The 55,305-nt window shown below is 52.4% G+C and overlaps 2 protein-coding genes and 1 long non-coding RNA gene across 4 annotated transcripts; 2 read left to right on the top strand and 1 right to left on the bottom strand.

Annotated features, from left to right (window-relative positions):
- Positions 1–2,879: 2,879 nt before the first annotated feature.
- LOC129023345 (serine hydrolase-like protein 2) lies at positions 2,880–21,600 on the top strand. Of its 2 annotated transcripts, none has more exons than XM_054469984.2 (12): positions 2,880–3,029; positions 3,929–4,078; positions 4,223–4,336; positions 4,656–4,697; positions 5,060–5,079; positions 5,508–5,582; positions 7,328–7,437; positions 9,103–9,182; positions 14,981–15,015; positions 18,687–18,769; positions 19,670–19,763; positions 21,159–21,600. In XM_054469984.2, exons 1-12 carry the CDS (start codon positions 3,008–3,010, stop codon positions 21,276–21,278), a joined length of 945 nt encoding a protein of 314 aa, XP_054325959.2. In that variant the 5' UTR covers positions 2,880–3,007; the 3' UTR covers positions 21,279–21,600. The 2 variants fall into 2 exon arrangements, with proteins under 2 accessions (XP_054325959.2, XP_054325960.2); XM_054469985.2 differs by lacking the exon at positions 2,880–3,029 and adding an exon at positions 3,060–3,092.
- RRP7A (ribosomal RNA processing 7 homolog A) lies at positions 20,055–28,922 on the bottom strand. Its single transcript, XM_054469986.2, has 7 exons — positions 28,759–28,922; positions 27,041–27,183; positions 25,069–25,194; positions 24,210–24,327; positions 23,742–23,839; positions 23,170–23,368; positions 20,055–22,041 (listed from the first exon to the last, which is right to left on the bottom strand). The coding sequence occupies exons 1-7, from the start codon at positions 28,829–28,831 to the stop codon at positions 21,956–21,958; spliced, it is 843 nt and encodes a 280-aa protein (XP_054325961.2). The 5' UTR covers positions 28,832–28,922; the 3' UTR covers positions 20,055–21,955.
- Positions 28,248–41,748, top strand: LOC134739289 (uncharacterized). The gene is made up of 2 exons (XR_010125909.1): positions 28,248–28,398; positions 40,144–41,748. It is a non-coding gene; the product is annotated as an uncharacterized LOC134739289 (long non-coding RNA).
- The last annotated feature ends 13,557 nt before the right edge of the window (positions 41,749–55,305 follow it).

Genomic DNA, 55,305 nt, shown 5'->3' on the forward strand with positions numbered 1-55,305 from the left:
TAAATTGATCATTGCATCTAGAGTGCCAATCAGATTAAGCTTTTATGTTTTTGTTAAGACTCTTTCAAAGTACACAGCTACAAGGTGTTTGTATGTGTGTGTATATGTGAATTTGTGTATTTTTTTAAAGATAAGATGCCTCATGAAACATACTGATATTTCTGATTCAAATTCAGGAGACAAGATGTTACTCATTCTCTTCTATTTCACATCTGTAACCCCTTTTCCCTATACCAAGAAATCAGTTCTCTGGCCACTGGAGATGATAGTATTTGAATATCACATAATTACTAATTGCTTTGTACCATGTTCGAAAACATTCTTAGAATAAAAATATAACATTACCAGTCCATATTATCACTAAAAACAGTTCTAAAACATTTTATTTTACTTTAGTATTATTATTATTACTTTTTTTTTTTTTGAGACGGAGTCTTGCTCTGTCACCCAGGCTGGAGTGCAATGGTGTGATCTCAGCTCACTGCAATCTCTACCTCCTGGGTTCAAGTGATTCTCCTACCCCAGCCTCCCAAGTAGCTGGGATTACAGGCGCCCACCACCACACCTGGCTAATTTTTGTATTTTAGTAGAGATGAAGTATTGCGGGATCTGGCCAGCAGCCCGCAATGCAACGGGGCTCTCTCTTTGTTCCCAGGTGGATCGGCAGGTTGAGAAATAATAGACACACACAAGATAGTGAAAGCTGGGTCCAGAGGGGTCACCGCCTTCTGGTCCCTCAGTGCCAACAATGCACTGGATATACCAGCATTTATTATTAAGTGTAGTGAGGTCGGGGGTAGATTAGTGAGGGATTTAGGGTCATTTGATTATGAGGTGAGATGGTCACATGCGGATGAAGCAATTCTTTAACATAACATTTGTATGTAGTAGTACAGTCATTCGTATACAGAAGTACAGTATACAGAGATAAGAATTTACAATGTAGTGTGTTTGTCACTAATTTCTAACAGAGCCTTAAAACAGAAACACAGTCTTTCCATAACCTATAATTAGCAACATATTAATCAGCAGTAACAATTGCAACGAAAGCTGGTTACAAACAATCCATGGAAACAGGAAGCTAGACAACCAGTTAGACCAGAAATTCTCAGAATGGAATGCCTCAACCCTAAAGAGGCCTAGAAGAGCCGTGGCAAGATGAGGGCATTTATAGCCCTAGCTTATCCATATGGAGAGGCGCCCCCCATGCGTCCATTTATAGGCTCTCCACAAGGGTCACATTCCATTCCCAGAGCTATGAACATCTGCTTTTCTGGGATAGGAATCTTGGTAATGTAAAACCTCCCTGACTGCAAGTCCATTCATAGGCTCTCTGCAGGGGGAAGCACATCACGTGCTATTGGCTCATTCTGGCAGTCCAAACTGGCATTGTCTGTACACAATCCTGCTTGCAATTTTGTATTTACAATAATCAGGAGCATTTCATCTTTTATTCCGTAGCAATAGTTTCAGGGGGTCTCCCTACAATGAAGTTGCGCCATGTCGGCCAGGCTGGTCTCGAACTCCTGACCTCAAGCCACCCACCTGCCTTGGCCTCCCAAAGTGCTGAGATTACAAGCCTGAGCCACCGTCCCTGGCCAAAAACAAAAACAAAAAACAAAACACACACACACACACACACACACACACACACACACACATTTTAAAGATATGCCCACACCATTTTCTCCCATTTATAGCTGTACTTTGTCCATGTTGTTGGTGATTGTCACCATTACACTCCATACTCTTCCTTTTACTCCTCATCTTCTCTTGGTTCTCCATGTAAATGTATCTTTAATGTTCACACCAGGCTAATGTCAATGTCTTTTTAGTCTCTTTGGTTGTCTGAAGCTTATTTTCCAGTAATTCCTCAGGAAAGACTTTGGGAACAATATTCTCTGGGTTCCTGCACATTGGTGAGAATCTGCTAATTTTTTTTTCTTTTTAACTCACTCTGTCACCCAGGCTGGAGTGCAGTGCCGCGATCTGGGCTCACTGCCGCGATCTGGGCTCACTGCGACCTCCACCCCCCAAGTTCGAGCGATTCTCCTGCCTCAGCCTCCTGAGTAGCTGAAATTGCAAGCGTGCGCCACCACGCCCAGCTGTTTTTGTATTTTTAGTAGAGACGTGGTTTAGCCATTTTGACCAGGCTGGTCTTGAACTCCTGACCTCAAGTCATCCGCCTGCCTTGGCCTTCCAAAGTGCTGGAATTACAGGCGTGAGCCACTGCGTCCGGCCTGACAGTCTGCTATTTTTATACTTAAAAGTTAGTTTGACTAGGCCGGGTGCAGTGGCTCACACCTGTAATCCCAGCACTTTGGGAGGCCGAGGCGGGCTGACCACCTGATGTCGAGAGTTTGAGACCAGCCTGACCAACATGGAGAAACCCTGTCTCTACTAAAAATACAAAATTAGTCAGGCGTGGTCGCGCGTGCCTGTAATTACAGGACTGCCCAGTGGTCGGCACCCTGCTGGGTTCCAGCCAGTGGGAGCGGATGGGGTGGTGGGAAGGCGGGGCCTGGCGGGTGGGGGCGGGGCCTGGCGGGTGGGGGCGGGGCCTGGCAGTGGGGGGGGCCTGGCAGGTGGGGGCGGGGCCTGGCAGGTGGGGCGGAGGCCTTCCTGGGGCGGAGCCGGGGCCTTCCTGGGGTGGAGCCGGCGGCCGTGGGCACAGTGGTCCGCCGGGGCTCTGGCAGGGCGGTGGGAAGGCGGGGCCTTCTGAATGGGGGCGGGGACGGCTGGAGCTGCGGGGCTTGCCTGGGGTGGGGCGGGGCGGCCTAGGGGTGGGGCCGGCGGTCGTGGGGGCGGGTCTTGCCAGGGCGCAGAGAGGGCGGTGGGAAGGCGGGGCGAAGGCGGGGCGTGAGGCGTGGAGGTGTGGCCTGACGGGGGCGGGGCGGCGCGGAACAGCTTAGAAGTAGGGCCTGGAATTGCAGGATTCACTCCCCTCCTGCGACCTAGCCAGGCGTGAGGGAGTGACGGCCGGCCGCGCATTCGCCAGACGAGAGCGATGGCTGAGAACGCCGCACCAGGTCGCCTTAGACTTAGATGGGACGGGGAGGCCTCGCGCGAGCGCCCCACTGCCCACCCACTTGGTTGGGACTGTGGAGGAGGGCGGATGGAGTGGAGGGTTCACCGACCGCGTCGCCCTTCTGGGTGTCGCAGCTCCTTCCTCGGCAGCCCCGGGGCATGAGAGCGCGACCGGCCGGGAGGTGGGGGCCGCACGTGGTCTCGCAGGGTTCTAGGAGCGCCTGAGTTACCCGAGCGTGCGCGTGGGTGTCGGGGGTGCGCAGGTCTCCAGCCTGGCAGGAACGGCGGAGGCTGCTAGCAGTGGGGGGCGGCGGTGGGTCCTGGAGTCCCACCGCCTGCCCTAAATTTCCACTCCGCCCCTGTCACCCAGTGTGACCTTGGGCATGTACTGCAGCTCCCAGTGCCTCAGTTTCCTGCTCTGTGGAGGGAGAGTGACAGTGGTCCCACCTGCTGCATATGTGAGGTTTTGGCACCCCTCTGGCCCTTGGGAAAGGCTTAGGAAACTGGCTGTTTACTCCGGTTTTACAGGAAAGGAAACTGAGGCTCAAGACGTTTTAGTAACTTGTCCAAGGTTACCCAGCCAGCAAGTGGTAGGGTCCAGGCCTGACCTGCGCCCCCGCCCCATCACATTCTAGAAGGTTCTGCCCCAGTTTAAATGGGGTGCATGCTGTGAGGCCTGTCCCAGGTTTTTCCGGCTTAGCTTGTCTTTCCCTCCTCTGGGAGTCTCCACACCCATGTCTGGCTCTCTCTCCCCATAACCTTCTGGGGGCAGCTAAGGGTCTGAGTCCCTCTGGACATGAGCCCCTGGCTCAAGCACATCAGGCAGAGATAAAGGGCTCAGGGAGCACCAGCTTCATGGATGAATGAAGGAAGGAATGAAAGACCCAGCTCTGTCTTTCAGGTCTGATCTCAGAGCTGAAGCTGGCCGTGCCCTGGGGCCACATCGCAGCCAAAGCCTGGGGCTCCCTGCAGGGCCCTCCAGTTCTCTGCCTGCACGGCTGGCTGGACAACGCCAACTCCTTTGACAGACTCATCCCTCTTCTCCCGCCAGGTGTGAGGCTGGGGCTGAAGGGAAGTCCAGGGGGAAAGTGGGCAAGAAGGTGAGGGGGGAGGTCTGCAGGGGAATGAGGAGGGCGGGGAGACAGCTGGCACAGACACCTCTTCCTACCCTCCAACCCGCTTCTCTCTGTTTCAGACTTTTATTACGTTGCCATGGATTTCGGAGGTCATGGGCTCTCGTCCCATTACAGCCCAGGTGTCCCATATAATCTCCAGACTTTTGTGAGTGAGATCCGAAGAGTTGTGGCAGGTAAGAAGCAGAGTGTGTATTTTTCGGCGGTGTGGGGGGTGCTCTAGGGTACCCCCTCTTATCACTGGAGTCGAGGTAGGATCCGGGAAGCAGCACTGGCCTGGGAGTGGGGCCTGGGCTTTGGCCCCAGGTCTGCCAGCAATTCACGGGAGATCTTGGGAAAGTTGAAGAGTTTGCTTCCTCCAGTGGGTCCCCCAAGCTAGTCTCCTGGGTGGACACCCCGGATGCTGGGAAGGGATTTCCTGAGCCCGGGGACTAGAAGTGAGATGGCGGGCTGAGCCTGTACCCAGCCGGACCTTCTGGCTCCTTGCATTTCCAGCCTTGAAATGGAATCGATTCTCCATTCTGGGCCACAGCTTCGGTGAGTACACTGGCCAGGAGCTGACCGGGCCCGGAGTAGGGCTGGGAGGGAGGGATAGGAGATGCTGCCCCACCCTTTTCCCCTGCACTTATGAGATCTGCAAAGAGAGATGAGAGGGTCAGTCAGAGATTGGCCACTGTACCCTCTGACCTCAGGCAACTGCCGCAAGGGACACAGGGATGAGGGAAATGTGGTCTTTTGAGTGGTCACGTCTGATGAAGGGGCCATCATGGCCCAGATGCTGAGCCCCCAGCCACCCGTATGGAGCCCCCTCTCCCTCCACCACTGGTGGGAAGAAGCTTTAGGGTATGCAGCTGGGGAGGGAGTGAGGGAATGTCACCCACAGCTCTTTTGTCCCCCAGGTGGCGTCGTGGGCGCAACGGTGAGTAGATGGCTTTATCTGGCCAACTGGGGCTCCCTTGGGTGGGGTGGGGAGGGGAGCACAGAGGAGGAAGGAGAAGGTACCTGGGACAGAAAGTGCCTCCTCCTGTCACAGTGATAGTCGTTATACCAGGAAGTTGGTGTAAACGGTGGAGACTCCTGGTAGAGTTCATGTTTCCACGCCCCCATACCCGGTCCCACAGCACCCTGGAGTCCAGCCATCACCAGGGTCTGGAGCTCAGTGCTGGGTGCAGACTTAGGGGTGGTGGGGGAAGGCACACCATAGGATAGAAGATCTTCTGGCCTCTTGGTCAGCACCCTCCCTCCAGCCTAAAAGATGTTTCGGGGAACTCCAGGGTCCCCAGGGAAAGGCGGGAGTGTCCTTTCCTTCTTCATCCTATTCATTCTCCCCTTTTGGCATCCTCACAGTTTTCCTGTACCTTCCCTGAGATGGTGGATAAACTTACCTTGCTGGACACCCTGCTATTTCCCCTGGAATCAAATGTGAGAAGCGGGCTTTCGTGCATGCTGTCATTAGGGAGGACCTGGGCCTCAGGCAGTGCTCCCAGCCCTGTCTCCTTTGGTGGACACTAGGGAAGCATGGAGGTGGCAGAGGGTGGGAAAGGGGAGTCAGGGATACGCTCCCCAACAGAGGACAGCCTTCTGCTGCTTATACCCCTAGCAGTGGTCAGGACAAGGGGTGTGGGGGGGACCCCTTGGAAACTGGATGTATGGTTTGGGGTCTGCAGAATGCCAGGCTGATCATGCAGTGGCAGGCAGTGGAAGAGGGCAGCAGCCATGGGTGGAGGATGTTCTAGGGCACACAGCTGGGCTGGCACACTGCACTCACACCCAGTCGAATGCCTTTGCACTGTGTACACATTGCACCACCACACATGACAGCCCTAAATGTGAGCTGATGGAACAAGTACTGACCCCTCTGACCACCACTACCCATAACCAGTACTGTCCCTGCATCCGAGTCCTGGCCTGGTTTACCTGCTGGGTGGCCCTTGGCAAGTTACTTTGCCTCTCTGGGCCTTAGTTCCCGCATGTGTAAAATGCGGTTGGGCTCAATGACCTGGCCAGCTCTGACATCCTGTCATTTTCTTGCCAAGGTCTCAGCCTCTCACTTGTGACACAACTCTCATCAGTTTCAGTTTTCTTCTCCATAGAATGACCACAGATTGGCCAGACGCGGTGGCTCACGCCTGTAATCCCAGCACTTTGGGAGGCCGAGGCGGGCGGATCACCTGACGTCAGGAGTTCGAGACCAGCCTGACCAACATGGAGAAACCCCGTTTCTACTGAAAATACAAAATTAGCTGGGCATGGTGGCGCATGCCTGTCATCCCAGCTATTCGGGAGGCCGAGGCAGGAGAATCGCTTGAACCCAGGAGGCGGAGGTTGCAGTGAGCCGAGATCGCGCCATTGCACTCCAGCCTGGGCAACAAGAGAGAAACTCCGTCTCCAAAAAAAAAAAAAAAGACCGCAGATCCCATAAGGGCAAGAATCATGTCCATCTCTTTGTCACCACATCCCCAATCTTGGCACCTAGTAAGGGCTCAGTAAATGTTCCTTGCATGAGCTCAGCTAGCTCAGGGGCTATTGTAAGGATCCAATTCACAGATGGCAGACAGCAGACACTCCCTTCTTTCTGCATTTCACCCACTGAATTGACAAGTGCAGTGCCCCCAGGAGCTTCCTCCTGGGCGAGTCAAGAGGGGCATTTAGTCCTCTTGTCCTCCATTCTCAGGGGTGGGTAGATGAGAGTTGCCCCCCTCTGCAGCCCCAGGCAGTGGGCCTGAGGCTGTCCTCACAGAGTGAGCCACACATCGTCGGGGAGCTTGGAAGCCCCAGAACTGCACCTTTTCTGCCAGTCCCTTTCTGCCACCAAGAATGATGGCATTCGTTGAAACAGATGAAACTGCCAACCCCAGATGGTTCATGGCCTCCGGACCCTAATTTCATGCCTTTGCAAAGCACTTGGCAGTTGACAGAGATTCCCCTTCCTCTCCATCATCCCACCTGATCGGTTCAACTGTCCCTGGCCGCAAGCAAGACCAGGCTGGCTGTGACTGAGATGAAGCAAAGACTCGTTCAGAATTGTGGGGCTGACTAGCCAGGGCTGGGGCTGTGTCCCCCTTTGCCGAGAGGGGCTCAGCTGAGAGCAGAGGGCAGGGATAGGAGGGGCAGAGACCTTGTCTGCAGCCTGGATCCCTGCCCACCAGCCAACTGTGCCTCCTTAGGAAATGGAGAACTTGCTGACCTACAAGCGGAGAGCCATAGAGCACATGCTGCAGATAGAGGCCTCCCAGGAGCCCTCGCACGTGTTCAGCCTGAAGCAGCTGCTGCAGAGGTGAGTGCCCGGTGTGGACGGAGAGCTTGCGGGATCCAGGGGAGGACACTCCGTGAGCCGTGGGGAAGCTTCTTTCTCCCTCTCACCCAACAAGCCTGTTTCTCCCTGGGGTCACGCTGAGCACCAGGCTTCCCAGGGTCTTCAGGGACGTTATCTCCTTTCCCTCTGCCCCTGCTCCAGCCATGCCCCTTACTTTCAATACCCTCCCCACACCTCTCACGCACCCGCCTCTTCCCCAAGCACATGCCGCTTCCACGCCTTCTCTCCCCTCTGGGACTCCAGCCTGGGCTCCCTTACCTGGAATTCTCCCCTGCGCTTGCTCACTGGCTTCCTCACTCCTTGGGGCCTCAGCTGGGAACCCTGCCCTGACACCCCCAGGCGAGCTGGTAACCTGCCCTGCAGGTAACCACACCGTCCAATAAGAGCCTATTGACTCCCCTGTTTCCCGAGGCGTGTGAACCCCGCAACCCCCACTATGGCTGATTTGGTCATGTTTGTGCCTCCTGCATCTGGCGGTGGGCCTGGTAGGTCGGAGCTCCACACATACTTGTCTGAAGGAGGAGAAGCCCCCCACTGCCCCACCACATGCACGCGCACACACACACACACACCCTGCCGCTGTAAACATGCCATTGAAACACGGGACACAGCCCAGGCGCAGTGGCTCACACCTGTAATCCCAGCACATTGGGAAGCTGAGGTGGGAAGATAGCTTGAACCCGGGAGTTAGAGACCAGCTTGAGAGACATAGCGAGACCCTGTATCAAAAAAAAAAAAAAAAATTTAGCTGGTCATGGTGGCACACGCCTGTGGTCCCAGCTACTCGGCAGCCTTAGTGGGGAGGATTGCTTAGCCCCAGGAGGTCGAGGCTGCAGAGAGCCATGATCATGCCATTGCACTCCAGTCTCGGTGACAGTGAGACCCTGTCTCAATTAAAAAGAAAACAAGGGCCGGGCACGGTGGCTCACGCCTGTAATCCCAGCACCTTGGGAGGCCGAGGTGGGTGGATCACAAGGTTAGGAGATCGAGACCATCCTGGCTAACATGGTGAACCCCCGTGTCTACTAAAAAATACAAAAAATTAGCCAGGCATGCTGGTAGTGAGCACCTGTAGTCCCAGCTACTTGGGAGGCTGAAGCAAGAGAATGGCATGAACCTGGGAGGCAGAGCTTGCAGTGAGCTGAGATCGCGCCACTACACTCCAGCCTGGGCGACAGAGCAAGACTGTCTCACAAAAAAAAAAATCACGGGACACATGCACCCTTTGTAGGTGACCTCCCTTTCGCTGCCCTTCTCTCTTTTTTTTATTTTTTGGAGACCAAATCTCACTCTGTTCCCCAGGCTAGAGTGCGGTGGCACGATCTCAGCTCACTACGACCTCTGCCTCCTGGGTTCAAGTGATTCTCATGCCTCAGCTTCCCAAGTAGCTGGGATTACAAGCACACGCCACCACGTCCAGCTAACTTTTGTATTTTTAGTAGAGATGGGGTTTTACCATGTTGGCCAGGCTGGTCTCGAACTCCTGACCTCAGGTGATCTGCCCATCTCGGCCTCCCAAAGTGCTGGGATTACAGGCATGAGCCACCGTCCCCGGCCCTCCTCTCCTTTTTATCTGACCTCCTTTTTATTGGCCTCCAGGCACCCAGCATCCTTCTGTCTCCCCAGGTTACTGAAGAGCAATAGCCACTTGAGTGAGGAGTGCGGGGAGCTCCTCCTGCAAAGAGGAACCAAGAAGGTGGCCACAGGTGAGGGACTCTGCTGTCCAAAGCCATTTTATATTTGTCACTATTCTTACCGAGGATGTCAAGGACTTGCTCTAGACCAGGCAGGATACTATGTGCTTTGCAAACAGCATCTCACTGAATCCCCCTCTTGCCTCACCCTCATCCCATTTACAGCAGGAGAAACCAAGGCTCAGCATTGCCAAGCAACCCGGGTGAGGCCATACAGCTACTGCACATCCCAGAAAGCCACACTTTGGGAGAGTTTGGTCAGGTGTCTTGGACTAAATGTTGGTGAATGTCGCGGCCATGCTCTGCTGGACCTGGGGTGGGTGCCCAGCGCCAGGGGCAGGCTGTGAGGATGTCCCAGGGGCTGAGTGACTTGGGAGAGGCTTTTCACAATGGAGAGGTGGAGCTGGTGTATCTTGGTTTCAGAGCAGCAGCTGGCACAAGCGATTTGTGTACTTTGCTTTTTACCCAGGAATTTTTTTTCTTTCTTTGGTTCTTTTTTCTTATGAGACGAGGTCTCACTCTGTCACCTAGGCTGGAGTGTGGTGGCACCATCATGGCTCACTGCAGCCTCCACCTCCCGGGCTCCAGAGATCGTCCCACCTCAGCCTCCTGAGTAGCTGGGACTATAGGTGTGAGCTACTGTGCCTGGCCCAGGAAGTCTTTTCTAAGGGTCTGCTACAGGCCCAGCTCAATGAGGCTGCAGTGAGCAAGAGCCGACTGTCCCTCTCTCAGTGGGGCCAGACCTCCAGCATCACAACTCCGGGGGTGGCTGCGCACAAATGGCGCCCCCTGGAGTTGAGCAAGGAAGAGTCTGGGCAGAGGCCTAGATTCTTGGAAGAGAAGTAGATGATAAACAGGTGAACAGGCACATGAGCGGTTAGACATTTTCTAGATGTAACGAAAGAAATACACGGTCCTCTAGAAGAGACTCATGGCGGGGCCTGCTCCAGAGGGGTGGTCCAGGAGGCAGCTCTCCCAAGGTGAGGGAACAGCTGGAGGGAGATGGTGTCGTCGGATGGAAAATGTGCTAAGTTGGGCAACACAACCTGGCTTCCTGACATTGCCAGCTCAGTGATCTTGGGACGGTCCCTTCCCTTTTAGACTCCCCTTGTTTGTTCAGGTGACAAACAAGGTCTTGGGTTTTTTGCGCTCATCGGACCAGGCGAGGTGGGCATGTGCCTTCCCTTTCTAAAGTGCTGAGTGAGGCGGGGGTCAGAAACTCCAGCACCTGGGGGTGGGGGTGGGGGCGTGTGTTGTGGAGTTGAGGGTGCCGGCCGGGAGGGAGGCTATGGGATGCGTAGGGACTTTGGAGCTGGAGACAGCCCACCCTGGTAGGCAGCTGGGCCGGTGCTAATCAAGTGGGAATTCAGTCTCGTGTGGCCAGAATTGCCAGTTGCTCAGCTCTGCAGTTGATCTGCTGAGCTATGTATTTTTAGGTGTCATGAGTCCAGAAATGGATAGCATCCCCTGAGGGTCTAAGGAGCGGCACCTGTGGGCTGTTTTGGCCTCGGGTCGCCAGTTTGGGACCAGTTGGATCTTCGTGATCATCTTGGGTGAACCTTTATCTTGCCTCCCTGGAAACCCATCATGGGGAGGGGAGGTCAAGGACCCCGGGCCCAGGCTTCCTGGACATGCCTCACAGATGGCTGACCTAGGGAGCCCCAGGCACAGAAGTGAGCTAATCTGGGATGAGGCTGGGGAATTGGATTAGGCCCAGGTCACAGGAAACAGTGAATGCAGGATGCTGACCAGGCACCCCTATGTGGGTGTCAGGGGGGTGAGGGAACAGGCAAGAGGGAGGGCTGAGAAGGAGGTGACCCCCGGGTCTGGGGAAGTGGTCAGCTGGCTGGAACGTTGTGTGTGGACAAGCCCTTTGCAGCAGTTGTGGCCTTTTGGGACCCAGCGTTAACCTAAAAGAAGACAATACCCAGCCAGAACCCCCCACCCAGTGCTTCAAGGACAATGTAGGTTCCTCCCAAATGCTTCCCTCCAGCCCCACAGCACCTGAGAGTTCACATTCTATTCTACAGCCGGGCAGAGAACTGGGATAACCTCCCTCCCCCGTCCCCATCGTCCAACCTGATCCTCCAGAATCTGGAGCTTAAACAACCAAGACACATTCCCCCACAGTTCCGGAGTTCAGGGTCCAAGGTCAAGGCCTCGGCAGGGCTTCTTGTTTCCGAGGGCTGTGAGGAGGGAGTATCTGTTCCCACCTCTCTGGCTGTTGGGAGCCTCAGGAGCCCGTTGGCTTGTCTGTGAGGTCTTCCGGGTGGGTTAGAGTGTGTGAGGAGGGGAGGGCTCGTGGAGGACGCAGAGTGGGGAGGGCAGCGAGCATTGTTGGAGAGGCTGCAGCTCCACTTCCTCTTTTGAATAGGAGGGTCTGGGTGGGCCTCATGAGAAGGTGACTTTTGAGCAAAGCAGTGGAGGTGCGGGAGCTGCTCCCACGGACTCCAGGAGGAGAAAGGAGCTGGCAGGACAGGCCTGGAGGTGTGAGCTGGTGGTGCAGGATGGGGAGAGAGCAGCAAAGATGAGGTCTTTATCTTCTCATCTAAGTTCAAGCCCCACAATACTGGCTTTCTGGAAACCATCTTGAGGTGTTCCCATGAAGGAGGGAGGAGCCCACTCTGCCTGAGGTGCCCTAAAGACAGAGGGACAGTCTGTGTCAGTATCTGGCCCCTGGCCAAGCATATTCACACATGCCTGTAATCCCAGCACTTTGGGAGGCTGAGGTGGGCGAATCACCTGAGGCTGGGAGTTCAAGCCCACCCTGACCAACATGGAGAAACCCTGTCTCTACTAAAAATACAAAATTAGCTGAGCATGATGGCGCATGCCTGTAATCCCAGCTACTTGGGAGGCTGAGGCAAGAGAATTGCTTGAACCCAGGAGGTGGAGGTTGCGGTGAGTTGAGATCATATCATTGCACTCCAGCCTGGGCAACAAGAGTGAAACTTTGTCTCAAAAAAAAAAAAAAGAAAGAAAGAAAGAAAGAAAATATGTCTTTTGTATGGTTTCTGGAATTTGAGTCATAGTTAAAAGGTCATGCTTGATACTAATATTATTTTGGGTCTAGGACTTGCATTTAAATATTTACTACATTGGATCCTTATCTGGTATACAGAGTGAGGTTTGAATGTGTCTTCATCTTTTTCCAGATGGCTCCTCAGCTGCCTAATGCCATTTTTAGGCAAGTCTATCTTTACCCTGTTCCCCTGTTCATGTAAGGGGCTGCCTTGGTCAGACACTGAATGCCCATCTGTACTTGGGTCTGTCTCTGACTGCCTGTCTATGATCTTACTGTACCACACGTTTTAAACTGAGGCCAGACAGAGGATTTTCTTTTTTTTTTTTTTTTTTGGACAGAGTCTTGCTTTTGTCGTCCAAGCTGGAGTGCAATGGCACGATCTCGGCTCACCGCAACCTCTGCCTCCCAGGTTCAAGTAATTCTCCTGCCTCAGCCTCCCAAGTAACTGGGATTACAGGTGCCCACCACCACGCCTGGCTAATTTTTGTATTTTTAGTAGAGATGGGGTTTCACCATGTTGGCTAGGCTTGTCTCGGACTCCTGACCTCAGGTGATCCACCTGCGTTGGCCTCTCAAAGAACTGGGATTACAGGTGTGAGCCACTGTGCCCGGCCTGAGGATTTTTATATCTGACAGGACCATCTCCCTTCATGTCTCTTTTACAGAGTTTTTCTACTAGTCTTTTTTTCTTTTCCTTTTTGAGACACAGTCTTGCTGTGTTGCTCAGGCTGGATTGCAGTGGCAGGATCTCGGCTCACTGCTGCCTCTGCCTCCCGGGCTCAACCTTCCCACTTCAATCTTCCCAGTAGCTGGGACTACAGGTGTGTGCCACCATGCTAGGCTAATCTTGTAGTTTTTTTTTTGTGTAGAGATGGGGTCCTGCTCCATTGCCCAGGCTGGTCTCAAGTCATCCTTCCACTTCGGCCTCCCAAAGTGCTGGAATTAACAGGTGCCTGACCTCCTGCTATTGTTGCCTGTGTAATTTTTCCACGTGAACTTTAGAATCAGGTGGCTTAGGCCCCCCACAAAGAAATCTTGTTGGTATATCATATATGTATAGTTTTTTTAGTGTTTTATTGTTTGTTTGTTTGATTTTTTGACACAGAGTCTTGCTCTGTCACCCAGGCTAGAGTGCAGTGGCACAATCTCAGCTCACCACAACCTCTGCCTCCTGGGTTAAGGCAATTCTCATGCCTCAGCCTCCCGAGTAGCTGGAACTACAGGCGCCCGCCATGACACCTGGCTAATTTTTTTGTACTTTTAGTAGAGATGGGGTTTCATCATGTTGGCCAGGCTGGTCTCCAGCTCCTGGCTTCAAGTGATCCACCTGCATGGGCTTCCTGGAGTGCTGGGATTACAGGCGCAAAATATGGTGCCCAGCCCATATATGTATGTTTAAATAATAAAATAATAATAATGTTAGTAATAACAGTAACCTGTGTACCCATCACACAGCTAAAACAATGGCCAGCACCCATTCCTTTGAACCCTCTCCAGCCCCTCCTGGACCTCACCCAGAGGTAAACACCTGTTTATTCATTCAGCAAGCACTTTGTGAGCCCCTCCTACGTGGCAGGCACAGTTCTTGGTCCTGAGAATACAGCTGTGAACAAGACAGACCAAACTCTCTGTCCTCGTGGAAGCTGAACTCTAGCAGAGGAGAGAAGCAGTCAATAGGCAAAGGATCAAGTGACTTAGAAAGTGCTATGGAGGCTGGGCATGATGGCTCACACCTGTAATCCCAGCACTTTAGGAGGTAGGCAGATCATTTGAGCTCAGGAGTTTGAGACCAGCCTGGCCAACATGGCAAAACCCCGTCTCTACTAAAAATACAAAATTAGCTGGGCGTGGTGTCGGGCGCGTGTAGTCCCAGCCACTCTGGTGTTTGAGGCAGGAGAAGAACTGCTTTAACCCTAGAGGCTGAGGTTGCAGTGAGCCGAGATCGCACCACTGCACTCCAGCCTGAGTGACAGAGGGAAACTGTCTCAAAAAAGAGAAAGTGCTATGGAGATAAATAAGAAGGGGTGGTGGGGAGGCCTGGCCATGAAGGTATTTGAGAAAGATTTATACGGGGGAGGGAGCAGCCCTGCCTCTTACCCATGTAGACACCTGCAGCTCTAGTCCCCATGTGTCCTGCTGGACGGGTCCCATACAAACACGCTCAGTTCACGTCTCCATACCTTCTGAACGCCGGCAGCTTCCAGCTTGCGATTACCATCAGGGCCACAGGGGACCCTCTGCCCCTGCTGGACACTCCCACGCAGGCCGTTCTTGAGGGGACATTGCTCGGGAAGGAACTGCTGGGTGTTCCGCCTGCAGTTGAGGCTGAGTTGTTGGTCACCATCGGGAAGTGGGCTGAGAACCAAGTCAGTGCCCAAAGCTGAAGCTGGGCACCACCCAGGCCCCGCAACTCCGCTCATGTTTCTTTTTTCATTCAATGTCTTCTGAACAAACGATGACACGATTGGTACTTATTTGCTTCTTCCTAGTGACTAAAGGAATGAATGAGTGAGTTTCTCAGAGACGAGAGCTCCATCATCCATGCCCTTTGGGGTGGCCGGTGAGGGTCCATGTCGGCTGACAGGTCCGTGGCCAGGTGGCCGTGGTCAAGCCCTGCTCCAGCTGGGCCCCAGCACAGGGAGTCCTGGGCAGCTGAGGACGTCAGGGGCAGGTGGGAGAAATGGGCCCTGGCTGGAAAGGCCTGGGGGGTCCTAGCAAAGTCACAGAGCATCCCCGACCCTCACGGACAGCACTGATGCCGCTATCTTTGTGCTTCCACCTCCAGGTCTGGTTCTGAACAGAGACCAGAGGCTCTCCTGGGTGAGTACCGTTGCCTCCAGGTCCCCCGCCAAGGTTTGTCTGTTAGCATCTTTGTCGTTTTTGAAAATTACAGGCTGGGCGTGGTGGCTCATGCCTGTAATCCCAGCACTTTGGGAGGCTGAGGCGGGTGGATCACCTGAGGTCAGGAGTTTGAGACTAGCCTGGCCCACATGGTGAAACCCCTTCTCTACTAAAAATACAAAAAAAAAAAAAAAAAAAAAAGAAATTAGCCGGCTGTGGTGACACACGCCTGTAATCCCAGCTACTCAGGAAGCTGAGGCAGAATTGCTTGAATGGGAGGCAGAGGTTGCAGTGAGCCGTGATAGCACCACTGCACTGCAGCCTGGGTGACAGAGCGAGACTCCATCTCAAAAAAAAAAGAAATTACATAGCTAACATAATACATAATGATTCTCGATTTAACCATTTGTAAGTGTGCACTTCGGTGGCATTAAATACAGTCGATGGAGGTGAGGAGAGGAGGGAGACATTCCAGGCACTGGCTGCTGCACAGGGAAAAGCTCGAAGTCAGCTCGGTGCATCTGTTGAGGGGGATTCCTGATAGAGGCTGTGAAGATTACAGAGGGGAAGGGCAGGATGACAGAGGTTCTCAAAAACAGCGTCCCATCTGGAGGCCTGGAAGTGTGTCACTGGAGCACTTGTATTAATAGAAACTTGGCCATCTCTGCCACTGAGGGGCTGTAGGACCTTGGGCAAGGTGCTTTTACCCTCTCTGAGCCTTGGTTGTCTCACGTGCAAAAAGAAAGTGCTTTCATTCACTCAGCTGGTTTACGAGCAGCCTGGCTAAGGGAGCCAAGCCCTGGGCCTGCCTTTGAAGGGTTGTTGTCGAGACTAGGTGAGGTCATGTGTGTTGAGTGGCCTGGCACAGTGCTGTCGCTTCAGGTGCTCACGGCCTGTGCTATTTTGTGATTGTTAAAAAATGGTAGAACACTGGACACATGTGAGACACTGTCATTAGAGGTGGGGACGCTCTAACTGCAGGGAGACCGCTGAGAGCTGCTGCCCAGGCCCAGGCCCAGAGATGAGGCTTGGACCAGGGCGTCAGCCAATGGTCTGGGAATGTTAACGTGTTTGTCTTTGATCCATGTGGGATTTGTTCTTGAGCATGGTGTCAGGTAGTGATTCATTTTCTTTTCTTTTTTTTCATGTTTTAAAAGTTCTATTTTTCTTTAATTTTATTATTATTATTATTATTATTATTATTGTTATTATTATTGATACAGAGTCACAAAGGCTGGAGTGCAGTGGCACTATCTCAGCTCACTGCAGCCTTTGCCTCCCAGGTTCGAGCGATTCTCCTGTCTCAGCCCCCAAGTAGCTGGGATTACAGGCACCCACCACCACACCTGGCTAATTTTTGTATTTTCGGCGGAGATGGGGTTTCACCATGTTGGCCAGGCTGGTCTCAAACGCCTGACCTCAGGTGATCCGCCTGCCTCGACCTCCCAAAGTGCTGGGATTACAGGCATGAGCCACTGTGTTTGGTCTATTTATTTTAATTTTAGAGACAGGGTCTCCCTCTGTCACCCAGACTGGAGTGCCATGGCTCAATCATGGCTCACGCAGCCTCAAACTCCTGGGCTGAAGTGATCTTCCCACCTCAGCCTCCCGAGTAGCTAGGACTACAGGTGTGCACCACCACACCCAGCTAAGTTTTTTACTTTTGTAGAGACAGGGTCTTGCCACGTTGCCCAGGCTGGTCTTGAATGCCTGGGCTCAAGCTATCCTCCCGCCTCAGTTTCCCAGAGTACTGGGATTACAGGTGTGAGCCACTGCACCCAGCCATTGTAATTGTTTTTCTAGATGAACAGCTAGTTATTCCAATACCAGCTGTTGGGTGGTCCTCCCTACCCACCGAGGCTCACTCACTGGTGGTTTGTCCCTTGTGTGTGCTGACCTTCGCGGTGGGAGTTGATTGCCAGATCCTAGTCAATCTGGCTTTTGGAGATGCCCCCTTCCCTGTCCTTAGGGACCGTGGCTTATGTGACCTGTTCTGTAGTGGGAGCTGTGGTCACCCATAATGCTGGAAGGAGGAGGCTTCCCAGGGATGGAAAGACTTCGTGAGGACACAAACTAAATTGCAGAAGATACACATTCCAAGATGGGGCTGGCCCAAAATTCTCTTTTATTTTTTAAGTTTCTGGCCAGCTAAGTTTAAGTTTCTGCAGTTGCTCACGCCTGTAATCCCAGCACTTTGGGACGCCAAGACAGGCAGATCACTTGAGGCCAGGAGTTAAAGACCAGCCTGGCCAACATGGTGAAACCCTGCCTCTACCAAAAAATACCCCTGTTTCAGGGAAGGCACTTCAGGTCATTTTGGTCTGAGAAGCAGAAAATAGCTGGAGGGCCAGGGTGGAACCAGGGCAGTGAGTTTTCACGGGTGTGTGTGTGTGTCCATAGCAATTTTATATTCACAATGGTGGAGGTGGAGGAGTATCGAGTGTGACTTAATGGAGCTGGTCCTTACGGGAGCTTCCCGGAATTAATCCACTCTGCTGCATTTATGAAGCTTCTCCTCTGCACTCCGTATGCTGAGAACTAGGGATGGAGAAAATGCTGAGAGCTCCTGCCCTTAGAGTCCCCAGATCAGAGCAGCACAGTCCAATGGAAGCAGAGTGTGAGCCTCGTGGAACCTGACATTGTCTAGCAGCTATATTAAAAGAGGCCCAAGGCCAGGCGCGGTGGCTCACGCCGTAATCCCATCACTTTGGGAGGCCGAGACGGGCAGATCACCTCAGGTCGGGAGTTCAAGACCAGCCTGACCAACATGGTGAAACCGTGTCTCTACTAAAAATACCAAATTAGCTGGGCGTGGTGGTGCATGCCTGTAATCCCAGCTACTCGGGAGGCTGAGGCAGGAGAATCGCTTGAACCCGGGAGGCGGAGGTTGCGGTGAGCTGAGATCGCGCCATTGCACTCCAGCCTGGGCAACAAGAGCAAAACTCTGTCTCAAATAAATAAATAAGGCTCTAACAATTGTTCTCATATTTTAACATCCACAATGTGATTTAAGATGTAATCAACATAAAGCTTGATTGCATTATTTTGCGTGCTAAGTTTTCCAAATCCAGCTTCGTGTCACACCTACAGCACATCTCACTCGAGCTGGCCACATCCCCACCATCCAGACGTGAAACAGTCACAAGGCAGGGCAGGCAGGGCCGCAGAGGAGGCCGGCAGGGGCCATCGTGGAGTGCCCATCCTGCACTGTGGTCCCAGCAAGTTTCTTCCTCCTGGCAAGAAGCCTGTCCCAGGCTGGCAGGGGACAGCATGAGGTGCAGCGTATGGACTGGGAAAGGGGTGTGGAAGGGCCACACCTAAGTCCTAAAATCCAGGCCCAGAAGTGGCCCAACTCACTTCTCTGCCTTTAATCACACAGCCATACCCGGTGGCAAAGGAGTATGGGAAATGGAGTCAGGCTGGGTAGCCACGAGCCCAGGAAGAGGGGAGAAGAGACTTGGAGAGGGCAGGAGTCTCTGGCCACCAGGGGCTAAAGAGCCTTCGATGAGGCGGTGATGTGGTGGGGTCAGACCCAGGGTGGGTGGCTAAGGTGCCCTCACCAGGGCTTAGCCACCCCAACAGAGATGGGTTTCATGCCCACGAGACTGCCCGTGCCTTGTGACGAGAATTCACCGTTTTTGTGTCTGCAGCCAGAGAACAGCGCTGACTACGTCAGCAGGGAGCTGTGTGCGCATTCCATCAGGAAGCTGCAGGCCCACGTCCTATTCATCAAGTGAGTCTGGACCCATCCCCTTCAGTCACCCCCAAGGAGACATGGGCGCCAGGAGTCTCCGGGAGGGAGCCCTGGCATGAGGCTGCAAGTTCTCTGCGTGTTGACCACATCGCTGAGGCTCAAGATCTTTTTTTGGGAAGCCCCCCTGGCAGCAGGCTCATGGAAAGGGAAGGTCAGAGGAGGGGAGGGCTCGGGCAGCAGGGGATGGGCCAGGGCTGTCCCATGCCTTTCCACAGGTGTCAGCAGGGGGCATGCCCAGGTAAGGCTCCATAACCAGTGAGCCCAATCTCGGCTCACTGCAACCTCTGCCTCCTGGATTCAAACGATTCTCCTGCCTCAGCCTCCCGAGTAGCTGGGACTACAGGCACCTGCCACCATGCCTGGCTTATTTTTGTATTTTTAGTAGAGACGGGGTTTCACCGTGTTAGCCAGGATGGTCTTGATCTCCTGACCTCGTGATCCACCCACCTCGGCCTCCCAAAGTGCTGGGATTACAGGCGTGAGCCACCGCGCCCAGCCAGGATTGTAGACTTTCAATGGGAGGATTGTTGACTTTCAGTGGGAGGATTGTTAAGACGTAAATTCTCTCTCAAAACAAGTGTGGGCTCCAGAGCCTGTTCAGATACCAGCTCTGCTGTTCAGGGTTGACTGTGGGCAAGTCCTGAACTCCCTGCGCCCCAGCAAGGCTGTGCCTTCAGCAAGCACTTCAGCTTGCGCCAGCTGAGCATGAGCTGAGATTAAGCCTCAAATCCAACCCAGGGTCAAGGGACCCGGCTGTGGGAGTTGAGGGAGCCCAGGCTTTGGTTTCTCCTCAGAGGCCTGAACCCAGGGCAGGATGGGGGCAGTGCTGGGAGGCGGTTCTAAGGTGAACCCCAACAACCCCAACTCCTCACTTTCCAGAGCAGTCCACGGATATTTTGAGTCAAGAGATAATTACTCTGAGGAGGAGTCCGTGTCGTTCATGATAGACATGATGAAATCCACCCTCAAAGAGGTAAGGCGGGGCTCAGGCAGCTGGTGTCCGGCCACTGTTGCCCACTCTGGTCCCACCTCACCCATCTCTTCTCTTGCACTGGGAAGACACCTGGTCTGGCCCCAGGCCCAACAAGTGACCACCAGGATCTATCAGGCCTCATGCTCCAGTGGTCAGTCCCTAGAGGCCTAGGGACACATGTAATCAGAATTTAGGAAACAGAGACCTTTGGTGGGGAGGTTCTTTTATCATCCTCAAGTACGCACCCCTCCTTCTTGGGACCAGGCACAATTAGGTGACCCAACTGCCAGAGACAGTCCCACATTTTTTATTTTTTGAGACAGGGTCTCATTCTGTTGCTCATGCTGGAGTGCAGTGGCTCAGTCATAGCTCACTGCAGCCTCAAACTCCTGGGCTCAAATGATCCTCCCACCTGAGTAGCTGGGACTACAGGGGCATGCCATCATGCCCAGCTAATGGTCCCACTTTTTTTTTTTTTGAGACGGAGTCTCTGTCGCTCAGGCTGGAGTGCAGTGGGAAGATCTCGGCTCATTGTAACCTCCACCTCCTGGGTTCAAGCGACTCTCATGCCTCAGCCTCCTGAGTAGCTGGGATTATAGGCACCTGCCACCATGCCCAGCTAATTTTTATATTTTTAAGAGATGGGGTTTCACCATGTTGGCCAGGCTGGTCTCAAAACTCCTGACCTAGGCGATCTGCCCACCTCGGCCTCCTGAAGTGCTGGTTTTGCAGATGGGAGCCACCACGCCCAGCCTAGTCTCACATTTTATAGGCTCCCAAACCACAGTGGAACACCTGGCTGCCTCATCACTCTGCACCCATCACGCCAGTGGGCATGCTGGCTGTAGGTGGGGGTGGCCTTTGCCCGGGTTCCTGGGAGCACCTGGTGTTTTATGGTCACCTACCCACGAACACCTGACCCTGGGGCCTCTGCAGGTTTCTCGGCGTTGTCACCACAAAGGGAAGAAGCCCGCCTGTGGCTGGCCGGCCGCCAGGTCAGAGCCAAGGCAGGCAGGGCCTTCCCATCTGGCTTCCTGAAGGCAGACACAAGTCTGCAGGCTGCTCACGTCATCTCATTATCTTTTCTCACGGGGATCTCTTCTGATACAATCACAGCAACCCTGGCCTTGGCCCCGCCCTGTCCCTGCCATGCAACTTCACAACTCAGCTGGCCTAGACCCCTGGGAGTCCTCCAAGTCCCTAGGGCTGGACACCTCCTGGGGTGCTATGGACTGTCGGGGCTCCAAGGAGCCGTGTGTGGGGGCAACTCACTGTGGGAGGCGCTCCTGACCTGCAGGGAGCCGGAAGGCTGTGGGAGGGTCCTGACCCCAGGGCCCATGGAGCTCCCTAGGCTCCTCTGGCCACACCTCACCACCCACCCCCTCCCCTCTCCAGCGGTTCCAGTTTGTGGAAGTCCCAGGCAATCACTGTGTCCACATGTGCGAACCCCAGCACGTGGCCAGTATCATCAGCTCCTTCTTACAGCGCACACACACGCTCCCAGCCCAGCTGTAGCTCTGGGCCTGAACTATGAAGACCTAGTGCTCCCAGACTCAACTCGGGGACTCTGAGTTCCTGAGCCCCACAACAAGGCCAGGGATGCTGGGGACAGGCCTCACAGGTCTTGAGGCCCAGCCTAGGATGGTAGTCAGGGGAAGGAGCGAGATTCCAACTTCAACATCTGTGGCCTCAAGCGGGAGACAGAGTCTGGGTTCCAGGGCTGCTGTCTCCTGGCTAATAATCTCCAGCCAGCTGGAGGAAGGAAGGGTGGGATGGGCCCACCTAGCCTTTCCCTGCTGCCCCACTGGATGGAAAATAAAAGGTTCTTGTATTCTCACTGCTTTTGAGGCTGTTTCGTTGCCAGCAAGGGCTTTTGCATTGAGGGAAAAGGGAGAACAGAACGGATTCATCCAGGGTCCTTGAGAGGAGGGTGTGGAAGCAAGAGGCGGAAAGGGCAAGTCCTCCTCTGGGCACGCCTGGGTCCCCAGGACTGCTGAAGCACAAGACCCGAGGGGTGGCCTGGTCTTTCATTCCTGGCCTGTGTGGACTCTGATGGGGCTGTTGGACGTGGTGGCTTTTAACCTGGGGCCCGTTCGCCAGAGCTAAGCCTCTCAGAGACTGCTGCAGGCCCTGCCTCGCCTCGTGTTCCTCCTGGCCCTGCACCTCCAGCCATCCACTGCGGCTCTCACGGCTCAGTAGGGTCGGAATTTGCGCTGGGCCCGCAGCAGTTCGATCCTCTGCTTGTCCTCCTCGAACTTCTTGCGCAGCTGCGCTAGATCTGCGGTTGAGAGGAGGTGCGGGGCAGGGTCAGACAGCGTGCCCCAGGGAAGCTGGCTTGCTCATGCCCCACCCCTCCTCCCAGTTACTGTGGGGGTGGGGCTGTGTCTTCCCCACCAGCCCACCCGCTCCCAGCTCTGCTTCCCGAACAGGGTCTGGATCTTGTCAGGAAACAGAACTCTGGCAGGCCGAGTCCAAGGGCAAGGCCAAAGTGGGAGATGCTGGCACCCCCAGCCTGGAGATGAAGCCCTAGTGACAAAGCAAAGGCGCCCGCCCCCACCCCCATCCCTGCACAAGGGGGAAGGAAGGAGTCCTGACCGCTCGGCCTGGAGAATCCTGACAATCAGTAAAGGGACCCCAGCCCTTGTGCTGGCGAATGCAGATGGCAACTCTGGTCACAAGGTGGCCCAGGTCAGCGGGAGGCTGACGGCATTGAGGGGGAAGCTGAGGGTCTAGAGCGAGCACGAGCGGGAGCCAGGAGGGCCAGCCAGGCAGGGAAAGCACCAGTGACTGGGCGGGCGGCTCAGGGCCTGCCACAGAGCCCGTCCCTGTGCCCTAGCCAGGGCCAGGAGAACCCTCCCCTGGGCCCCCAGGGAAGATGTTCTGTAGACAGGGACACCAGGCAGTGGGGCAGGAGGTTCAGCCGCAGCACCAGGAGTGGGCCACAGGCGATTGGGCGCACAGCCCTGGGAGGGTCCTGTTCAGGGCCACCTGACACACACACACACACACACACAACCAACAACCCAACACACATACTCTGCAGCACCTTGTCTGCACCCACAGTGGGTTCGGAAGCCCCCTCTGCACCTGAACTCCTTGTTAGCTGGAGGCTGACGAGCGCCAGCACTAAGTGCACAGGGACCCAGAGGTGGGCACTGATGACCTAGGGTCCCCACCCACTGAGCAAATGCATCTGCCTCGGCGGGGGGGTGATGGGGGACCGCCACACAGGGTGCTGCCAGGCTGGGCCTCTTTCCACAGAGCCTGGTGCGAGCCCTGTGCTTAGGGACGCCCTCCCTCCTCGACCACCAAGTCCAGCGCCCGCCCTCAGGAGCACTGGCCACAGGCCTCATCAATGGCTGGGGCCAAGGCCGAGGGGTCTGAGGATGGGCTGGGGGTGGCTTACGCTCCATCTTGCTCTCTCGGTGTTGCCAGGCGTAGAAGTTGAGCAGCTCTTTTCGGGTGCGCTTCCGTCTCTCCCTCTCCAGCACCCGCAAGCTGGCTGCTTCAGTCCGGGGGAGCACAGGCCGCCGGCCCCGGCGGGTCACCTTCACCCAGCCCTCCTCGTCAGGGACCCCCTCCTCCTCCTTGGCCTTAGCTTCTTCCTGCAAGGAAGGTGATCCCGTCGTCCCGTGGGCGCCTGGGACCTCTACAGTGCGCCTTCCACGCCCTCCTCCCAAAGTCAGAACTGCCCTGAGCCCCCGCGGGGAGGGCTGCTCCCCTCCTCCCAGCACAGTAGTGGGGCTAAGGATGGCGGGGAGGGCACGGACCTGCCGGCGCTGCCTCCTTCTCCACTGTAGACCATGTGGAGACTACATGTGTCACCCAGCCAGGCAGCCCAGGATCCAGCAGGGAAACAGGGAGCCTGGCCTCTACAGAGTGGCCAAGGACAGGCCGCCACCGCCCTCCCTCTGGGGCGCCACCTTCCCACAGCCACACGGGCGATGCGGTGCTCCGCCGACCCTGCGGGGCCTCTACCTCAGCGATCTTCTGGTCATACGCCTCCATGAACGTGTCCACTTCCACCCTCAGCGCCTCAGGGTCAGGCACGGAGTCTGCGTAGTCACTGATCCACTCTAAGGAAAAGGGAGCCAGGAAACGGGGCTTCCTCAGGCCTGGCATTTGGGCCCCACCCCAGGGCCTGCCAGGCAAATTGGGACCTTTTCCCACAGGGCCCGGGGCACAGGTGCTAAGGAAATTCCAGGGGCTGCAAGCTGGGCCTTCGCTCTGCCTGCCCAGTATGCCTGTGCCGCTCTGTCCCAGGGGCTCAGGCTAACGACTCCCTGGGGACCCAGGCACAGCCCCATGGTCCTCCTGCCCAGGCCTCCACACGCTGCTCTCAGGGAGCATGGACTTGGCTTGTGACATTCAGACACTGTCCTCATAGAGTGTCCTGCCAACCCGGAGCCCAGAAAGGAGGTGCCAGAGACCTCCCGCAGTACTAACTGTGAATGCCAGTCTTCACAGGGTGGCTCTCTGTGGACACCAGCAGGGGGCCCCGCAGGGCCAAGGCCGCTGACACCCCACTTGGCTTCTGGAACACCACGTAGCCTACCCGGAACCCCTGAAGAGAGAGAGAGATGTCAGAGGTTGGGGGCTCCTTCCCACGTCTGGCACAAGGTCTCCAGGCCTGCCCTCAGCCTAGCCAGTGGCTACACCAGGGGAGACGGTGCTAGGCTATTCCTGAGCCATGAGGAGAACCACAGGCCATCCCATAATCCAGGTCAGGGGCAGCCACACTTCAGTGATCCTGCTTCTGCGGGAAGTGACAGCTGTTCCCTACTCCTCCCCAGGAAGAGGGGATACACAGGCTTTCTTCCAGTCACGGGAGGGATGCGGTGAAACGCAGGGGTCGCCCTGAGCCAGGGCAGGTTTTTGGAAGCCAGGCCTGGGCGCACACACCATGCCAGATGCCACTGTGTGGGGAGGAGGTGTGGGCTCCAGGGCCACTGAGAAAGCTGTGAAGAACAGTGTTCCTGGAGACCTGGCCCCCAAGCCTAGGGAAGAGGAGATCCCTCAGTGGAGAAGCAGGAGGGGAGCCGGGGAAGGCCCTGCAGGCGGCCAGCAGAGACGGTCCCTGAGCTTTAACACGGGACGGAAAAAGCCAGGCAGGAAGTGCAAGGATGTGGCAAATCTGGGAAGGAATCGCAGGCTTTGTCACCCGGACAGTCTCCTACACCACACACGGTGAGGATGGGCTCAGGACCAGAGAATGCTCTGACATCCCACTGCCAGCTCCCCCAACACACTGGGGACGGTGCCCCACCCCCCTCACTCTAGTGGAACCCCGTGCTTGGCGGCTCACCGGAACTGGCTTGGGATGAAAAAACTTCGACCTTGACTCCTTTGGGCTGTCGGCCAGGTCCGGCTTCTCCTGCAACTCTACAGACTGCAGAGGGCCACAGGAGGACAGGAGGCGGGACAGGCTCTCCTGCCGCAGGGAGAGGGAAGCCAAGTGTGAGCATCCGCAGGGCCATCCCAAAGCCTCCCTCCACCATGGGTGGCGCTGCCAGGGGTCCAGCGCCGCTGAAGGACTCAGAGCCACAGCCACATCTGCCCAAGCCGGGAGCCTGTGGGCACCATGGCCTCCGACCTGTTCCCCAGGGACAATATGGAGGTCCATATTCCTGCTCTTTTTTTTTTTTTTGAGTTGGAGTACTGCTCTGTAGCCCAGGCTGGAGTCCTGCAACCTCCACCTTCGGGTTGCAAGTGATTCTCGTGCCTCAGTCTCCCAAGCAGCCGGGATTACAGGCGCCCACCACCACACCCGGCTAATTTTTGTATTTTGAGTAGAGACAGGGTTCTGCCATGTTGGCCAGGCTGGTCTTGAACTCCTGACCTCAGGTGATCTGCCCGCCTCGGCCTCCCAAAATGCTGGGATTACAGGCGTGAGCCACTGTGCCCGGCATATTCCCGCTCTGTCTCATTGGAGACAGGTGGGGACATTCTTGCTGTTCTGATTTCCTATGACAAGTTTTACTACCTGAATCAGCAGTAGTGACCCTATGCTGTGACAGTTGGGATGGTGGTTGTCTGTGGTGGAGGCAGCGGGGGTTCTGGGATGTGCTGCTGTGTCCCCACCTGGGTGCTGACTACGCAGGTATGTTCTGTCTCTGGGATGCAGCAAGCTGGACACCTGCCACTGGGGCCCTTCCCGGCACACAGGCTGCGCTTCAAAAAGGGTCAGAACTCACACCCCCTCTTCTACATGCTTCTTTTTTTTTTCTAAGTTTAGAGGAATCTTTTACAAATTAGGGTTTCTTTTTTGAAAATCCAGCAATTCCCTTGGCCAGGGGCAGTGGCTCACGCATGTAATCCCAGCACTTTGGGAGGCTGAAGGGGGCGGATTACTTCAGGTCAGGAGTTCGAGACCAGCCTGGCCAACATGGTGAAACCTTGTCTATACTAACAATACAAAAATGAGCCGGGCATGGTGGTGGGCGCCTGTAATTCCAGCTGCTCAGGAGGCTGCGGCAGGAGAATCGCTTGAACCCGGGAAGCAGAGGTTGCAGTGAGCCGTGATTGCTGCGCTCCAGCCTGAGCAACAGAGGGAGACTCTATCTCAAAAAATAAAAATTAAAAAATAAAAAATCCAGCAATTCCCTTAGCTTAGTTTCTGTAAAAAAAAAAAAAAAAAAAAAAAATTAACAGTTATGTTTGGATAGAATTAGAGGCACTTGTATATTCTTATACTTTCCTGCTTTTAAATTATGGACATGTACAATCTGGAAGAAAACACGTAATCCAAACAACTTTGGGTAATATGTAAAAATGCCTTGGGCTACTTAGGATTGTACTTTTTTCTCTTTTTTTTGAGTCAGAGTCTCACTCTGTTGCCCAGGCTGGAGTGCAGTGGCGCGATCTTGGCTCACTGCAACCTACACCTCCTGGGTTCAAGGGATTCTCATGCCTCAGCTTCCCTAGTAGCCAGGACTACCCACGCACGCCATCATGCCTGGCTCATTTTTTATTTCTTAGTAGAGGCAGGATTTCACCATGTTGGCCAGGCTGGTCTGGAACTCCTCACTTCAGGTGATCCGCCCGCCTCAGCCTCCCAAAGTGCTGGGATTACAGGCATGAGCCACCGTGCCTGGCAGGATCATACTTTTAAAGACATCTTTAAAAAGCCAGTTTCCTGACTGGAGATCAAGGTTGCCCTCTGGACACTCTCCTCTGGGGCTCCCATTAGCTGTGTCCGTCTCACCACCAAGGACTTGGTGGAGGCCATGGGAGCCCCCACCTTGAGCCCACAGGTCCCCTCCCAGACACTAGCTCACCTCTGTGCAGTATGGGGGCACATTGAGGACAAAAAGAGTCCTCTTCTGAGGCCAGGTGGACTTGGTGCCTTGTCGAACGCTGTGTGCTCTCACATAGAGGTAGTGAGAAGCCTGTTGCTTTTCAGAGAACTTGATTGGAATAGCTGGAAAGGAAATGGGAGGGGAGGGATGGCCAGGCTACCCTGAGCTGAGGCCAGCGAGACACTCACACAACTTCCTTTCTCCACATCCCTATCTAGTCCTATCTGTTCATCGATCCATCCATCCCTTCATCAACCCCCCCTACCCTACCCTTTGGCAAAGCCTGTGCGGGCTCTAAGAGTCTGCCCAGGGGGGCCTCCCAAGGTGGTGCAGGGAGAGAGAAGATAAATGGGCAATGATTACAGATGGGGGCGCAATGAGAGGGAAGCTCGAACCCTGTGGCTCTTGGAGTCAACACCAAAATCCTAACCATGGCTGGAAGCCCCGTGAGACCCTGCCTGCCACTGTGACCTCTTCTCGTACCATCTTCCCCCAGCACCTTGGATTCTCCCTGTTCCCCCGGGTACACCAGGGCGTCAAACATGCTGGCCTCTCTACCTGGCATGTCACCCTCTTCCCTCCCGCTAACCTTCAGGTTTAGCTCAAACCTCGCTTCCTCAGGAGAGGCTTAGTATCACCCCCAGCCCCTCCTGCCAGGTCAGATCCCACTGCCTGTGCCTTCACAGCTTCTCTTAACAGTCTGTAGGCTATATTGATGAGATTCTTTGGTTAATCGCTGGCACACCCATGACTGTAATCCTCATAAAGCTAGGAACTGCTTCTATTTTTCTCACACCTCCGTCAGAGTACCGGTTGGCATAGAGCTGCGGTCCCTGAACTCATTAAGCTCAGTTGCAATAACGGAGAAGACAATTAACAAGTAAGCATACAGCAAACTTGTATCAATTGTGAAAGAAACATTACAGGGTGATGGGGTGACAGAGGTCTTCTTTCCATAGGCCATCACGGATGGCCTCTTTGAGGAAGCAACATTAAAGCTCAGACCAGAAACGCCACTGTGCAACAAACTGGCACAGCACGTGCAAAAACCCAGAGTGGGAAAAAGCATGTTGCCTCAGAGGAACAAAAAGAGCTTTAGGTCGGCACCAGCCAGACCACGTGGCCCACACAGGTTAAGAAGTCTGGTTTTTGTTTTAGAAGCTACCTGATAAAGCCACTGGAGGGAATGCAGTGGGTGTGGGGCCTATCGTGGGCGTGTCAGACATGATCTAATCTAAATGGCCTTAAAAAGAACATTCTGGCACCTGGGTGGAGAACAGAAACAGGGGCAAGAGGAGAAGGAGGGCAACCGAGTAGGAGGGCCTAAAACAGCCCAGGTAAGAGCTGATGCGGGCTGGACTAGGAGCAGAGGCGATGAGAAGGGGATGGGCTCACCTGGACGAGCGGGTGTGGACGGAAATGGGCTTGCCCTGGGTGAGAGTGTGGACAGAGGTGGGCTCACCCAAAGGAAGCGTGGACCAAGTTGGGCTCGCCCCGGGAGAGTGGGCAGGCAGAAGGGCGCCGCGTGGGTCCTCGGGACCCCGGAGCCTCAAGACCTGCCGAGCCTGGGGCCAGAGGCCAAAGGGGCTCACACCCAACCGTGCGGCCGCTCCTGAGGACCCCCGGCCGCCACCAACCCCCAAACACCTCCCGGCGATGCCTGGCCGCCCCCGGTCTCGCGTCCCGGAGCCCCTCACCTGCGTAGCCCAGTGGGCTCGGGATACGGTCCTCTGGGTCCCGCGCCGCGCGCTTCCTCCTGCGCGCCACCATCTTGCCACCCGGGAGCGCGGGGGCCGCCGGGAGTTGTGGTTCGGCGCCCGCGCGAGCGCGTTTCCGCGGCGCCTGCCCCGCCCCCTCGCTCCAGGCCCGCCTCTCCGGCCCCGCCCGCCAGGGCCCAACCTTCATCCGCTCAGAAATAAATCACCGCGCGAAAGTGGGAGCGAATGTCAGAGTTGACCCCGGCCAGTCACGAGTGCGAACTCAGCTTTCCACTCATGCATTCACACGTTGAATAAGCAGTGTGAGAGAAATCCAGGATGGCTGCTAGGTTTTCAGTCTGAGCAACTAAGAGGATGGTGTTGCCATCGACTGAGATGGGAAGACTGCAGGAGAGGGGCCAGCTTGGGGGTGAAAATGGAGTAGATCAGTTCTCCGTGGGCCGTGGTGAGATGCCCATTAGGCCACTCAGGGGAGATGTCAGGTGGGCACTTAGATATGAGACTGAACAGACTGAACATCAGAGATGTCAGGCCTGGAGCAATACACACGGGACTGGCCATGGATAGGTTATTGAAAGTTACGAGAGGAGCCGGGTACGGTGATTCATGCCTGTAATCCCAGCAATTTGGGAGGCCGAGGGGGACGGATCACTTGAGGTCAGGAGTTCCAGACCAGCCTGGCCAACATGGTGAAACCCCGTCTCTACTAGGTACAAAAATTAGCCGGGCGTGGTAGCGCATGCCTGTAATTCCAGCTACTCGGGAGGCTGAGGCAGGAGAATCGTTTGAACCCGGGAGGCAGAGATTGCGGTTAGCCAAGATCGCCCCACTGCACTCCAGCCTGGGCAACAGAGGGAGGCTCTGTCTCAAAAAAAAAGAAAGAGAAAAAAAAAGAAAGTTATGAGAGGGTGTGATCGCCAAGGGAGCAAGTGTAGATAGGAGAGAAATGAAGTCCAAGGACTCCACTTATCTGGACTCCAGGGGGCCTCTCAGACCGTGTACCCACCAGCCCTTGATGTATCTACTATTTCTCTTTTCCCAGTGTACAGTTGCTTCTTGGAAATGCTGTCGGCCCCTTTGGGGAAAGATTAGGAGACTACTGATGCAAATATTTGTGGTCTGGAGGGGGCCCAGCCTTCCTTTCAGTCAGTGACCTCTCGTTCTGAGGCCTAGCTTAGGCCTGGAAACTGGGTAAGGGGTTGGGATTTTCCATCGGCAGCTGCCATTACTGTCCTGTTTGCTCGTTTTTTGTTTTTGATCTTTCTTTGCTTAGCGCAGTCAAGCAGTGTGGGGGGGGTCTTCCGTGGCCCCTGGGAATACCGTGGTCTACTAGCCTTCACCAGAAACCCCTGTGCGCCCAGGATCCCTGGCAGCCACTCTGGCCTTGCTCCTGTTCTGACAGTCACATCAACCGAACCTCTGCTCTCTGGAATCCTATCTCCTGCTGACCTTCCCGAGCCCAGCTCCAGTCCTATTTGCCCTCTTGCACCCTGGCCTCAGAGGACGGCCATGCCGATTGCCCAGTGATGCCTAGACCCCTCACTAGTCAAAGCAGTCTCTGGTGAACCCTCCAGAAATACCGTCATCTGGCTTCTCAGATGTTGCATAATAAATCTGTGCCAGCACATCCCCCTCCCCGGGGCCTTTGGCTCCTTCTCAATGCCCTGCCACAATCGTTCTGTTATCTCCCTCTCATGTATTGCTTCCATGCTTCAAGGAGCCATCTTGGTGGGATATCAGGACTGGCCACAACATCACATTCTTTTTTTTTTGAGATGGAACCTCGCTGTGTCGCCAGGGTGGAGTGCAGTGGCGCAATCTCCGCTCACTGCAATCTCCGCCTCCTGGGGTCAAGCAATTCTCCTGCATCAGCCTCCTGAGTAGCTGGGATTACAGGTGTGTACCACCATGCCCAGGTAAATTTCTGATTTTTAATAGAGACAGAGCTTCGCCATATTGGCCAGGATAGTCTCAATCTCTTGGCCTTGTGATCCGCCCACCTCGGTTTCCCAAAGTGCTGGGATTACAGGCATAAGCCTTTTTGTTTGTTTGTTTGTTTTTGAGATGGAGTCTCACTCTGCTGACACCCAGGCTGGAGTGCAGTGCTGCCATCTCAGCTTACTGCAACCTCCACCTCCCGGGTCCAAGCAATTCTCCTGCCTCAGCCTCCCAAGTAGCTGGGATTACAGGCATGTGCCACCATGCCCAGCTAATTTTTCGTATTTTTAGTAGAGACAGGGTTTCACCATGTTGGCCAGGCTGGTCTCGATCTCCTGACCTCAGATGATCCGCCCACCTTGGCCTCCCAAAGTGCTGAGATTACAGGTGTGAGCCACTGCACCCAGCCTAGAATTCAAGACTGTTGAGCCCATCTATCCAGACGTCCCTGCCCTAGGTGGCAGTGTCCGCTCCTTCACTTCTGTGCTCCTTGACTGGAGCACAGCACTTAGCACAGCCGTTCATCTGCCGTGATTCAAACTCCACAGTTCTCATCAGGTTCTAGGCCTTTATCAGCACAATGTGACCTGTCTTTAAGCACGTCCCTGGAAGCCCCTCCTGATTTTCACCTTGGGCCATAAGTTGATAAATGTCTGTCCTGAGGCCTGTTGTTTTCTTCCTTCAGCCCATTGATGCCACTCGATCAATTAACTCCACTTTCTTTATAATTACCACTGCCCATGTATTTCATGGGTCAGGAATTTGGGCAATGCTCTGCTAGGAGATTCTGTTGCTCCCTGTGGCACTGACTGAGGCCATTTGATGGTATTCAGCTGGCATATGGGCTGCACTAAAGGTTCCAAGTCACTTCACTCACATCTCAGCATCTCAGCAGATGAGTCCGGCATCGCAGCAGGGATGGCTGGTGATAGAGTTTGAGTATTTGTCTCCGCCCAAATCACCTGTTAAATTGTAATCCCCAATGCTAGACGTGGGGCCTGGTGGGAAGTGTTTGGATTATGGGGGCCTCATGGCTTGGCGCCGTCTTTGTGATTGCGAGTTCTTGGGAGATCTGTTTGTTTAAAAATGAGTGGCTGCTTCACCCCCCACTTTGTTGCTCAGGCTTTCACCATGTGAAGTGACCCCTGACACTTCGCCTTCCACCATAAGTCAAAGCTCCCTGAGGCCTCCCCAGAAGCAGATGCAGCCATGCTTCCTGTACAGCCTGCAGAACCAATTCAACGTCTTGGCTTTATAAATTCCCCAGTCTCAGGTATTTCTTCATAGCAGTGCAAGAATGGCCTAATATGGCTGGGTTCAAGTGGGACTTGTCAACTAGAGCACCCACACATGGATTTCCTAGCATGTGGTCTCAGTAGTCAACTTTTTTTTTTTTCCTGCTTGCTGGGAGGAGGAGGAGGGAGAAGCTACGGGCTTCATTAGGAAAGGTGAGTTTGTGACTCTGCCACTAAGTGGCAGCTCCAGCTTACCCCGCCAGCTCCCTCCCACAGGCCACGGCTGGGCATGGAGAACTGGTGACTTCAGAGGCCCGGAGAGAAGAGACAGGGGAGAGCGAGGGGCAGCCCTGCCTAAGGTTTGGGGGTGACAGCAGAGGACGGCCAAGGAGTGCAGGGCCAGCTTGCCCTGCCCTGTCTAAGAGAGTCTTACTGAATGTAGAGGTTGAATTGTGCTCCCCAAGAGACATGTTGAAGCATTTTTTTTTTGAGATGAAGTCTCACACTGTCTCCCAGTGTGCAGTGGGGCGATCTCAGCTTGCTGCAGCCTCCACCTCCCGGGTTCAAGTGATTCTCTTGCCTCAGCCTCCCAAGTAGCTGGGACTACAGGCATGCGCCACCATGCCTGGCTAATTTTTGTTTTGTTTTTTTTTTTTTGAGACAGAGTCTTGCTCTGTCGCCCAGGCTGGAGTGCCGTGGCACGATCTCGGCTCACTGAGAGCTCCGCCTCCTGGGTTCACGCCATTCTCCTGCCTCAGCCTCCCAAGTAGCTGGGACTACAGGCGCCCACCACCACGCCTGGCTAATTTTTTGTATTTTTAGTAGAGACGGGGTTTCACCATGTTAGCCAGGATGGTCTCGATCTCCTGACCTCGTGATCCACCCGCCTCGGCCTCCCAAAGTGCTGGAATTACAGGCGTGAGCCACCGCGCCCAGCCTAATTTTTGTATTTTTAGTAGAGACGGGGGTTTCACGTGTTAGCCAGGATGGTCTCAATCTCCTCACCTCGTGATCCACCCGCCTCAGCCTCCCAAAGTGCTAGGATTACAGGCGTGAGCCACCGCACCCGGCCGTGTTCAAGTATTAACCTCTCCCTCCCCCCACCACTCTTGCATTCCTGTGAATGTGACCTGAATATGGAAACAGGGTCTTTGCAAATGTAATCAGGTCCTTTTAACTCAAGATAAAATCATCTTGGATTTAGGGTGGGCCCTTTGTCCAATGGCTGGTGTCCTTATAAGATGCCTAGGAGACACACACAAGAGGGCCATAGGAAGATGGAGGCAAAGATGGCAGTGGTGAGGCTACAAGCCAAGGGATGCCTGTGGCCATTGGACGCCGGAGGAAGTGAGGGAGGATTCTTCCCTAGAACCTTCAGAGGGAGCACAGCCCTGCCAACACCTTGGTGTTGGACATCTCGCCTCCAGAACTGGGAGGAAATCAATTTCTGTTGTCTTAAGCCACCCAGTTTATGTTATTTTGTTATAGCAGCCTGGGAAAAGGAATACACTGAATAAGAACCCAAGTGAGCTTATTAGAAAGAATATTGAGGCTTGGCACAGTGGCTCACACCTGTAATCTCAGCACTTTGGGAGGCTGAGGTGGGTGGATTGTTTCAGTCCAGGAGTTCGAGACCAGACTGGGCAACATGATGAAACCCCGTCTGTACCAAAAATACAAAAATTGGCCGGATATGGTGATGCACACCTGTAATCCCAGCTACTTGGGAGGCTGAGGCAAAAGAATCCCTTGAACCCAGGAGGTGGAGATGGCAGTGGGCCGAGATCGAGCCATTGCACTCCAGCCTGGGAGACAGAACAAGACTCTGTCTCAAAAAAAAGAATGTTAAACCTCCTCAAGAGGAGGTAAGCGATTTTAAACACTCTGAAGCCACGCAGGGGTAACCCTTTTACAAGCCAAGAGGAGCAGAAGGAAAAATTGAAGTCACTTGTTTTTTTTTTTTTTTTTTTTTTTTGAGATGGAGTCTCGCTCTGTTGCCCAGGCTGGAGTGCAATGGTGCGATCTTGGCTCACTGCAAGCTCCGCCTCCCGGGTTCACACCATTCTTCTGCCTCAGCCTTCCGAGTAGCTGGGACTACAGGCACCCACCACCACGCCCGGCTACTTTTTGTATTTTTAGTAGAGACAGGGTTTCACCATGTTGGCCAGGATGGTCTCGATCTCTTGACCTCGTGATCTGCCCGCCTCGGCCTCCCAAAGTGCTGGAATTACAGGCATAAGCCACTGTGCCCGGCCGCAATTTTTCTTTTTTAATGGTTAAAAAATACTTTCAAATGTACACACAGTAAAATTCACTTCTTTTGGTATATAGTTCAAATGCATAGAGTCCTATCACCGTGACCACCGTCAAGACAGGGAACATCCCGTCACTTCCAGAACTCCCCGTGCTGCCCCTGGCAACCACTGCTCTGTTCTCCCATTGCTTTTCCAGCGAGTCCTGGAAGTGGAATCGTGTGAGTCCAGGTGCTTTCGCTGAGCATTGTGATTTGAGGTTCACCCACATTGTTGTATGGTTCCTTTTCATTGCTGAGAAGTGTTCCACTGTCTGGATGGACTGTGGTCTATTTATCTATTCACCAGGTAAAGGATGTGGGCGATTTCCAGGTTTCGACGATTATGAATAAGCTCCTGTAACATTCACTCACAGGTGTTTGTGTGAATGGAAGTTTTCACTTCTCCTGGGTGAATACCTGGGAGTGGGGTTTCTGGGTCCCAATCAGGTTTCTAGTGGTCTGTAAGTCAGACTTGCTAAGAGGTGTCGTTGGGGAGACGCACACAGGCAAGGTCAGCTCTCAGGGTCCTTTCTGCAATGCGGGGATGTCGAGGTCACCTGACAGAGGGGCAAATGCCAGCTGGTCGCCCAACCTGCTCTTGTCCATTCCTTTTCCCTCAGAAGCTAATAGAGGAAAGTAAACCTGTTGTTTCACTCTCATTTCCTTTTATCTTCATTAATATTAGGAAATGCCAAGATTAGTGAAAGAATGAAAAGATGAGTCAAGGCCGGGTGCGGTGGCTCACGCCTGTAATCCCAGCATTTTGGGAGGCCGAGGCGGGCAGATCACGAGGTCAAGAGATCGAGACCATCCTGGCCAACATGGTGAAACCCTGTCTCTACTAAAAATACAAAAAGTAGCTGGGCGTGGTGGCGGGTGCCTGTAGTCCCAGCTATTCGGGAGGCTGAGGCAGGAGAATGGTGTGAACCCGGGAGGCGGAGCTTGCAGTGAGCCAAGATCGCACCATTGCACTCCAGCCTGGGCAACAGAGCGAGACTCCGTCTCACCAAAAAAAAAAAAAAAAGATGAATCAAAACAGCCTAGAAAAGGCTTCAGTGATCCTCAAACTGGATGATCGAATCCCGAATAATGGGGAATCAACAGTAATGGCCTAGTGAGACTTTTAAAAAGTCTTCTTTCTTTTTTTAAGAGATGAGGTCTCACTATGTTGCCCAGGCTAGTCTCAAACTCCCAGGCTCAACCAGTCCTCCTACCTTGGCTTCCTAAAGTGCTGAGATTACAGGTGTGAGCCACTCAGCCCAGCCCAAAATCCATATTATATCCTATTTGTTTGCTTTGCATGGAAGATTATACTTACTTCCATCCCGCCCTTAACATAACTGCAGAGAGAATTTTTTTCTTTTTTTTTTTTTTTTTTGAGACAAGATTTCGCTCTGTCACCCAGGCTGGAGTGCAGTGGTGCGATCTCGGCTCACTGCAGGATCCGCCTCCTGGGTTCATGCCATTCTCCTGCCTCAGCCTCCTGAGTAGCTGGGACTACAGGCCCCCACCATCACCCCCGGCTAATTTATTTTTGTATTTTTAGTAGAGACGGGTTTTCACCATGTTAGCCAGGATGGTCTCAATCTCCTGACCTCGTGATCCACCTGCCTCGGCCTCCCAAAGTGCTGGGATTACAGGCGTGAGCCACCGCGCCCGGCCCAGCAGAAGGAATTTCTAAAGGCAAAGACTCTGCTCCTGAATTAGGCGAAGGCGTGGCAGCTTCACCTCTTACTGCCTGGGGTCAGGCAGTTCTCTGCAGAGCAATTCTCTAGGAGGTGTCTTAGCTTGACTTGCCCCAAAATAGATGGGGAGCCCCATCTGCCCCATCTAATTACACTGACCCCTACTTCTGCCTAAATGCAGCCCTGGCCGAGCTCAGGCTGAGAAGTCCCAGGATCTACAGTCAGCAAGCAAAAGAAAACCAGGAGAGCCAACAGTGTCATTGCAGTCCAAGTCCAAGTTCAAAGGCAGGAGAAGACCAGTATCCCAGCTCAGCTCACATTCAGGCAGACGGAGTGAATTCTATCTTACTTTTTCTTTTTCTTTTCTTTCCTTTTCTTTTTTTTTTTTTTTTGAGATGGAGTCTTGCTCTTTCACCCAGGCTGGAGTACAGTGGTGCAATCTGGGCTCACTGCAACCTCCGCCTCCTGGGTTCAAGCAATTCTCCCTGCCTCAGCCTCCTGAGTAGCTGGAATTACAGGTGCCTGCCACCACGCCCAGCTAATTTTTGCATTTTTAGTAGACACGAAGTTTCACCATGTTGGCCAGGCTGGTCTTGAACTCCTGACCTCAGGTGATCCACCTGCCTTGGCCTCCCAAAGTTCTGGGATTACAGGAGTGAGCCACCGCACCCAGCCTTTTTTTTTTTTTTTTTTTTAAAGAGACAGGCTCTTGCCCTGTTATCCAGGCTAGAGTGCAGTGGTATGAACATGGCTCACTGTAGCCTCGATATCCCGGGCTCAAATGATCCTCTTGCCTCAGCCTCCTGAGTAGCTGGGACTACAAGTGTGCCACGTCTCGCTAATTTTTTTTTTTTTTAATGTTTTTGTAGAGATGAGGTCTCGCCATGTTGCCCAGGCTGGTCTGGAACTCCTGGATTCAAGCGATCCTCCTGCCTCAGCCTCCTGCGTAGTCGGGACTACTGGCATGCGTCACCACACTCGGCTTACTCTGTCTTTTGTTCTCATCAGGCTTTCGATGGATTGGACGAGGCACATCCACACTGGGGAGGGCCATGATTTTACTCGGTCTACTGATGCAAATGCTTATCTCTTCTGGAAACACCTTCACAGACACACCCAGAATCACGTTGAACCAAATACTGGGCACCTCGTGGCTCCAACAAGTTGATGCAAAAAATGAACCATTGCAGAAAACGAAGAACAGTCACCAACTCCCACCCCATGCAGCTGGCTTATTTGCTGGGCTGCCCTCCCCAGCAGGTGGCACAGGAATCCCTGCCTTGGCAGGGAGGAGGCCTGGGGTGTGTGCAGGTACCCATGGGAAGTTTCTTTGCCATGGGGAAAGCTAGAATGACTCCTTGCTGATCCTGCAAGGGAAGAAGCAGGAGTTTCCTGACACCAACCCCAGAGGCAGAGCCCACATCCACATTCGGGCTAGATTACCTGAGGTCAGGAGTTCAAGACCAGCCAGGCAAACATGATGAAACCCCATCTCTACTAAGAACACAAAAATTAGCCAGGCATGGTGGCATGCACCTGTAATCCCAGCTACTCAGGGGGCTGAGGCAGGAGAATCGCATGAACCCGGGAGGCGGAGATTGCAATGAGCCAAGATCACGCCACTGCACTCCAGTCCGGGCCACAGAGCAAGACTCTGTCTCAAAAAATAATAAGACCCCCATTCCAGAGAGGGTCCTCCCCACACCCAGAAGGAAGGAACTCGGCTCAGACAGGCCAGGAGGAATCTAGCCAGACAGGCCCTGCTGGGTTCCCCACTCCATCTGCTAGCATTAGATCAGATCGTTTTTGTCCAATCCTATGTCTCCACAGCTGCCCATACTATGTTGAACCTCAGCATGAAAATGGACAATTTCCCCTGTATCTTTGGGTCTTCATTCCAAAGGCTCCTGTGACAGGTAAAACTACAATCAGATAAATGCGCACCGCTTTCTCCTATTCATCTGCCTTTTGTGAGTTGATTTTCCATGAACCTTCAGAGGGTGAAAGGGAAGTTTTCCCTTCACCTCTACACGGTAAACCTGACTAAGTGTTCCCCCAAGTTCTGAGCCTCTCTAGCAAGTGAATTGAACCCAAAGAGAGGGCTGTGGGAACCCCAATTTATGGCTGGTTGGTCAGAAGCAAACACAAAATAGGCTAGGCACGGTGTCTTACTCCTGTAATCCCAGCACTTTGGGAGGCTGAGGTGGGTGGATCCCTTGAGGTCAGGAGTTCAAGACCAGCCTGGCCAACATGGTGAAACACTATCTCTACTAAAAATACAAAAATTGGTGGAGCATGGTGGTGCATGCCTGTAGTCCCAGCTACTGGGGAGGCTGAGGCAGAAGATTCGCTTGAACCTGGGAGGTGGAGGCTGCAGTGAGTCAAGATCACACCATTGCACTCCAGCCTGGGCAACACAGTGAGACCCTGGAAGAAGAAAGAAGAAGAAGAGGAAGGAGGAGGAGGAGTACGAGGAGGAGGAGAAGGAGAAGAAGGAGGAGGAGGAGTACGAGGAGGAGGAGAAGGAGAAGGAGGAGAAGGAGAAGAAGGAGAAGGAGAGACTCAAAATAACCTGGGCTTGGGATCAGCTTTGGGAGTGGGGCTCAGGTCTTGTGGGACCAAGTCCTCAACCTGTGGGACCTGAGGACATCTCCAGGTAGACAGTGTTGGGACTGAGTGGAAGCAGAGGACCCCCGGCTGGTGTCTACTACAGAACTGACTCTGCAGGAAGTCCGTGCAGGAGTCTCCCCTGCCTGCAGAGGCTGCACTTGGATGGTGCCCGTGCCCCTGGTGGAAGAGGGAGGAGGCATGAGGAGGAAAGGAGACCCTTGGGTGACCATGGCCAAGGGTGTGAGGGGCAGGTGTGTCCCCCAGCTCACTCTGGAGACTTTCCTGGGCTTTCTACCACAGCTAAAGTAAAACAACCATGAACTGGGTGGCTTAAAACAACAGACTTTCTTCTCTCACAATTCCAGAGGCCAGAAGTCTAAAATGAAGGAGTCACATCAAGAAAGGGATCCTTCCTCACCTCTTCTAGCTTCTGGTGGTTCCTGGCTGTTATGAACCGAGTGTATGTGTTCCCGCAAAATTCATCTGTTGAAACCCTAACCCCCAGTTAGGCATGGTATTAGGAGGTGAGATCTTTGGGAGGTAACTAGGGTTAGATGAGGTCGTGGGGGTAGAGCCCCCTGATGCCATGATAGGATGACTGTCCTTATAAGAAGAGATGGGGGACGCCGGGTGCGGTGGCTCATGTCTGTAATCCCAGCACTTTGAGAGGCCGAGGTGTGGGCGGAGGATTGTCCAGGTGCCGAGGCAAGAGACTGAAGGCACAAACTGTTTCAGTATAATAAAAAAAAATAGAATAAGAATAATTATAATACAAATTAGATATAGAGATGATCATGGACGTTATCAATCATTAGTATAAACATTATTAATCATTAGCTTTTAATGTTATTCTTTGTAGTATTACTAATATAACCAAGGAATAACTGGCGGGTATAGGGTCAGGTGCTGAAGGGACATTGTGAGAAGTGACCTAGAAGGCAAGAGGTGAGCCCTCTGTCACGCCCGCATAAGGGCCGCTTGAGGGCTCCTTGGTCAAGCGGTAATGCCAGTGCCTGGGAAGGCACTCGTTCCTTAGCAGACCGTGAAAGGGAGTCTCCCTTTCCTTGGAGGAGTCAGTGAACACTCTGCTTCACCACCTTCTTGTGGGAGGTTGGATATTGTCCAGGACTGCCCGCAGTCATCCGGAGGCCTAAACCCCTCCCTGTGGTGCTGTGCTTCAATGCTCATGCTCCTTGTCCACTTGCATGGTCCTCCCGTACTCCTGGTTCCTCTTTGAAGTTCTTAGAAGATAGCGGTAGAAGAAATAGTGAAAGTCTTAAATTCTTTGATCTTTCTGATAAGTGCATAGAAGAAAACGCTGACGTATGCTGCCTTCCCTCTCTGCTTCGGCTGCCTATAAGGGAAAGGCCCCCCGTCCTACGATCATGTGACTTGCTCGACCTTATCAATCACTTGGACGACTCACCCTCCTTACCCTGCCCCCCTTGTCTTGTATGCAATAAATATCAGTGCGCCCAGCCATTTGGGGTCACTACCGGTCTCCATGTCTTGGTGGTAGTGGTCCCCCCGGGCCCAGCTGTTTTCTCTTTATCTCTTTGTCTTGTGTGTTTATTTCTTAACGATCTCTCATCTCCGCACACAGGGAGAACACCCGCCAAGCCCTGTAGGGCTGGACCCTACATCTGGTGGATCACTTGAGGTCAGGGTTCGAGACCAGCCTGGCCAACATGGCGAAACTCCATCTCTACTAAAAATGCAAAAATGAGCCGGGCATGGTGGGGGGTGCCTGTAATCCCAGCTACTCAGGAGGCTGAGGCAGGAGAATCATTTGAACTCAGGAAGCAGAGGCTGCAGTAAACTGAGATCATGCCACTGCACTCCAGCCTATGTGGCAGAGTAAGACTCTATCTCCAAAAAAAAAAAAAAAAGAGACAGGGGACATCATCAATCTCTCTGCCTCTCTCTCTTCACCCCCCTCTGCCATGTGAGGTCCAAAGTAAGAAGGCAGCCATGCTTAAAACCAGGAAGAGGCCCTCACCAGATTGAACCGAACCTTCCAGCACCTTGATCTCAGACTTCCCAGTACCTTGATCTCAGACTTCCCAGTCTCCAGAACTGTGAGAAACAAATGTCTGTTGTTTGAGCCTCCCAGTCTACCACATCTTCTTTAGCAGCCACAGCAGACGAAGACTCCTGCGATCATTGCCATTGCCGGGCTTGTGGGAGCGTCGCTCTGACCTCTGCTTCCGTCTTCACATGGCTATTGTCCCTCTGGGGCAGTGTCTCTGTGTCCAAGTGTTCCTCTTCTAAGGATGCCAGTCATTGGATGAGGGTGTGTGTGGGCGGCAAGCCACCCAGGTGCCGAGGCAAGAGACCGAGGGCATGAGCTGTTCTAGTGTAATAAAACATATAAAATAATAAGAGTTATACTAGATATAGATCATAGATATGATTATATGTGAATATCATTAATCATTACTTTGTAGCAATTACTCTTTATTCCAATGTTATAATAATCCCCGCTCTACAATCATAACCTAGGAAAAACCAGGCCATACAGAGATAGGAGCTGAAGGGGCACAGTGAGAAGTGACCAGAAGACAAGAGTGTGAGCCCTCTGTCACGCCCGTACAGGGCCACCAGAGGGCTCCTTGGTCTAGCGGTAACGCCAGCGTCTGGGAAGACGCCTGTTGCCAAGCGGACCGTGGTCTAGCGGTAGCATCAGTGCCAAGGAACAACACCCACTACTTAGCAGACTGGGAAAGGGAGTCTCCCTTTCCCCGGGGTAGTTTAGAGAAGACTCTGCTCCACACCTCTTGTGGAGGGCCTGACTGATCGCCCGCAGTTATCCGGAGGCCTAACCATCTCCCTGTGATGCTGTGCTTCAGCGGTCACGCTCCTGTTTCACTTTCATGTTCCACTGTACACCTGGCTCCGCCCTCTAGATAGCAGTAGCAAAAGTAGTGAAAGTATTAAAGTCTTTGATCTTTCTGAAAAGAGCATAGAAGAAATAATGACGTAAGCTGTCCTCTCTCTCTGCGCCTCGGCTACCTAACAGGGAAGGGCCCCCTGTCCGGTGGACACGTGACTCACGTGACCTTATCAATCATTGGAGATGACTCACACTCTTTACCCTGCCCCTTTTGCTTTGTATCCAATAAATAACAGTGCAGCCAGGCATTCGGGGCCACTACCGGTCTCTGCGTCTTGGTGGTAGTGGTCCCCCAGGCCCAGCTGTCTTTTTTTTATCTCTTTGTCTTGTGTCTTTATTTCTACAATCTCTCGTCTCCTCACACGGGGAGAAAAACCCACAGACCCTGTAAGGCTGGTCCCTACAGGTGTGACCTCATCTGAACTTGATTACAACTGCAAAGACCCTATTTCCAAATAACATCACATTCACGGGTACCAGGTAGCCATGAATTTCTTGGGGGCGCTTCCCAACTCAGAGCACCTGCCGTTCCCTAGGCCTCCTCCCTGGCCCAGCCTCCCCCACCCACCCTCACCCGCTCTCTTTAAGCTCCACAAACCTGGAGCCACCTTCCCAGACCCGCTTTGCTTGATCATGGTTCTGCATGTGAGCTGCCCTCCTCCCCATCACCTGCCAGCTCTCTCCCAGCCTGCGATGGCAACTGGAGCCATTTTTACCCATACACAGTTTCAAAGCATACTGAATGCAGTTAAAATTCTCCAGATACTTCCCTTCAGGTCCACATCCCTCTGTAAGTGCTCATCTTAGAAACCCTGGGTAGAGTCTGAGTTTGGTTTTGTTTTGTTGGTTTTTTTCTTTTTTTTTTTACAGAGTCTCACTCTGACACCCAGGCTGGAGTGCAGTGGTGTGATCATGGCTCACTACAGCCTTGACCTCCTTGGCTCAAGTGATCTTCCTGCCTCAGCCTCCTAAATAGCTGGGGTTACAGGCACCTGCCACCATGCCCAGCTAATTTTTTTATTATTATTATTATTTTTTGTAGAGATAGTGTTTCACCATGTTGGCCAGGCTGGTCTCAAACTCCTAGGCTCAAGAGATCCACCCTCCTCGGACTCCCAAAGTGCTGGGATTACAGGCGTGAGCCACCATGCCTGGCCTTGATCTTTATACCAACTAATTGGCATACACACAAGCTCATGCTATGAAATGGTATTTCACACTGTGTGCTGCTTTGCCTTGGGCTCCCTAAAACTTCATCACCCCCCAGCGGACTCTCACTGCTGTGGCCTGCGGCCCTACTCAAGGAGCTCAAGGAGGCCACTAGCCATTTGGAGAAGGAGGTAGTTGGGGCCCTGAAAGTTTACAGGACTTCCTTAAGGCCACAGCAGGTGTGTCAGAAAAGGAAGATGGCCAGCCTGCCTCCACTTCTCTTTCCAATCTCCCACTTTGCCTGAGCTAAGCTCAAGCTCAGGGCCACGCACGTCTTGGAAGGGCTTCCTACCAGCTGGTCTTGTGAGATGAGAGCTGCCCTGCATATCATGCTTGTCATCGCCAAAGACTCCAAGCTCCAGTTAGCTCAAGTCCTAGAAAATGTGCCAGCTACGTAGAGCTATGCAGGGCATGGCCCCAGGGATTCGGGATGTTATTGCCCTTGGGATGGGAAGGAGAGATGAGGGGGAGAATTGGCTGGATCTTAAAATTAAGTCGCACCCCTTCAAACACTCTACCATCTTTGCCTCTGTAGTTCAATATTAGTCTGTTCCTATCTTCTAAACTTGCAAATGAACTTGCATGGCAATAAATCTCTGCACACTCAAAGCCATGATTTCCTCAGCAGGTGGATGCAGAATGCTCGGAGACCTATAATAATCAGCCTTTGGCAACAAGCACTTTTTCTTCCGACTCATTATTGCCGCGTTTTAAGAGGAGAAGGGAGCAACTGCTCTCACAGGGCTACAGAGACACGGAAACACGCTGGGGAGGCTGCTCTGTCACCAGGAAATGGATTTAAATGGATTCCATTTTAAATGGAATCCATTTAAAATGTCTTATTTTCCCTTGCTCTGCCAAGCAAAAGCATCAGAACCCTTTGGGGAATTCACTTTACAAGGAAAGAAAATGAGGCCCCGCATCTGCGGCCTGGCCCTCCCCGCCACCTGCACCCCTTCCTCTGAGGTTCCTGGCTCTGCCGGGGCCAAGCAGGCGGCACCCGCTCCTGGTGGTGGCATTGTTGGGACCCGCTCACAAAACACAGTTGTTCTCTGCAACGGCTCATTTCCCTTTCTGAGACTTTTTGTTTGTTTGAGGCAGAGTCTTGCTCTATTGCCCAGGCTGGAGTGCAGTGGCACAATCTGGGCTCATTGCAACCTCCGCCTCCCGGGTTCAAGCAATTCTTATGCCTCAGCCCCCCGAGTAGCTGGGATTACAGTTGTGCACCACCATGTTGGGTAATTTATGTATTTTTAGTAGAGACAGGGTTTCATTATGTTGGCCAGGCTGGTCTTGAACTCCTGCCCTCAAGCGATATGCCTGCCTCAGCCTCCCAAAGTGCTGGGATTACAGGCAGGAGAATCACTGGAACCTGGGAGGTGGAGGTTGCAGTGGGCCGGGATCATGCCACTGCACTCCAGCCTGTGTGACAGAGCGAGACTCTCTCTCAAAAAAAAAAAAAAAAAGAAAAAAAATTTCCTCTTCCTCCAAGGTTTAAAAATCATATAAATGTACCTTCCTCTCAATTATGCCGTGAACCTAAAACTGTTTCCTCAAAATAGTCTTTTTTAAAAAATCAAGAATACAATAGGCATGGTCTAGAAGAAAAATGTACAGGTTGCGGGCAGGAGACACCGAGCAAATCATTTCATATCTGGAGGCCTTCATTTATTGCTCCACAAGGTTAAGAGTTCAACTCACACCGGAGTCTATGAGCTAACCTTTCACCAGGGCATTCTGTTCAAACCTTGGTCCTCACTTCGTAAAAGTCCAGGAAATTACTCTCCCTTTCTGTTTAGACTCGGCCTCATGCCACGGCCTCCTAGGCAGGTGCACTGCTGCTCCACTGGCGCTCAACACATTTTTGCTAGAGGAATGGATGACCCCAGAAAACACATACAAGCTGGGCACAGTGGCATGTGTCTGTAGTCCCAGCTACTTGGGAGGCTGAGGTGGGGGGATCGCTCAACGCCAGGAGTCCGAGGCTGCAGTGGGCTGGGATCGCACCTATAAATAGCCCCTGCACTCCAACCTGGGCAATATAGCAAGACCCTGTCTCTAAAAATTAAAAAAAAGAGAGAAAATAATAACAATAAACATACTAATGACTATGGCTGGGCACGGTGAAACCCCCTCTCTACTAAAAATACCAAAAATTAGCCAGGTGTGGTGGCAGGTGCCTGTAGTCCCAGCTACTCTGGAGGCTGAAGCAGGAGAATGGCGTGAACCCAGGAGGCAGAACTTGGAGTGAGCCGAGATCGCGCCACTGCACTCTAGCCTGGGCGACAGAGCGAGACTCCCATCCCAGCACTTTGGGAGGCCAAGGCGGGCAGATCACCAGCTCAGGAGGTCGAGACCATCCTGGTTAACACGGTGAAACCCTGTCTCTACTAAAAAATACAAAAAATTAGCTGTGCGTGGTGGCGGGCGCCTGTAGTCCCAGCTACTCGGGAGGCTGAGGCAGGAGAATGGCATGAACCTGGGAGGCGGAGCTTGTAGTGAGCCGAGATCGCATCACTGCACTCCAGCCTGGGTGACAGAACAAGACTCCCTCTCAAAAAAAAAAAAAAAAAGAAAAAGATGTGTTGGGTGAATGAATGTGCCTGCTGCCAGGTTCTGTTGGAGGGTGCTTTTTTTTTTTTTTTTTTGAGTCGCAGTCTGTCTCTGTTGCCCAGGCTGGAGGGAGGGCGCATTCTGAGGGTGTCTTATCAGGGCCGTGCCTGCAGGATGCAAGGGACAGCCACCAGCAGGATGGTAATGCAGGCTCCCCATAGCCCCCTCAGGAAGGCTGGAAGCAGGGATGTCCTTGAGTTGACCGGACATGGGTTACAGGGAGCTCCTGGGAAGGGCGGCTCTCACCAGCCAAGGGCCATTCTCAGAGGGGCTGATGGCCGCTGACCTTCCCACCAGCTGGGGAATGAGACTGTCACACTGAAGGGAGGGATCTTGGCCGCACAGTGGCAATCCCTGCCCATCCAAACCCAGTGTGCGAGGGAGAGGGCTCCTGCCCGTCAGACCATGGCTTCCACTGCTTTGGAGGCATGAGGGCAGGATGGGGAAGACAAGGAAAAGGCGATGAGGGAGTGCCATGCACATGAAGCACCAAGGAGGCCGGGCTGAGCTGAACAGGGCCCGAATGATGGTGGTGACTGTTAATCCACCAGCACCTTCCATGAGCAGAGGGTCCTCATGTCCGTTTCACAAATTGGGAAACTAACAGAGCCGTCAAGCGGCATTCCCAAGAACACAAGTAGCAATGCCGGATGGAGGGCAATGCGGGATGGAAGGCGATGCCGGATGGAGAGTAGTAATTCCTGTGGTAGTAATTCCTCTAGCAGATGTTTTGACAAGTTACTGAATAAATACGACAGCACAGTCTGAGTCGACCTTTTTTTTTTTTTTGAGAATGGAGCCTCACTTTTGTCACCCAGGCTGGAGTGCAATGGTGCGATCTCAGCTCACTGCAACCTCCACCTCCCGGATTCAAGCGATTCTCCTGCCACAGCCTCCCTAGTAGCTGGGATTACAGGTTCCAGCCACCACGCCCGGCTAATTTTTGTATTTTTAGCAGAGACAGGGTTTTGCTGTGGTGGCCAGGTTGGTCTTGAACTCCTGACCTCCGGTGATCCGCCTGCCTGGGCCTCCCAACGTGCTGGGATTACAGGCGTGAGCCACCGCGCCCCGCCTGGAAATGAAAGTTTCACAGAGGTCATCAAATTAAAATGAAGTTATTAGGGTGGTCCTTAATCCAGTGTGACTGGTGTCCTTACAAAAAGGGGAAATTTGGACACAGAGACACATGCACAGAGGAAAGATGATGTGAAAACACAGAGAGAGGCCAGGTGCAGCGGCTCACGCTTGTAATCACAGCACTTAGGGAGGCCGAGGAAGGCAGATCACCTGAGATCAGGAGTTAGAGACCAGACTGGCCAACATGGTGGAACCCCATCTCTACTAAAAATACAAAAAAAAAAAAAAAATCAGCCGGGCATGGTGGCAGGTGCCTGTAATCCCAGCTACTCAGGAGGCTGAGGCAGGAGACTCCATTGAACCCGGGAGGCAGAGGTTGCAGTGAGCCAAGTTCACACACCACTGCACTCCAGCCTGGGCAACAGAGCAAGACTCTGTCTCAAAAAAAAAAACCACACAAAAAAAGAATTGTACCAGCTTCTGAGAATCACCAAAGGTAGCAGAGGAGAGCCAAGTCAAAGCCACAGAGCGTAGAAGCCTCAGATGAAGTTCAAAGCCATACAGTCGTAAGGAATGCTAGGAGTCGGTAACACAGCAAGTTAGTATCTTTGGGTAGACATGTGCTGCTACAGCTGTGGAATAAATTTCCTCCTGAGAGTGAAACTCTACAGTGCACACCACCTACAGTGCATTGAAGCAGACATTATGCAAACACTCAAGAAAAAGGGCACTTGGTCTCGGACCAGCGAAGCCCGTGAGCCCTCCGTCTGATAGTCTCAATGTATCTGTAGGAAGAGTAGGTCAGTGGCTGGTCAACATCAGATAAAACGGTCAACAAAGCCAGCTCTGGCTGTGCCCACAGCTCATGGCAACTCACTTCCTCCAGCTGCTCGGGCCAACACCCATGGGTCATCCCTGACTCCTCCCATTCTCACAACACCCAGCAGCAAATCCTGTTGGCTCCACTCCAAAATGGATTCTGGGCCCGGCGCTGTGGTTCACCCCTGCAATCCCAGTACTTCGAGGGGCCGAGGAGGGTGGATCACTTGAGGTCAGGAGTTTGAAGCCAGCCTGGCCAACATGATGAAACCCCGTCTCTACTAAAAATACAAAAAATTAGTCGGGTGTGGTGGTGGGCGCCTGTAATCCCAGCTACTCGGGAGGCTGAGGCAGGAGAATGGCTTGAACCCGGGAGGCGGAGGTTTCAGTGAGCCGAGATTGTGCCATTGCACTCCACCCTGGGCAACAAGAGCGAACTCTGATTCAATAAATAAATAACGACATCATTTCTATTTGATGTTCTCTCTGGATGTGTATATGCAAATTTCCCTTTTTCCTAAGGACATCTGTCATATTGGAATATCGCCCAGCCTGATATCTTGATTTTAACTTGTTCACCTCTGAGAAGAACCTATCTCCAAATAAGATGACATTCTGAGATAGTAGGAGTTGGAACTTCAACATGTGAATTTGGTGGGGAGAACAAGTCACAATTCAATCCATTACAGTCCTACCCAATTGTGAGCTAACAATGGGTGTTATTTGAAGCTACTGAATTTGGTGTAATGGTGTGTGCCTGTAGTCCCAGCTACTCAGGAGGCTGAGGCAAGAGGATGGCTTCAGCCCAGGAGTTCAAGGCTGCAGTAAGCTATGACTGCTCCACGTCACCCTAGCCTGGGTGATCTTGTCTCAAAAATAAAAACCCACCACCACCACCAACAACAAAAAACAGCCGGGTGCCGTGGCTCATGCCTGTAATCCCAGCAATTTGGACGCCAAGGTGGGCAGATCATGAGGTCAGGGGTTCAAGACCAGCCTGGACAACATGGTGAAACCCCGTCTCTACTAAAAAATACAAAAGGCCAGGCGCAGTGGCTCATGCCTGTAATCCCAGCACTTTGGGAGGCCGAGGCGGGCAGATCACGAGGTCAGGAGATCGAGACCATCCTGGCTAACATGGTGAAACCCCATCTCTACTAAAAATATAAAAAATTAGCCAGGCATGGTGGCGGGCGCCTGTAATCCCAGCTACCTCAGAGGCTGAGGCAGGAGAATCACTTCAAAACCGGAAGGCGGAGGTTGCAGTGGGCCGAGATTGCACTACTGCACTCCAGCCTGGGCAACAAGAGTGAAACTCTGTCTCAAAAAAAAAAAAAAAAAGGCCAGGCGCGGTGGCTCATGCCCCTAATCCCAGCACTTTGGGAGACCAAGGCGGGCAGATCATCTAAGGTCGGGAGTTCGAGATCAGCCTGGCTAACATGGTGAAATCCCAGCTATACAAAATTAGCTGGATGTGGTGGCACATGCCTGTCATCCCAGCTACTCGGGAGGCTGAGGCAGGAGAATCGCTTGAACCCAGGAGGCAGAGGTTGCAGTGAGCCGAGATCACACGCCATTGCACTCTAGCCTGGGCAACAGAGCAAGACTCCATCTCAACAACAACAACAACAACAAAAGAATTGTACCAGCTTCTGAGAATCACCAAAGGTAGCAGAGGAGGGCCAAGTCAAAGCCACAGAGCGTAGAAGCCTCAGATGAAGTTCAAAGCCATACAGTCATAAGGAATGCTAGGAGTCGGTAACACAGCAAGTTAATATCTTTGGGTAGACATGTGCAGCTATAGCTGTGGAATAAATTTCCTCCTGAGAGTGAAACTCTACAGTGCACACCACCTACAGTGCATTGAAGCAGACATTATGCAAACACTTCAAGAAAAAGGGCACTTGGTCTCGGACCAGCGAAGCCCGTGAGCCCTCGGTCTGATAGTCTCAATGTATCTGTAGGAAGAGTAGGTCAGTGGCTGGTCAACATCAGATAAAACGGTCAACAAAGCCAGCTCTGGCTGTGCCCACAGCTCGTGGCAACTCACTTCCTCCAGCTGCTCGGGCCAACACCCATGGGTCATCCCTGACTCCTCCCATTCTCACAACACCCAGCAGCAAATCCTGTTGGCTCCACTTCAAAATGGATTCTGTGCCCCGTGCTGTGGTTCACCCCTGCAATCCCAGTACTTCGAGGGGCCGAGGAGGGTGGATCACTTGAGGTCAGGAGTTTGAAGCCAGCCTGGCCAACATGATGAAACCCCGTCTCTACTAAAAATACAAAAAATTAGTTGGGTGTGGTGGTGGGCGCCTGTAATCCCAGCTACTCGGGAGGCTGAGGCAGGAGAATGGCTTGAACCCGGGAGGCGGAGGTTGCAGTGAGCCGAGATCGTGCCATTGCACTCCACCCTGGGCAACGAGAGCGAAACTCTGGCTCAAAAAAAAAAAAAAAAAAAAAAGAGCCGGGCGCGGTGGCTCCTACCCCTAATTCCAGCACTTTGGGAGACCAAGGTGGAGGGATCACCTAAGGTAGAGAGTTCGAGATCAGCCTGGCTAACATGGTGAAACCCCGTCTCCGCTAAATATACAAAATTAGCTGGATGTGGTGGCACATGCCTGTCATCCCAGCTACTCGGGAGGCTGAGGCAGGAGAATCACTTGAACCCGGGAGGGATAGGTTGCAGTGAGCCAGGATCGCACCACTGCACTCCAGCCTGGCAACAGAGTGAGGCTCCGTCTCAAAAAAAAAAAAAAAAAAAAAAAAAAAAGCTGCTAAATTTGTAGTAATTTGTTGCATAACATAGAAAATTAATATAGCCTCCCTAAATATTATAGTTAGTACTGCCTGCTTTTAAGAGTCTCTTTAAATCTATAGATTCCCCCTGCATCTCTTTATTCTCTCTCAATTTTTTATTGAAAAATTTGGGATGGTTAGTTTGTATCTCTTCCCATAGTCTGGATTTTGCTGGTTACATTCCTGTAGTATAGGTTAACAAGTTTCTTTTTTCTTCCTGTAAATTGATCATTGCATCTAGAGTGCTAATCAAATTAAGCTTTTATGTTTTTGTTAAGACTCTTTCAAAGTACACAGCCACAATGTGTTTGTATGTGTGTGTGTATATGTGAATTTGTATTTTTTTTAAGATAAGATGCCTCATGAAACATACTGATATTTCTGATTCAAATTCAGGAGAGAAGATGTTACTGATTCTCTTGTATTTCACATCTGTAACTCCTTTCCCTACACCAAGAATTCAGTTCTCTGGCCACGGCCACTGGGGATGATAGTATTTGAATATCATATAATTACTAATTGCTTTGTCTCATGTTCGAAAACATTCTTAGAATAAAAATTTAACATTACCACTCCATATGATCACTAAAAACAGTTCCAAAACATTTTATTTTATTTTATTTTATTATTATTATTTTTGAGATGGAGTTTTGCTCTGTCACCCAGGCTGGAGTGCAATGGTACCATCTTGGCTCACTGCAACCTCTACCTCCTGGGTTCAAGTGATTCTCCTGCCCCAGCTTCCCAAGTAGCTGGGATTAGAGGCACCAACCACCACACCCAGCTAATTTTTGTATTTTAGTAGAGATGAAGTTGTGCTATGTTGGCCAGGCTGGTCTCGAACTCCTGACCTCAAGCCATCCACTGGCCTCGGCCTCCCATAGTGCTGAGATTACAGGCCTGAGCCACCATATCTGGCCAAAAAAAAATTTTAAAGATATGCCCACACCATTTTCTCCCCCTATTTATAGCTATACTTTGTCTATGTTGTTGGCGAATGTAACCATTACACTCCATACTCTCCCTTTTACTCCTCATCTTCTCTTGGTTCTCCATGTAAATGTATCTTTAATGTTCACACCAGGCTAATGTCAATGTGTTTTTAGTCTCTTTGGTTGTCTGAAGCTTATTTTCTAGTAATTCCTCAGGAAAGGCTTTAGGAACAATATTCTTTGGGTTCCTGCACATTGGTGACAATCTGCTGGTTTTTTTTTTTCTTTTTAACTCACTCTGTCACCCAGGCTGCAGTGCAGCGGCACGACTTGGGCTCACTGCAACCTCCGTCCCCCAAGTTCAAGCAATTCTCCTGCCTCAGCCCCCTGAGTAGCTGAAATTACAAGCGTGCGCCACCACGCCCAGCTGTTTTTGTATTTTTAGTAGAGATGTGATTTAGCCATGCTGGCCAGGCTGGTCTTGAACTCCTGACCTCAAGTGATCCGCCTGCCTTGGCCTCCCAAAGTGCTGGAATTACAGGCATGAGTCACTGCATCTGGCTTGACAACTGCTTTTTTTTTTTTGAGACAGAGTCTTGCTCTGTCTCCCAGGCTTGAGTGCAGTGGCACCATCTTGGCTCACTGCAAGCTCCGCCTCCCGGGTTCACGCCATTCTCCTGCCTCAGCCTCCCGAGTAGCTGGGACTACAGGCGCCTGCCACCACGCCTGGCTAATTTTTTGTATTTTTAGTAGAGACGGGGTTTCACTGTGTTAGCCAGGATGGTCTCGATCTCCTGACCTCGTGATCTGCCCGCCTCGGCCTCCCAAAGTGCTGGGATTACAGGCATGAGCCACCACGCCCAGCCGACAACTGCTATTTTTATACTTAAAAGTTAGTTTGACCAGGCCGGGTGTGGTGGCTCATGCTTGTAATCCAAGCACTTTGGGAGGCCAAGGCAGGCTGACCACCTGACGTCGAGAGTTCGAGACCAGCCTGACCAACATGGAGAAACCCCGTCTCTACTAAAAATACAAAATTAACCGGGCATGGTGGCACGTGCCTATAATCTTAGCTACTCGGGAGGCCGAGGCAGAAGAATCGCTTGAACCTGGGAGGCAGAGGTTGTGGTGAGCCAAGATCATGCCATTGTACTCCAGCCTGGGTGACAAGAGAGAAACTCCGTCTCAAAATAAATAAATAAATAAATAAAAAGTTAGTTTGACCAGATATAAAATCCTGGCTCAGTTGGTGTTTGCCTTGAGTATCCTAAATGTATTATTCCAGTTTTTTCTGACAGAAGGTATTGCTGTGTGTCTCTATCAGTTCAGGTTGCCATAATGAATACCATGGACTGAGCAGATTTTAAAAACCCTAAATTTAATTTCTCACAGTTCTAAAGATGGTAGGTCCAAGATCAAGGTGCCAGCAGAGTCAGGTTCAGGTGAGGACCCTTTCCCTGGCTTGCAGACTGCTGCCTTCTTGCTGTTTCTCCACATGGGGGAGGTGAGGAGAGACAGAGATCTTCTTCTTCCTATAAAGCCACAGTCCTGTTGAATTAGGGCCCCACCATGATGACTTGATTAACCTTAATTACCTCCTAAAGACCTAGTCTCCAGATACAATCACATTGGGGATTAGGGCTTCAACACCTGAATTTGGGGGGGGTGGGGGGACACACACAATTCAGTCCATAGCCCTATGAAGACCTTGAATGGCCATTCTTCCCCATTATATGCCACTTGATCTAGATGGCAAGATGACTAGATAACTGTATCATTCCCGGTTATCCAGAGAAACAGAACCAATAGTGTGTGTGTGTGTGTGTGTGTGTGTGTGTGTGTGTGAGATATATATACACAAAGAAAGAGACAGAGATTGAGATTTATTTTGAGGAACTGGCTCACAGATTGTGGGGTCTGGCAAGTCTGAAATCTGTAGGCAGGCTGCAGGCTGGACACTCAGGCAGGATCTCTATGTCACAGTCTTGAACAGACTTGAAGCAGAATTTCTTCTTCTCCAAGAACCTGTGCTTTTGTTCTCTCTCTTTTTTTTTCGGAGACAGGGTCTCACTCTGTCACCCAGGCTGGAGTGCAATGGTACAATCACGGCTCAGTACAACCTTGATCTCCCAGGCTCAAGTGATCCTCCCACCTCAGCTTCCTGAGTAGCTGGGACTGCAGGTGTGCACCACCATGCCAGCTAATTTTTGTATTTTTTTGTAGCGACAGTGTCTCACTATGTTGTCCAGGCTGGTCTTGAACCCCTGGGCTCAAGTGATCCACCCACCTTGGCCTCCCAAAGTGTTGGGATTACCAGGTGTAAGCCACTGCACTCGGCCCTGTTCTTAAGGTCTTCACCTCACGGGATGAAGCCCACCATGCTATGAAGGGTCATCTCTACTTAATGTCTACTGATCGGAAACTTTGATCAAAGCTATCAAATACCTTCACAGTCTTAAGAACTTTAGACAAAACAAATGTAACAGTTTATTTGAGCAAAGAACAAACTCATGAATCACGAAGCACCAAATCAAAAGGAAGGTATGGGCTCCTCTCCAGCAACACGAGTAGTGAGCTTGTTTTTTTATGGTTTATTTATTTATTTATTTTATTTTTGAGACAGAGTTTCACTCTTGTCACCCAGGCTAGAGTGCAATGGTGCAATCTTGGCTCACTGCGACCTCCGCCTCCCAGGTTCAAGCAATTCTCCTGTCTCAGCCTCCCAAGTAGATGGGATTACAGGCATGCGCCACCATGCCTGGTGGATTTTTTGTATTTTTACTAGAGGCAGGGTTTCAACATGTTGGCCAGGCTGGTCTTGAACTCCTGACCTCAGGTGATCCACCTGTCTCAGCCTCCCAAAGTGCTGGGATTACAGGCAGAGGTTGCAGTGAGCTGAGATTGCGCCACTGCACTCCAGCCTGGACGACAAAGCGAGAACTTTTCTCAAAAAAAAAAAAAAAAAAAAAAAAGTTCTAAGAAATCCAGGGAGGAAAAAAAGAAAAAGTAGGGAAAGGACATTAAAAATACAGCTGATCCTGGGCCGGGCTCAGTGGCTCACGCCTGTAATCCCAGCACTTTGGGAGGCCAAGGCAGGTGGGTCACAAGGTCAGGAGATCGAGACCATCCTGGCTAACACGGTGAAACCCCGTGTCTACCAAAAAAAAAAAAAAAAACAAAATTAGCTGGGCGTGGTGGCGGGCGCCTGTAGTCCCAACTACTCGGGAGACTGAGGCAGGAGAATGGCGTGAACCCAGGAGGCGGAGCTTGCCGTGAGCCGAGATCGTGTCACTGCACTCCAGCCTGGGCGACAGAGTGAGACTCCGTCTCCAAAAAAATACAGCTGATCCTTAAATATATAAAAAGATGATTAAACCAATTTATAAAAAGAAAAAAAATTCTAAGCACTGTAAGATACAATTTCTCACCTATCAAACTGACACAATTTCAAAAGCTGGATACTGTCATCTGTCAAGGCCATAGAGAAGGAGGCAGGCTTGTCTACTGCAGGAAGGAAGCAGAATAAGACAGTCTGGTGATGTGGAAATATCTAGAAAATGACAAACGTGTTTAACCTTTGCCCTGGCTCTCCCACCTCTGGGAAGTTCTCTCACTGTTATCTCTGACCATACTAGTCATTGGAGCATTGTCTGTAAAGCAAAACATGGGAAAGATTCCAATATTCTCTCTGTAGAGGGTAGACAAATACAACCGTGGAATAGTCACCCAGCAGAAGACTTCACAAGTAGAAAAAAGAATGAGGCAGCTTTGTGATTTTTTTTTTTTTTTTTTGACAAATATAGGAGAAGCTCAGGAATATATTGCTAAGGTGCAGAACAGCGTACACAGCCAACCTCCTTTTTTTTCTTTTTTTTTTTTTGAGATGGGGTCTCGCTCTGTCACCCAGGCTGAAGTGCAGTGGTGCAATCTCGGCTCACTGCAACCTCTGCCTCCCAGGTTCCAGCAACTCTCCTGCCTCAGCCTCCTGAGTAGCTGGGATTACAGGCATGCGCCACCACACCCGGCTAATTTTTGCATTTTTTAGTAGAGACAGGGTTTTGCCATGTTGGCCAGGCTGGTCTTGAACCCCTGACCTCAGGTGATCTGCCTGCCTTGGCCTCCCAAAGTGCTGAATTACAGGTGTGAACCACCACATCCGGCCAAAGAGGAAGTTTCTTAAAGCAGGTGGTGAAAATAGGGTGGACAGGGACAGGGTAAAAACAAAGTAGCCCTGTTGGGCACGGTGGCTTATGCGCGTAATCCCAGCACTTTGGGAGGCTGAGGTGGGCAGATCACTTGAGCTCAGGAGTTTGAGACCAGCCTGGGCAACATGGTGAAACCCTGTCTCTACCAAAAATACAAAAATTAGGCCAGGCACAGTGGCTCACACCTGTAATCCCAACACTTAGGGAGGTGGAGGCGGGCA

Source organism: Pongo pygmaeus, chromosome 23, assembly GCF_028885625.2.
Source record: "Pongo pygmaeus isolate AG05252 chromosome 23, NHGRI_mPonPyg2-v2.0_pri, whole genome shotgun sequence".
Lineage (NCBI taxonomy): Eukaryota > Metazoa > Chordata > Mammalia > Primates > Hominidae > Pongo > Pongo pygmaeus.

What these genes read in the sequence shown, in the direction of transcription:
- LOC129023345 (XM_054469984.2), top strand. Translation starts at nt 3,008, where the DNA reads ATGGCTGAGAACGCCGCACCAG. An exon ending in GATCCGAAGAGTTGTGGCAG is followed by an intron (nt 4,337 to 4,655) that starts GTAAGAAGCAGA and finishes TTGCATTTCCAG; the next exon opens with CCTTGAAATGGAATCGATTC. An exon ending in GTGGCGTCGTGGGCGCAACG is followed by an intron (nt 5,080 to 5,507) that starts GTGAGTAGATGG and finishes GCATCCTCACAG; the next exon opens with TTTTCCTGTACCTTCCCTGA.
- RRP7A (XM_054469986.2), bottom strand. Translation starts at nt 28,831, where the DNA reads ATGGTGGCGCGCAGGAGGAAGCGCGCGGCGCGGGACCCAGAGGACCGT. An exon ending in GAGCCCACTGGGCTACGCAG is followed by an intron (nt 27,184 to 28,758) that starts GTGAGGGGCTCC and finishes TTTCCTTTCCAG; the next exon opens with CTATTCCAATCAAGTTCTCT. An exon ending in TGTGAAGACTGGCATTCACA is followed by an intron (nt 23,840 to 24,209) that starts GTTAGTACTGCG and finishes CCTTTTCCTTAG; the next exon opens with AGTGGATCAGTGACTACGCA.